This window comes from Salvelinus fontinalis, chromosome 8 (assembly GCF_029448725.1).
Source record: "Salvelinus fontinalis isolate EN_2023a chromosome 8, ASM2944872v1, whole genome shotgun sequence".
NCBI lineage: Eukaryota > Metazoa > Chordata > Actinopteri > Salmoniformes > Salmonidae > Salvelinus > Salvelinus fontinalis.
This window is the reverse complement of record NC_074672.1, coordinates 7979481-8051569: the sequence shown is the minus strand read 5'-3', so window position 1 is coordinate 8051569 and position 72089 is coordinate 7979481. Positions and strand designations below refer to the sequence as shown.

Sequence of the window (72089 nt, the reverse complement as noted above, 5' to 3'; positions counted from 1 at the left end):
GTAATAATATGGGGATGAGGTAGTTGGGTGTGCTATTTACAGATTGGCTGTGTACAGGTACAGTGATCAGTAAGCTGCTCTGACAGCTGATGCTTAAAGTTACAGAGGTAGAAATAAGACTCCAGCTTCAGTGATTTTTGCAATTCCTTCCAGTTATTGGCAGCAGAGAACTGGAAGGAAAGGAGGCCAAAGGAAGTGTTGGCTTTGGGGATGACCAGTGAAATATACCTGCTGGTGTGCGTGCTATGGGTGGGTGTTGCTATGGTGACTAGTGAGCTGAGATAAGGCGGAGCTTTACATAGCAAAGATTTATAGATGACCTGGAGCCAGTGGGTTTGGCGACGATTATGTAGTGAGGGCCAGCCAATGAGAGCATACAGGTCGCAGTGGTGGGTAGTATATGGGGCTTTGGTGAGAAAAATGTACGTTTTACCCTAATTTCAATGTTTACAACGCAGGTGGAAATGAGATAAACAATACTGGTTGATAACTTTTTTCATATCCATATCCAGTATTTTCCAAGTTGATTCCACATCACAATACATTGACAAATTACATTCAAACAACATTATTTCAACCAGTGTGTGCCCAGTGGGATTAGTCTAAAGACAAACTTGCCATTTTCCCTATATGCTCGACAGAAGCCTGGGGAACAAATTAATATGATTTAAACTGAAATTAAATATGTTCTGTAATAAACAAAGCTATACAACTGAGTGTGTGTAAATACATGCAACGTTTTTTCACCCTTCTCTTTTCTTTTCTTGGCTTCTCATAATGTGGTTAGTTAACTGGCTGATTTTTGCTCACTCATCTTTGCATTTCCCTTCCAGACTTGTGCCTTGGAATGGGAGGGAACTCTACTGACCACCACTGAGTTAAATACATGCGGGAAGACTCTACAGTCCCGTGCAGTGAACGTGGTCAAGCGTTACAGTGGATTCATTTAAAACAAATTGACAAAAACAAATGGTTGACCTCGCCGTGGCTCGAAAATTGTGTTTATAAAGGAGCGTAAGGCGTTCCCTAAGAAATACAAGGATATGGAGAAAGACCTCTGAGTTTTTGGAGGAAGATGAGCGCGGAGATGTTGATTCTGAGAACGAGATGGGGGTGTACAATGATGATGACTCAGCAATAAACAAGGTCAAACATTACAGAGGGTTTTTATGCACATTTGGTCCAAAGACAAAAAGACGTGAGCAAGGTAGTCGATTGGAGTTACAAAAGCGATATGGAGGTTTCATGCGAAGGAATCGGCCGAAGTTGAAGAACTTGAAGTGGGACAATCGGAGAGATAGGGTGGCTTTTTACGTCGTCATTACAAATGATCCGTTCGTTCAGATGAGGAGCCTAGTTCATATGACGACTTTGGTCTATAGAAAAAACAAACTTCCGCAGATTCACTTGAATTCTCACAATTATCCGTATGTGTGCTGCCTAATAGCCTACTGCTTACCTGGTAGCACATTGTTGCGGCAGGTTCTATATCTGTAAAGGCCAATACCTGCTTGTGTCAGTCATGTTTAAATGCATTCTGTGTGAAGGACTTACCTCTGACAAACCAATTTTTGTGTGTTATTAAAATATTATTTATTACAACATGCTTGTTTGACAAAAATATTCATTCATTGTTACATTAAAGTCGCAAGTTAAACATGTGTGTCACTTGCATGGAAACATGTCTAGGTGAATTGATTATCAAACTCTAAATTGAGTCATTGAGCCCCAGCACACATTCATCCAGTCACTCACCCACACACACATCGATTTATGTAAGTAGGCTACCATCAGTGGCTATTTCAGCATGTAAATCTAGGTGGGGCAAACTCAACAATTTTATTTTATGCATGCCAGCAAAGCCACTACACAACACAACACATTAATTGCACTATAACGTTGACAAACAATGCCCACAAACTGTTAGGGCCTACATAAAGCTGTCCCAACAGCAGAGCTTTCTTTTCAGCACCATGGAGTGAATCGTTACCACTGCTCGACCTGGCTCTCAGCTTAGTCTTGTCTGGCAACGAAACAGTTAATTCAGCCTCATTTACTGCCTTTAAAAAAAACATAGCTGATATGGCTGACTTGCTCGAACAAATGTGGTTTCTACTGACGATTGAGATGTACAAATTATGGCAGGGAATGATGAGCGGATAAGAGGCAATCCGTAATTTGACATTTTGACTTAACTTACTTATTAAAGACATTAATAAGTGAGCTAAGACGGACGTAGTCAATAAAACTATTTGTTCAGAACTTTTGAAATGTACAGGTACAGAATTCTAAACATGGGTCGTTCTTACAGTATTTTCCCTGTACACCAAGTCAGAAATGTAGGATAAATAAAGGGGGCACATAAGCAGACAATGAAAGCTCTTACAATATTCAATGATGACATTTCTTTAAAACAGGCTATAGGCTACATGTGCACCACCAAGTCAGAACAGTAAGCTAAGTTATGAGGGGGAAAGGGACCGAATTATTAGGATGAGGCACATGGGCTACTAACAGCTTACTACACAACATACACTTAGCATTACTTTCTTAGCTACAGTATACATAGAGTGCATTTGGAAAGTGTTCAGACCCCTTGACTTTTTATACATTTTGTTAGACTTATTCTAAAATTGATCAAATATTTTTTTTACTGAAATACCTTACATAAGTATTCAGAGCCTTTGCTTTGAGAATCGAAATTGAGCTCAGGTGTATCCTGTTTTCATTGATCATTCTTGAGATGTTTATACAACTTGATTGGAGTCCACCTGTGGTAAGTTCAATTGATTGGATATGATTTGGAAAGGCACACACCTGTCTATATAAGGTCTCACAGTTGACATTGCACGTCAGAGCAAAAACCAAGCCATGAGGTCGAAGGAATTGTCCGTCGAGCTCCGAGACAGGATTGTGTCGAGGTTCCAAAACATTTCTGCAGCATTGAAGGTCCCCCAAAACACAATGGCTTCCATCATTCTTAAATGGAAGAATTTTGGAACCACCAAGACTCTTCCTAGAGCTGGCCGCCAGGCCAAACTGAGAAATCGGGGGAGAAGGGCCTTGGTCGGGGAGGTGACCAAGAATCCGATGGTTACTCTGACATCGTTTCAGAGTTCCTCTGTGGAGATGGGTGAACCTTCCAGAAGGAAAACCATCTCTGCAGCACATTAATACATTTGCAAAAATTTCTACAACCCTGTTTTCACTTTGTCATTATGGGGTGTTGTGTGTAGCATGGAGAGGGGAAAAAACGAATGTAATCAATTTTAGAATAACATGCTGACCAGACCGGACACGTCGCGTGCGCGAGCGTTGCAAAATAAATGTACACATACATGTTATTCAATCATTGCAACCACGTTGCTCGCGAGCGTCTGCGTGGCCAGGCGCTAAAATAGAACTTAGTTCTATTTGTGACGCTCAACGTGCTGAATGTCCTGCCTCTCAAATCTGCTCATTGGTTTTTAGGAGCATATACACACACGTGCCATATCCTCCATTTTTTTGGAGCATATACCCACATGGGTGATTGAAAGATGAACTGACGTCCACACTCCAGTTGGTGATGGTAATGCACCGTAAAGTTGGTTGCCAACCGCCATATAAAGTCCAAAGAAGAAAAATAAGCCTGAAGGGAGGAGAGATGACAAGAAACTAATTTGGTTTACCGTTTTATCTGTGGATTAATTGTCAGTGAAGAAATTAGCTAGTAACAGAAAGCTAGCTAGCTAAATTGCCATACATGTTTAATGCTTTTTGAGCTGTCCCCAAATTAGTATAATTGGTTCAGAGTTTGTTTTGATATTTCAACCTGCGATCAGTGTATGGTTTGGGGGTACAAAATCAACATGCGCACGAGCAGTTTGGTCAGCATGTAAGGCTGTAACATAACAAAATGTGAAAAAAGTCAAGGGGTCTGTATACTTTACGAATGCACTGTATCTCCCTGGCATATTACATAATTTATGCAGCAGCTTACAAGACATTTTTGGACTCACTGATGTGCTGTGCTCACTTGAACAGGAAGGTGGCACGGCAGTCCTTCTTGTGGGCAAATTTTGTCATGAAACTTTGTCATCAAAGTCTGGCATTCTCTGGATTTATGGTGCTTTCAAGACAACTGGGAACTGAAAAAAACAAGGTCAAATCATGACATCAGTGATCGCCGGGTCGGAGCTCTAGAAAGAGGCCCGAGTTCCCAAATTGGAATTTTGAGTTGGATGACCATAGATTGTTTTTTTCCCCTCGAGTTCCCAGTTGTCTTCAACTCACTGTAGTCTGATATTATTCAGTTCCAAGTTTGTAGTTGTTTTGAACGCGGCAGAAGTCATGCTGGACTAACAGCATGGCCAATGTATTCAACCTTTTCTGGCCCATGGTGTTGCGTGTGAATGTTTATCCTATTAAGCTTGGAAAAAAGAGACACTTAAACCCAGACTTGGACCACACACCCTCGCCACCGAATAGCAGGCAGGGGAAGCAAAAGTGATTTCTTAGCAATGTTTTAAGTTAACCACTGATTCCTTCCAAACCACTCATTGTTGAATTTGCGATTTCCAACTTGTGTAATGTTTATGTCCACTGGCCAATGAGCACTGATACGTTATATCTATAATTTTCTCTTCATATGACAAGGATTGAAAAGGATTTGCCAGTCGACATGATTCATGATTCATGATACCATAGACTTACATTAGAAGTGCCCATCCAAGAAGGCTCAAGGTCATTGGCCACAGATACATTTACAAAATCACGTTATATCTACCGTGGCTTTGATTTGACTGACCATGTCATCATACTCGCGTGTCTAGCTTGCTAAGATTTTGAAAGTATGATGTCAGCCATTAAAGCTATGGTAGATATAACATGATTTGATGTCATTTTATCTGTGGCCAATGACCTTTATGCCTTCTTGGATGGGCACTTCTAATGTAAATCTATGGCAGCACCCAAGGGGCTTGAACTTTCTAGCTCTCCCTGTAGATGTTGCAGTGATGTGTTCTCATGGGTGACAGAACACTGAGCCAATCACGGCACAACTACAGAACATTACCAACCCCTACGCTGTATATTTTCTGCTGTCTGACCCTCCACCACAGAAAGCATGGAGCTAAGAGCCAAGTTGAAACACCTGCATTTTGGAGCTGCCTTACTCAAGAAAGCAAAAAAGAGACCATGTTAGTATGCAGCTTTACTAACTAAATGTTTATTTTTTACATTGTTTGCAAACTGGATGTGTGACAAGTATTAATGCCAAAATAACATGCAAAAACAGGCAACACATTTTTTTTGCTAAGTCCTGAATGACGGGTCGCCACTGGCTACCATAGAAAAAAGCCCCCCAAAATGTAATCCAATGGACATCTTGCCATTCACCTTGTAGTGCCAAAGGTGACCAAATACGCACACATCTTTGGGCACCGCCAACGACCTGTGACCCTAATCTCATTTGATATTTTTTTTATTTTTAGACATAGAATATTTAGAATATTTCAACAAATGAGAAGAACACCAACATCAGCAGAAATATGGCCTACAGACCTGCAGCATAGCGAACAGAGGATGATGAGGACCTTTGGTGTTTTCATTTTTAATTGATGTTCAACAATACCTTTCTTAAAATCAATCACCCAACTAAATGGAATGCTGATGAGTGAAATTGGACTAGCACCATCTTGTGGACGAGTAGCCCAAGAGTAGGCCTACATTGCCAAGAGGACAGCGTGGAGCGTTGACCATTGTGGAGTGCCAATGCACATAGGCTCGTGGTGCATTTCAGCATCATGGAGAGCGCCTCTCATTGCAAAATAGGACCTTTCATTGCATTCACAATCATGAGTCAGCTAGAATGATTCACATTGAATAAACTGTTGTAGTCTTTGAAGTTCACTGATTGATTCTTAAAATTGGCATTACAATCAAAACGTTTGAACATAAAGTTCCCATCAACTTAAATTACATGGATCACGAAAAAGGGCAAATCAAACTCAACATTGAACAGTTATTCACGGTTGATGTCATCCGATTTAATTTGCTGTGCACTATGCACCCAAAACCAAGTGCAACGCACCTGTCGACAGTCACTGGCCAAAGATGAGTATCTGGATAACATGAAAACAAATGAAAATATAGTGTGTCCATAAAATGCATTTAGGTTCAGAACTTTTGTGAAACAGCAAAGTTGAAAAACATGGCAAATAGAAATCACAACTGGATGGTCTTCAGAGATAGATGGGAGGGGTTGAGGGGAGCTGAAGGATGGGACTAAAAATAAACAAAAGATAACTATTGTAAATTCTAAACTGGGTGGTTCGAGCACTGAATGCTGATTCGTTGACAGCCGTGGTATATCAAACCGTATACCACGGGTATGACAAAACATTTATTTTTACAGCTCAAATTACAATAAGGTACCTCGAGGGTTTGTGATATATGGCCAATATACGGCTAAGGACTGTGTCCAGGCACTCCGCGTTTTGTTGTGCTTAAGAACAGCCCTTAGATGTGGTATATTGGCCATATACCACTCCTCCTCGGGCCTTATTGCTTTAATATACTGCGTCCGTAAAATGTATATAGTATGCGTTTGATTTGCCCTTTCATGATCCATGTCATTGAAGTTAATGAGAAGACTGGTGAAATTCACAACTCAACGCCTTCTCTGGTCAGAAGAAATGTTACACAAAGCTATTAAAAGTATTGATTTCATGATGAATTGAACAACTGGTTTAGAAATAAAAAGAAATGCCAAATACTTAAAGTTTTCCAGTAATGGCTAGATTAAAGAATTTATACAATTAAATTTACAGAGTACACTGACAAGTTCAACAAAACCACCAGTTTGTTCACTTCTCATTTGTTCAAAAATATGAACAATATAATAAAATGCATTGTAATATTCAACAAAAAGTTATATACAGTTATTAACTGTTGAAATGGAAAACCATTCTGATGTTGAAAGATGAGCACTGTAGAATTTACATTTTTAGCACAATGTAAAGAGATAATGTGAACATGGCACCCACACCCCAGTGAAAATGGACACCTGAGAAGAACTAAGAAAATGGCTTTTGAGCAGAGTCGGCATCTACTTGCATGGTTATAAAAATATACACTGTTTTGAATTCCAAACTCAATTCTGCTCAGACATTTTCACCTCTACACACACACACACATACACACACAGGTGCTTTGAGTAAAATGAGCAGTGCATGTAGTTATACATTTGAAGTAATCTTTACTGATATGGGTCCTTCATAGTTCAACACCACTAGACCTAGGCACTGGTTCCAGTACTTGCCCTCCAAACCAGTGAGGACAAACAGGGCCTCAAGTCCCTGACGAGTTTAACACTATAGGAGGAGTACATCTCTCTAACTCTCCACCGTCTCCTTCGCCTCCTGCTCCTCAGTCTCTGGTGCCACACCCTCCTGCACATGAACTTCCACCCGTCTCCCCAACTCTGTGACCACTGCCGCCGTGCTCTGCAGTGCGTTGTTACCCATAGGCACTGCCACCATGGTAGTGGTGCCCTGGGCCGTGCCCCCAGCCAGGCTCTGTAGCTGGGTGCTCAACGCGGCAGGCAGCGTGATCAGCTGGTAGCCTGGGCTGACCATCTTGACGAAGGCTGAGGTGGCGGGTGCGCCCTCCTGAACGGCGGCGGCCGTGGAGAGCACCGTCAAATTGGAGGCATCTGGCCCCAGCTCGCCCGTGGGGGAGGTCAGCACCGTGTAGATCTGCTGGCTGGCACCGGCTCCCCCCACCGAGAGCACTTTGCACCCGGCAGGCAGGCCTGCCAGCTGGGTGAGGGGCAGGGTGATCTGGGTGGGGGCACTGGACATAACGGCAGGGCCCGAGACAGCGCGGGTGAGGCGTGGGCGTTTGGGCGTGGACGGCACGGCCACGGGAGTTAGGGTCATGAGGACGTTGTTGAGGTGTTGGGATTTGCTCTTTAACTCCTTGGCACGTTTCCTGTGCTCGTCACACTGCTGCTCCAGAGCTACGGAAAAAGACGGGCCAAACTTCATACACAACGCAAAACAGTAACATTTCACATTATTTGCAAAAGGAGCTGCTTCTAAGCCAGCTGCAACGAAAATAGTGACATCTAGGAAATCCTCATAACACAAAGGGCTCAAAGACAAATTAACGAAGATTGTTATTGTGAGAATTTAACTCACCGACAAGACTGCGTGAATACTGCTCCCTATGTCGGTCCATCTGGCTCTTGTGACTGGCTAGCACCTTCTTAACCAAGTCGAGCATGCCGAAGTTCTGCACTATATTGTTCAGCAGCACAGCATCTGAGAAGACAGTCCAACACAGAGAGTAGGAACATGAAAAGACAGGATTGAAGTGAGAATGGCATTAGGACAGCAGAGAAACAGATCCCACATGACTATATTCAACGAATGGGGGAAACATTTCTGAACAAAGTCCTTGTTCAAGTTTAAATGTTGTTTTAGGACATAACATACAAGCAGAACCATCTTTGTTTATTTTGTCTTATTATATCCCAAGGGTTAAAACAAAAATCCCATGACTGAAACTTAAGGTCGATCGCAGATCAATTGTCTGTGGGGCCAAGTTAACCCATCCTTTCACGTAAAAAAAAAAGTAATGACCATCAAATCATGCTTTAAGGGACTTGTTAGGGCTAGGGTCCTTTTCTCAGAATTTCCACCTGACTGAAGTGCCCAAAGTAAATGGCCTGTTACTCATTGTCGTTGGCGGTGCCCAAAGATGTGTGGCTGGCTTCCGGGTTAAGTGAGCACTGTGTCAAGAAGCAGTATGGCTTGGCAGGGCCGTGTTTCGGATGACGCATGGCTCTCGACAAAATTGGAGAGAAAAAAGGGGTAAAAGTACTAAAAACGAAAACGAAAAATACATATGTAGAAACAAGGATAGATGGAAACGGGATGCACCCGAGCTCAATTTCAAGTCTCATAGCAAAGTGTCTGAATACTTATGTAAATAAAGTGTTTTTTATTTTTAATACATTTGCAAACATAAAAAAAAAAAAGGTTTTCGTTTTATCATTATGAGGTATTGTATAGAAAAATAATCAATTTTAGAATAAGGCTGTAGCTTAAAATGTGGAAAAAGTCAAGGGGTCTGAATACTTTCCAAATGCACTGTATACACAAACGTTTGTGGACACCCCTTCAAATGTGGCCTGCGGAATGTTGTCCCACTCCTCTTCAAATGGCTGTGCGAAGTTGCTGGATATTGGCGGGAACTGGAACACGCTGTCGTACACATCGATGCAGAGCATCCCAAACATACTCAATGAGTGACATGTCTGGTGAGTATGCAGGTCGTGGAACAACTGACATTTTCTGCTTCCCGGAATTGTGTACAGATCCTTGCGACATGTGGCCATGCATTATCATGCTGAAACATGAGGTGATGGCGGTGGATGAATGGCATGACAATGAGCCTCAGGATCTCGTCACGTTCGCACGACACCATCGACACTGTCTGCCATCTGCCCGCTACAGTTGAAACCAGGATCCATGGAAGGTGAGCATTTGCCTATTGAAGTCGGTCACGACACCAAACTGCAGTCAGTTCAAGACCCTGACAGTTTGTGCAGAAATTCCACAGTTGTGCAAACCCACAGTTTCATCAGCTGTCCGGGTGGCTGGTCTCAGATGATCCCGCCGAATGTGGAGGTCCTGGGTTGGTATGGTTACATGTGTTCTGCGGTTTTGAGGCTGGTTGGACTTACCGCTAAATTCTCTAAAACAATGTTGGAGGTGGCTTATGGTTGAGAAATTAACATTCCATTATCTGGCAACATCTCTGGTGGACATTCCTGTAGTCAGCATGCAATTGGCATGCTCCCTCAAAACTTGAGACATCTGTGACATTGTGTTGGCAAAACTGCACATTTTAGAGTGGCCTTTTATTTTCTCTAGCACAAGGTGCACCTGTGTAATGATCATGCTGTTTAAACAGCTTCTTGATATGCCAAACCTGTCAGGTGGATCAATTATCTCGACAAAGGAGAAATGCTCACTAACAGGTTTTTTCCACGATGGCGTAGCAGTCGGACGTGTGTTTTTGTCTTGTCCCGTCCTGTATATGTCGTTTTCTTCGTATATGTATTTTAATCTCACTTTCCATCTACGGACTGAATATACTCTCCTGCAACCCGCCTCACCCAATTTGGTACGGATCTGCTATTTTTATACTTTAGAAGCGGAACCCCCTTCAGAAGCTTGCCAGCTAGTAGTCATTTAGCCACTGCTAGGGGTCCTCACCGTTAACTCGGACATCAGCCAGCCTCAACCCAGTCAATTCCTGCCAGTATGCACAGTGCGATATCAGCCCAGAGCATATCGGACTGCTTTTTCTCTACAACATTTCCGGATTCCTACCACCAGCTCTGAACCTTTACACCGGATCATCGCAGCTAGCTAGCTGCTATCCGAGTGGCTACTCCTGGCTAACGTCTCTGTCCCGAAGCAAGCACCAGTTAGCCTGGAGCTAGCCTGGAGCTAGGCCCATCTCCCGGCTAGCCAAAGAGGTCCACCAGCCAATTCTTGGGCTACAATACTTATTTTTCCAATTGGCCTGGACCCTTTACTGCCGACACAGAGCCCCGCTGATCCATCACGACTGGTCTGCCGACGTAACCGTCCGAGGTGGTCTCAACAGGCTCTTCCATTGCGATGTCGCCGGATGCCCATCTGCTAACCCCGGCCCGCTAGCTGTCTGAATCGCCGTGTCTCCAGCTCGCCGAGCGTAACAGCAACTACAGAATTGGCTCCATGACTCATCTTGTGCTACTCATTGTACCCTATGATCACTCGGCTACACATGCCTCTCCCTAATGTCAATATGCCTTGTCTATTGCTGTTTTGGTTAGTGATTGTCTTATTTCACTGTAGAGCCCCAAGCCCTTCCCAATATGCCTTAGATAGCCCTTTTATTCCACCCCCCACACATGCGGTGACCTCACCTGGCTTAACTGGTGCCGCCTGAGATGCAACCTCTCTCGTCATCACTCAATGCCTAGGTTTACCTCCACTGTACTCACATCCTACCATACCCTTGTCTGTACATTATGTCTTGAATCTATTCCACCGTGCCCAGAAATCTGCTCCTCCAGAAGTTATTTTCGGTCATAAGAGACGGTAGCAGCAACATTATGTACACAATAAGTACAAAATAAGTTATACAAAACTGATTTTTAAAAATTTTTAATAGCACAATTGGTTGGGAGAATGGAAAACGTCAGCCATGTTCTTCGGCGCCATCTTATATTATCCACACACACACAGACAGAGAGATCATTTAATTGAGAGAAGCCCCACTGACCGTTGACCTGCAGGGGAGGCTCGGTGATGCGCTCCTGCATTCCCTTTAGCACCTTTTGAATCTCCTTCTGGAAGTCCTCCACCACTTCCTCCAGCAACCCAGCCTCCTTCAGACCCCTCCAGAAGGTCACAGAATCCTCTGGAACAAAGCAAGCACACACACACACACACACACCAGGAAGTCGCTTCTAAACAACGTACTAAATACTCTGAAAGAGATATTCAGAGTTAGATAAAACACGGTTTATGCCGGATTGCCAGAGTTGTGACTTTCTAGTAAATCAGTGGTTTTCAAACCTCTCCCTGGGGACTCCCAGAAGTTTCACAATTTTGTTGTAGCCCTGAACGAGCTCACCTGATGTATCTATTCAAGGACTTGATGATACACTACATGACCAAAAGAATGTGGACACCTGCTGGTCGAACATCTTATTCCATAATCATGGGCATTAATATGGAGTTGGTCCCCCCTTTGCTGTTATAAAAGCCTCCGCTCTTCCACTAGATGTTGGAACATTGCTGCGGGGGACTTCCTTCCATTCAGTCACAAGAGCATTAGTGAGGTCGGGCACTGATGTTGGGAAATTATGCCTGGCTCGCAGTCAGCGTTCTAATTCATCCCAAAGGTGTTCGATGTGGTTGAGGTCAGGGCTCTCAAGTTCTTCCAAACCGATCTCAACAAACCATTTCTGTATGGACCTCATTTTGTGCACAGGGACATTGTGTTGCTGAAAAAGGGAAGGGCCTTCCCCAAACTGTTGCCACAAAATTGGATGCATAGAATAATCTATATCACTATGTTGTAGCGTTAAGATTTCCCTTCACTGTAACTAAGGGGCCTAGCCTGAACCATGAAAAACAGCACCAGACCATTATTCCTCCTCCACCAAACGTTACAGTTAGCACTATAAAATTGGGGAAGGTAGTGTTCTCCAGGCATCCGCCAAACCCATATTCGTCCGTCGGACTGCCAGGGAACACGTTTCCACTGCTCCAGAGTCTAATGTCGGCGCGCTTTACACAACTCCAGCCGACGCTTGGCATTGCGCATGGTGATCTTTAGCTTGTGTGAGGCTGCTCGGCCATGGAAACCCATTTCATGAAGCTCCCGATGAACAGTTATTGTGACAGGAAGTTTGGAACTCGGTAGTGAGTGTTGCAACTGAGGACAGCACTCTGCGGCCCCGTTCTGTGAGCCTGTGTGGCCTACCATTTCGCGGCTGAGCTGTTGTTGCTCCTGGACGTTTCCACTTCACAATTACAAAACAATTGACCGGGCAGCTCTAGCAGGGCAGGAATTTGACGAACTGACTTGTTGGAAAGGTGGCATCCTATGACGGTGCCACGTTGAAAGTCACAGTTCTTCAGTAAGGCCATTCTCCTGCCAATGTTTATCTATGGAGATTGCATGGCTGTGTGCTCAATTTTATACACCCGTCAGCAACAACTGTGGCTGAACTAGCCAAATCCACTAATTTGAAGGGGTATCCAGATACTTCTGTGTGTGTGTGTGTATATATATATACACTGCTCAAAAAAATAAAGGGAACACTTAAACAACACAATGTAACTCCAAGTCAATCACACTTCTGTGAAATAAAACTGTCCACTTAGGAAGCAACACTGATTGACAATAAATGTCACATGCTGTTGTGCAAATGGAATAGACAAAAGGTGGAAATTATAGGCAATTAACAAGACACCCCCAAAAAAGGAGTGATTCTGCAGGTGGTGACCACAGACCACTTCTCAGTTCCTATGCTTCCTGGCTGATGTTTTGGTCACTTTTGAATGCTGGCGGTGCTTTCACTCTAGTGGTAGCATGAGACGGAGTCTACAACCCACACAAGTGGCTCAGGTAGTGCAGTTCATCCAGGATGGCACATCAATGCGAGCTGTGGCAAAAAGGTTTGCTGTGTCTGTCAGCGTAGTGTCCAGAGCATGGAGGCGCTACCAGGAGACAGGCCAGTACATCAGGAGACGTGGAGGAGGCCGTAGGAGGGCAACAACCCAGCAGCAGGACCGCTACCTCCGCCTTTGTGCAAGGAGGAGCACTGCCAGCGCCCTGCAAAATGACCTCCAGCAGGCCACAAATGTGCATGTGTCAGCATATGGTCTCACAAGGGTTCTGAGGATCTCATCTCAGTACCTATTGGCAGTCAGGCTACCTCTGGCGAGCACATGGAGGGCTGTGCGGCCCCACAAAGAAATGCCACCCCACACCATGACTGACCCATTGCCAAACCGGTCATGCTGGAGGATGTTGCAGGCAGCAGAACGTTCTCCACGGCGTCTTCAGACTCTGTCACGTCTGTCACATGTGCTCATGTGCTCAGTGTGAACCTGCTTTCATCTGTGAAGAGCACGCCAGTGGCGAATTTGCCAATCTTGGTGTTCTCTGGCAAATGCCAAACGTCCTGCACGGTGTTGGGCTGTAAGCACAACCCCCACCTGTGGACGTCGGGCCCTCATACCACCCTCAAGGAGTCTGTTTCTGACCGTTTGAGCAGACACATGCACATTTGTGGCCTGCTGGAGGTCATTTTGCAGGGCTCTGGCAGTGCTCCTCCTTGCACAAAGGCGGAGGTAGCGGTCCTGCTGTTGGGTTGTTGCCCTCCTACGGCCTCCTCCACGTCTCCTGATGTACTGGCCTGTCTCCTGGTAGCGCCTCCATGCTCTGGACACTACGCTGACAGACACAGCAAACCTTCTTGCCACAGCTCGCATTGATGTGCCATCCTGGATGAGCTGCACTACCTTAGCCACTTGTGTGGGTTGTAGACTCCGTCTCATGCTACCACTAGAGTGAGAGCACCGCCAGCATTCAAAAGTGACCAAAACATCAGCCAGGAAGCATAGGAACTGAGAAGTGGTCTGTGGTCACCACCTGCAGAATCACTCCTTTTTTGGGGGTGTCTTGCTAATTGCCTATAATTTCCACCTTTTGTCTATTCCATTTGCACAACAGCATGTGACATTTATTGTCAATCAGTGTTGCTTCCTAAGTGGACAGTTTGATTTCACAGAAGTGTGATTGACTTGGAGTTACATTGTGTTGTTTAAGTGTTCCCTTTATTTTTTTGAGCAGTGTATATATATATGAAAACCTCTACAGTAAAAAGAGATTGATTAAGAGAGTAAGTGTACATCATGATCACACTTATAACTGTCAGATCTAAGTGCACTGTCATGTGATTGGAAAAGCAGTGGGGCCATTACGCGATTGAGTGTCTTAAGTATTGAACGTTGAACGTCTAAAGTAATCTAGCCTAATTTCTAAGCAAAGTGGTCAGTTAAAACTCACCTCCTATGGCCGTGACCCATTCCGTGGTGTCGTCTGATGATACCTCTGTTGGAAACGTGGCCGGTGATCCGTTCACTAGAATGACATCATGGTAAGTTTTGAACACCTCAAATGTTACACAATTCTTTCCAAAGACTAGGATGTGAGTGGATCACGGTGTGCGTCGGTGTGTTTACCGTCAGATAAGGAAGGAGGGACAGGAACATATTCGGTGGACTGCTGGCTGCTGAGTGACACTCTGGTCCCCACCAGGTCAATCTTAGTACTGCGGCAGGTGTTGGAGCACACCTTGGAGTGCTGGTAGAAATCCAACTCGCCTGAGTCCATGATTTTCCTATGGGAAATTATATCATACACCATTAATCAGCTGCCAGACAGCATCAGAGAAAGTCTTATCTCTTAACAAAGTGCAGCGTCACGTTCATTAGGGGATGCAATTTTATTTTATTTATTTTTTACCGTTATTTTACCGTTATTTTACCAGGTAAGTTGACTGAGAACACGTTTTAATTTGCAGCAACGACCTGGGGAATAGTTAGAGGGGAGAGGAGGGGGATGAATGAGCCAATTGTAAAGTGGGGATTATTAGGTGACCATGATGGTTTGAGGGCCAGATTGGGAATTTAGCCAGGACACCGGGGTTAACACCCCTACTCTTACGATAAGTGCCATGGGATCTTTAATGACCTCAGAGAGTCAGGACACCCGTTTAACGTCCCATCCGAAAGACGGCACCCTACACAGGACAGTGTCCCCAATCACTGCCCTGGGGCATTGGGATATTTTTTTTTTTTTTAGACCAGAGGAAAGAGTGCCTCCTACTGGCCCTCCAACACCACTTCCAGCAGCATCTGGTCTCCCATCCAGGGCCTGACCAGGACCAACCCTGCTTAGCTTCAGAAGCAAGCCAGTAGTGGTATGCAGGGTGGTATGCTGCTGGCAATGGAAAACGATTTAAAACATTTTGCAACCGAAAGCAAAAATAAGCATTTCTTATTCAGTCCAGGTCCACATATGTCAGAGTCAAGGCCCGCGGGCCACATCCGGCCCGCGAGAAGGTTTTTTACGGCCCCTGGGATGATCTTGATTTATTATTAGAACCGGCCCGCAGACCGCAGCAAGCCGGCAGCCCGCAGATCTTTTACACGCACCAATACTACATTTCCCACAATGCAACGGTGACGCACCGAGCAGTAGGCTGCTTCATTTTAATATTTATTGGCACAGCAGTCGTCAGCATCACAGTAAAATTAACTTTCAGATACCCATCAAAAATGGCAAAACGGAAGGTGGACACTGAGAACCGGGGGTTTCAAACAAGGTGGGAGTCGGAGTATATGTTCACGGAGGTAGCTGGAAAACCTGTGTGTCTTCTGTGTGGAGAAAGTGTGGCGGTACTGAAAGAGTATAATCTGAGACGACATTATGAAACGAAACACGCGGACAAAAACAAGAATATGGACATGGAACAAAGGCTACAAAAGGCAGAGGAATTAAAACCGAGGCCTCAAATCTCGACAGGCTCTGTTCAAAAAGCCAAATCACAAGGCCAGGCTGCTGTCAAGGCCAGTTTTATTTTGGCAGAAGAGATCGCTAAATCAGCCCGGCCATTTACGGAGGGGGATTTCATCAAAAACTGCATGATTAAAGTTTGTGACGAAGTTTGCCCAGAAAAAAGGCAACTCTTTTTAAATGTGAGTCTGAGCAGAAACACCATTGCCGAGAGAGTAGACCAGTTGTCCATCAATCTAAAAGAGCAGCTTGTGAAAAAGGGAAAAGATTTCATTGCATATTCCTTGGCTGTGGATGAGAGCACCGACATTTCTGACATTGCCCAGTTGTCAATTTTCATCCGCGGAGTGGACTCCAGCCTAAGCGTGACAGAGGAGTTTTTGGCTTTACGTCCTATGCATGGCACAACTACGGGGCATGATTTGTATGAAGAGGTGTCAAGATGTGTAAATGAGATGGAGCTGCCTTGGGAAAAACTCGTGGGTTTGACAACCGACGGAGCACCTGCGATGTGTGGACACAGGAGCGGACTGGTGGCGAAGATACGGGAAAAGATGCAAGAGGAAAACGCGACAGGTGAGCTGACAGCTTATCATTGTATCATACACCAGGAAGCGTTGTGCGGTAAAGCCTTGAAAATGGAGCATGTAATGAGCATCATCACGCGCACAGTTAACTTTATCAGAGCCAAAGGTTTGAATCACCGCCAGTTCAAGGCATTTCTGACGGAGTTAGAAACGGAGCATGGTGATTTGCCTTATCACACAGAGGTGCGATGGCTAAGCCAGGGAAAGGTGCTTCAAAGATGTTTCGAGCTTCGTGAGGAGATTTGTCTGTTCTTGGACAGCAAAGGGAAAGACACAACACAACTCCGAGACGAAATGTTTCTGTGTGAAATGGCTTTTCTGTGTGACATTACGAGTCATCTGAATGCAATGAACTTGCAGCTGCAGGGTCGGGATCATGTCATCTCTGATATGTACAGTACAGTGAAGGCATTTAAAACCAAACTGACTCTGTGGGAGACGCAGATGCGGAAAGAAAATTTGAGCCACTTTCCCAGCTGCCAGACCATGAAAGAGAAGCTCTCTACCAGTGCGTTCCCGAGCGCACAGTTGGCTGATAAAATAGGTATGCTTGCCGCTGACTTTCGACGCCGATTTGCTGACTTTGAAGCACAAAAAAGCAGGTTGGAACTGCTCGGTAACCCATTTGCTGTTGACGTGGAAAGCTCACCACCAAACCTCCAAATGGAGTTGATTGACCTCCAATGCAATGATGCACTGAGGGCAAAATATGCGGCAGTGGGTGCTGCGGAGTTCGCCCGTTTCCTCCCCGACACAATGCCCCAGCTGCGCATCCAGGCTGCTCAAACGTTGTCTATGTTTGGCAGCACATACCTGTGTGAACAACTGTTTTCTTTGATGAACCTGAACAAAACATCACACAGAAGTCGACTTACTGCTGAACACCTCCACTCAATTCTGAAGATTTCCTCAGCTCAGAGCCTTACCCCGAACATTGATGAACTTGTGGAAAAGATGGGACACCACCAAGTATCACCCTCAACCTCAAACAAGTGAACATTACTGTGCAATCACATTTAGAGTTTTTACTCAGTTCAAGTTTAAAAGTTAAAGTTTAATATTTGTTTTCACTGCATGTTACTTCTCCTTAAACAAAGTGTTGTTTTTGATTAATAGATTTTTGCACTTTATTTTATTGTATTTCAATCCAATTATATTTTAAAAATATTTCAGTTGAGTGGATGATAGAAAATTGCTATTATTGTTTTTTTCTTTGAAGTAAATTTAGCCCACTTTTGCTAAAATAGAAAATATAGGCTACTGATGGTGCCTTGAATACCGGTTTCTTTCATTTAATGTTCATGTTATGGGGATTTTTATATAAAGGAAATTTGTCTTTTGTGTCTGTTGAAAATTAAAGATTACTGACAGAGCCATAAGAAAATATTGCTTTATTTATCTGATCATATTGGAATATATTTGTTAGGTTTTCAGTAGGTTCAATTAGGTTCACTAGACTATATGCGTCATTTAAAATTTTTTCAATGAACATTCGAACAGTCCGGCCCTCGGCTTGTAGCTAAATTTTTTATTTGGCCCTCCGTCCATTTGACTTTGACACCCCTGAGGTAGACCCTTCCCTGTTTCAGCCCATTTGAAACATGTTTCTTTCATTTAGTAGCTATTGAACATGACCCAGGCCTTACTAAACTAGTGCCATGGAAGCACCCTTCATTTATTTTATGTTACAGTGCCATCGTGTGGCACATTTCAGAACTGCAAAATGATTGACAATCCATTTTGCAGACTGGCAGTGTAGAATTCTACTCAATTCTTTGCATGGAGAACCATACGGTTCACATTGTAAATCCTTTGTGCAAACCCAAGTGTGCATCCCTTCGAAGCCACTGACCTGATCATAGTGCCGTTCACGCGAATGGCTCTCTTCCAGTCCTTCAATGTAGATTTCCCAGCCAGATAGACAAATTCCTTGGGACTGATGAGATGCTCATTGAACTGGAACAGAAATTGACCCTGATGATGTCGGTCTTATTCATGAGTGCACATCGTAGCAAAATGGTGTGTAAAAGAAAACAAGCGTTTCTTATTGGACAAGTTCAGCCTGTTTATTTTCTTTGTTTAGGGCCAAATGAACATGATCCGGTACCTCCATGGTTCATTTCTTTGTGCACATATCATGGGGATAATAAACCTCAAAATGATTTGATAGGACTGTGAAATACTGAGTTGAACTTGGCTAAAATGGCTAAAAAGTGGGTTAAATCAGACATACTTGGACACATTTGACGTTGATGCCAGGGCAAACAAACTTCTTCCAGACCAGGGTTCCCTTCACGTCCCCACAAGTGATTGGGTACACCAAATCAGCTTCCACATCCATCTCCTCTGACAGCTTCACTGCTCAGACAGAGGCAGATTACAAGCCAGCATTTAATTAATTTGATCATTTAAGACATGCACACAGTCACTTCACAAAAACAAAGTGATGGTTTAGGGAAGTAGAATGGCGCCAGAGGGGATGGCTGACGTTTTACAACTGTGCTATTTTGTTAGTTTTTTTGCAACTTATTTTGTACATAATTTTGCTGCTACCATCTCTTATGACCTAAAATAACTTCTGAATATCAGAACAGCGATTACTCCCCTTGAACTGGAAGAAACTTTTTCCATTGACGAGTCCGACATGAAGGATATACTGCTTTCTCGGGAACAGGCCCAAATCCCCATCATTTGCATGGGGGAAAAAAGACGGAGAAAAAGGGGGCGGAGGTCGGGTTGCCTTCTGAGAATTCGTAGGCGAGCGAGTAAACCCTCACTGCCATCCGTTCTATTGGCCAACATGCAATCATTGGAAAATAAAATCAATGACCTACGATCAAGATTATCCTAAAAACGGGACATAATATCTTGTGTTTCACAGAGTTGTGGCTGAACGATGACACTGACAATATAGAGCTCGCAGAATTTTCCATGCACCGGCAAGACAGAGAATCTACGTTTGGTAAGACGAGGGGTGGGGGTGTGTGTCTTTTTGTCAATCACAGCTGGTGTACGATGTCTAATATTAAAGAAGTCTCTAGGTATTGCTCACCTGAGGTAGAGTAACTTATGATAAGCTGTAGACCACACTATCTATATTATTCGTGGCTGTCTATTTACCACAGAAAAAAACGATGCTGGCACTAAGACAGCACTCAACCAACTGTATAAGGCCATAAGCAAACAAGAAAATGCACATCCAGAAGCGGTGCTCCTAGTGGCCGGGGACTTTAATGAAGGCAAACTTAAATCAGTTTTACCTAATTTCTACCAGCATGTCACATTTGCAACCAGAAACCTTTACTCCACACACAGAGATGCATACAAAGCTCTCCCCCGCCCTCCATTTGGCAAATCGGACCATACTTCTATCCTCCCGATTCTTGCCTACAAGCAAAAACTAAAACAGGAAGTACCAGTGACTCGCTCAATACGGAAGTGGTCAGATGACGTGGGTGCTAGGCTACAGGACTGTTTTGCTAGCACAAACTGGAATATGTTCCAGGATTCATCCAATGGCATTGAGGAGTATAGCACCTCAGTCACCGGCTTCATCTATGGGTGCATCAACGACTTCGTCCCCACAGTGACTGTACGTACATATCCCAACCAGAAGCCATGGATTACAGGCAACATCCGCATCGAGGTAAACGCTAGAGCTACCGCTTTCAAGGAGCGGGAGACTAATCCGGACGCTTATAAGAAATCCCGCTATGCCCTCAGATGAACCATCAAACAAGCAAAGCGGCAATACAGTATTAAGATTGAGACCTACTACACCAGCTCTGGCGCTCGTCGGATGCGGCAGGGCTTCAAAACTATTATGGACTACAAAGGGAAACCCAGACGCTTCCCTGACCGATTCTTCAATACCTAAAGACCACCATAGTTCCTTTGCCCAAGAAAACGAAGGCAACCTGCCTAAATGTTTACCGCCCCGTAGCACTCACGTCGGTAGCTGGTGCTTTGAAAGGCTGGTCATGCCTTACATCAACAGCATCCTCCCGGACACCGTAGACCCACTCCAACTCACATACCGCCCCAACAGATGTCCCAATCTCAATCACACTCCACACTGCCCTTTCTCACCTGGACAAAAGGAACACCTATGTGAGAATGCTGGGGGCGGCAGGTAGCCTAGTGGTTAGAGCGTTGGACTAGTAACCGAAAAGTTGCAAGATCGAATCCCCGAGCTGACAAGGTAAACATCTGTCATTGAGACCACCTATAGGGAGGAGGTCAGAGACCAGGCAGTGAGTTAGAGGAATTTGTACAGCAAAACTAGCTGTGCCCTTTGGTACAGGGGATATTATTTATTATGAATACCGCTAAACAGTCCGTCACAAACATCACAGAGTTATGTTTAGATTCATCATCAAGCGCATGGCAGTGACAATGTCCTGATCAGCATATAACTTTACCTTAGGCTCCTTCAGGCCATTATTAGGCAAACATTATTCCTTATAGTCCAAGGCCCTTACATGTTCTGTTTAGAGGCGAATTGGCTCTGGCAGCCAAAAACTACATCTAAACATGAATTGATTCGGTACGGTTCTAGAACAAAGCCATATGCTTTCATATCACATCAAAATGATTTGAAATGCGAAATATACACTTACTGTACACTGTTTTAACACAGTTGCAGCCGACAGTGGTTCAGTGACAACACGTTTGTGGTGTCAGTCTTCGGTTTACACACAGGTGTTCGGAGACACAGATAGCTAATTAGCACATGTAGTCGACTGTCGTTCATTTGTTTTCCCGGAAACAAGCGCTGCAACATGGAACTATGGCAGTGTGGGAACCCTATAAAAAAAGGTGTAGTAGAAAAACCTTTTATTTATTGTTGCTGATATGAAGGATACGTTCCTTCGGTTTCCAAAACCGTACCGCAAGTGATGAGTGTTAATGTTTAGAGCAAGTGTCTGGGATCTTAAACCTCCCGGCCAAGAGATACTATCGTCAATAGGCGCTAAAGGTAGTTTGCGTGAATGGGTTAACTTTACCTAGGACTGCCTCCTTTGTCACAGTGATGGTGGCGTCGGTTTCTGACTCCACGCTTCCATCTGGAAGTTCCTCCCTGAATGGCATAGAGAAACTCCAATAAGTCAATAAGCCATAGAGAAAGCTCAGTGAGTGTTAAATCAAAGACAATATGCAGCACCCCAGATGAGAGGGGACAGATACTATCAAGCGTACCACTACCAAAGACTAGACTATGCCCTAGTAGGGCATAGTCTAGTATGCTTGATTACAAACCTACTGCCACCACTAGGGTTGACCTTTTGAATATATGTAACCTGATGAGGAAAAACTCAAATAGTCTTATGTAACATAAGGTATAGGCCAGTGGCGGCTGCTAATGGGAGGACGGCTCATAATGGCTGGAACAAAGCGAACGGAGTATCAAACACATAAAAAAACATGTATTTGATACAATTCCACTCATTCCGTTCCAGACATTACCATGAGCCCGTCCTCCCCAATTAAGGTGCCACCAACATCCTGTGGTATAGGGCTAAGGGGTATCACTGACTCAAAGTGACTGAGGTTTGTGTGTATGGTAAACACACAATTAACTCACTCTGTTTTAGGCTTTAATACTTCCCTGATTGGTCTGGAGAAGCTGTCACGGGACTTTAATCTCAGTGTGTGTGTGTACCACCACTCACCCTGCCTGGGTCAGCTCTGTAGCCACCAGCACAGTCTTCACCACCTCTGCAGCCGAGCCCTCCCCTGCTTCATCCGGCGTTGTCACGACTACCACCTCCTCCACATTAACATTGACCTCAGATGATGTCATGGGGGGGGGGGGGGGGGGTCAGCAGGTCTCACTGGGTGATACAGACACAGTTCTGTGCCAATGATGAAATTTGACATTCCAAAGCACATCTCCCTTCATTGTCTTCTAGGCTGGTTTAGCTTGCATGATATATGGGGTGGGCTATCATTGGTAATTGACAGAAGTGTACTAGATCTCTTCACTATGGCTACCACCAACGGGCCTTTCAGGGGTGATTGATCATACTTTTGATTGGGCCGCCATTTGGCAATGTACGCTAGTTAGTAGGGACGTAACGATTCACCAATACGCATCGGTCCCTGGTTCAAATGTTTTAAAATATGAGTGCATCTGTCTGCAGTCTCCGAACAGATCTAAAATGTAGCATGCGTCAGTCAGAAAAATCACCAGTTCACAAAATAATGATCATATTAGGCGTTTAACCATCCAAAAATACCTAATCTTTTGTGCCATCTGATGCATTCTCTCCTTCAGCGTCGAACTGAGCATGTAACTCTGCTGACAGTCATTGAATCAATAAGTCATTTTGCATTGCAAACAATCCCAGGCAATATCAGTAGCCTAGTCAAACTGTGCACTGTACGCTCCGCTGACCAACAAGAGGTAGGCCGTGCGTCCCCTGAACTCAATATGAGCGGCTGCAGTTGCTCACAAGTCTGATATGAGTGAGACCGACTAACAAAATGTAAAAAAAAATAATAATAATAATAAAAAAATAATAATAATAAAAAAATAGTTTTTTTTTTTTTTTTTTTTTTTTAAATGGGGGCCCCAGTATTTGGCCATGATTACAAGCTTATATAGCTGGCAACTAAACTAACTTAGCAATAAATAAATTGTTGCTGACATGGGCTAATTGACTGACTGTCAGTGAATGACATAAGAGAGAAACTGCTAATGCACAACCCAATTTCAAATTTGCGTATTTTACTTTTCTAACTCGTAAGTTAAGACTCCGACTGAGTTCCTAAATAAATCAATCAAGTACAAGCAAGTGAAAACCCGCAGGCACTCGGCCCTCCGTGGAACGAGTTTGACACATGGTCTAAACCCATTTGATTTTGAGACTGGATGAAATCGAAAGTTGTGCTACACACACACAAAAAATATAAAAATGCAACAATTTCAAAGATTTTACTGAGTTACAGTTCATATAAGGAAATCAGTTAATTGAAATAAATTCATTAGGCCCTAATCTACAGTTCACATGACTGGGAATACAGATACCTTAAAATTATTTATTTTTTAAATTTAAATATAAAAAAAATGGGCCTCAGGAACTCGTCACGGTATATTTCTGTGCATTCAAAATTGCCATCAATAAAATACAATTGTGTTGATTGTCCGTAGCTTATGACTTCCCATACCATAACCCAACCGCCACAATGGAGCACTCGGTTTACAACGTTGACAGCAAACTGCTCGCTCACACGACGCCATACACGTGATCTGCGGTTGTGAGGCCAGTTGGACATACTGCCAAATTCTCTAAAACGACATTGGAGGCGGCAGCTTATAGCAGAGAAATGAACAGTCAATTCTGGCAACAGCTCTGGACCTTCCTGCAGTAAGCATGCCAATTGCACACAACTTGAGACATCTGCAGCACTGTGTGACAAAATTGCACATTTTAGAGAGGCCTTTTGTCCCCAGCACAAGGTGCACCTGTGTAACGAGCATGCTGTTTAAATCAGCTCTCAGGTGAAGAAATGCTGAAAATTATTCAAACAATCAGAATGGAGAAAGACCCATTGAAATCACCTAGAATGTATGTCTTGCATCCCCTAGAGACACACTACCCAAAGCATAGTCAGAACTTGTAATATTCAAAAACATAAAATACCGTCAAATGGTTTAATGTATTTTAAATAGTGTGATAGCCCTAGCCCACGACCCGATTTTGATATCTGAACATTCTCACGTCCCCAACCATTATTTAAGATCCAATATTGACTTTATTTGGGGCTATGGCAGTCAATTGAAAAACATTCTAACAGTATGTCTCTTAACTCACCATCACATACTTTTAAATGTGGGATTATGACAGTCAATTGCAAATTAGTCTGACATAATGCATCATATCTCACCACCACTAATGAGACGGATGTGCTTGATGCATGTCGCGTCGGAGATTCTCAAAGTTAGGGGGCCTGGTTAAAAGTGCGCAGCCCATCGCTGCTGTCACATCCAACCTGGATTGATATTTGGCTTTAATGCAGACGAGAGCACTGGGTGCTTTCAAGACAACTGGGAACTCTGAAAAAAGTCGAGGTCAAATCATGACGTCTGATCTTCAGGTTGGAAAGTCAGAGCTCTAGAAAGAGGCCCGAGTTCCCGGGTTGGAATTACGAGTTGGATGATCATTCAAAACCTGTTTCCCACCCCAGTCGGAGCTCGATTTCCCCAGTTGAACGTGGCATTAATGATCAGAGGGAGACGGCAGGGTATTCCCTTTGTGGCAGGAACCAAAACTCCTCTGTAGTGACCCATGAATGCATTCGGTCACATGACAGCTCAATCAGCTGTTTGATTTCACTTACTGGCATGTCAACTGAGCCAGGATCACAGTCAAACAGAAATAATTATTTCTTCCAAATCCACTAATTCAGTCACTCACCTGTAGAATGTTTTCTATTTAACCTGCATGCCTGTTCAGTTTCCCAAATATGTACAGTACCAGCCAAAAGTTGACACACCTACTCATTTCAAGGGTTTCTTTATTTTTTACTATTTTCTACATTGTACATTCTATTTGACCAAGAAGGAGAGTAATGAGTACTGCATCAGATGATCTGGCCTACACAATCACCAGATCTCAACCCAATTGAGATGGTTTGAGCTGGAGTTGGACCACAGAGTGAAGGAAAAACAGCCAAGTGTTCAGCATGTGGGAACTCCTTCAAGACTGTTGGAAAAGCATTCCACTATCATTGTTGAAAAACAAACGATAGTGGGACTAAGCGCAAACCAGATGGGATGGCGTATTGCTGCAGAATGCTGTGGTAGCCATGCTGGTTGTGCCTTGAATTCGAAATAAATCAATGACAGTGTCACCAGCAAAGTACCCCCACACCATCACACCACCTCCTCCATGCTTCACGGTGGCAACCACACATGCGGAGATCATCCGTTCACCTACTCTGCATCTCTCAAAGAGACAGCTTTTGGAAGAAAAAAATACATCTCAAGTTTGGACTCAAACCAAAAGGACACATTTCCACCGGTCTAATGTCTATTGCGCGTGTTTCTTGGCCCAAGCAAGTATCTTCTTCTTATTGGTGTCCTTTAGTAGTGGTTTCTTGCAGCAATTAAACCATGAAGGCCTGATTCACGCAGTCTCCTCTGAACAGTTGATGTTGAGATGTCTGTTACTTGAACTCTGAAGAATTTATTTGGAATGCAATCTAAGGTGCAGTTAATGGCCAATTTCTGAGGCTGGTAAACAGTTATCATAGAGCTTGATGGTTTTTGCGACTGCACTTGTAGAAACTTTCAAAGTTCTTGGAAATTTCCGGATTGACTGACCTTCATGTCTTAAAGTAATGATGGACTGTTGTTTCTCTTTGCTTATGTGAGCTGTTATTGCCCTAATATGGACTTTGTCTTTTACCAAATAGGTCAATCTTCTGTATACCACCCCTACCTTGTCACAACACAACTGATTGGCTCAAAACACATTAAGGACAGAAATTCACAAGGCACACCTGTTAATTGAAATGCATTCCAGGTGACTACCTCATGAAGCTGGTTGAGAGAATACCAAGAGTGTGCAATGCAGTCAAGGCAAAGGGTGGCTACTTTGAAGAATCTCAAATATAAAAATACATTTTAATTTGTTTAACACTTTTTTGGTTACTACATGATTACATGTGTTATTTCATAGTTGATGTCTTCACTATTATTCTACAATGTAGAAAATAGTCAAAATAAAGAAAAACCCTTGAATAAGTAGGTGTCCAAACTTGACTGGTATATATATAGAAATATCACATTTACATAAGTATTCAGACCATTTACTCAGTACGTTGTTGAAGTACCTTTGGCAGTGATTACTGCCTTGAGTCTTCTTGGGTATGATGCAACACGCTTGGCACACCCATATTTCAGGAGTTTCTCCCATTCCTCTCAAGCTCTGTCAGGTTGGATAGGGAGCGTCGCTGCACAGCTATTTTCAGGTCTCTCCATGTTCGATCGGGTTCAAGTCCGGGCTCTGGCTGGGCCCCTCAAGGACATTCAGGAACTTGTCCTAAAGCCACTCCTACGTTGTCTTGGCTGTGTGCTTAAGGTTGCTGTCCTGTTGCAAGGTGAATCTTTGCCCCAGTCTGAGGTCCGGAGCACGTTTTCATCAAGGATCTCTGGGTACATTGCTACGTTCATCTTTCCCTTGATCCTGACTAGTCTCATGGTCCCTGCCACTGAACAACATCCCCACAGCATGCTACTGCCATCACCATGCTTCACTGAAGTAACGGTGCCAGGTTTCCTCCAGACTTGACATTCAGGCCAAAGAGTTCAATATTGGTTTCATCAGACCAGAGAATCTTGTTTCTCATGGTCTGAGTCCTTTAGGAGCCTTTTTGCAAACTCCAAGTGGGCTGTCATGTGCCTTTTACTGAAGAGTGGCTTCAGTCTGGCCACTACCATAAAGGCCTGATTGGTGGTGTGCTTCAAAGATAGTTGTCCTTCTGGAAGGTTCGCCCATCGCCACAGAGGAACTCTGGAGCGCTGTCAGTGACCATCGGGTTCTTGGTCACCTAACCCTGAGCAAGGCCGTTCTCCCCCGATTTCTCAGTTTGGCCAGGCAGCCAGCTCTAGGAAGAGTCTTGGTGGTTCCAAACTTCTGATGGAGGCCACTGTGTTCTTGAGGACCTTCAATGTTGCAGACATTTTTTGGTACCCTTCCCCAGATCTGTGCCTCGACACAATTCTGTCTCGGAGCTCTACGGGCAACTCCTTCAACCTCAAGGCTTGGTTTTTGCTCTGACATGCACTGTCAACTGTGGGACCTTATGTAGACAGGTGTGACTTTGCAAATCATGTCCAATCAATTGAATTTACCACAGGTGGACTCCAAACAGGTTGTAGAAACATCTCAAGGACCATCAATGGAAACCGGATGCACGTGAGCTCAGGGTCTGAATACTTCTGTAAATAAGGTATTCGTTTTTTATCTTTAATACATTTGCAAAAATGTCCTAAATAACTTTTATTATGGGGTAGTGTGTGTAGATTGATAAAGGCATTTTATTTCAATCTGTTTTAGAATAACATTCTGACCAGACCGCACGCCAGACGTCTGCCATCATGTGCATGTTGATTTTGTCCCCCCCACACCAGACGCCGTCAGGACAAGCAGTTTGAAATATCAAAACAAACTCTGAACCAACTATTAACATTTTGGGACAGGTCAAAAAGCATTAAACATCTATGGCAGTTTAGATAGCTAGCTTGCTGTTGCTAGCTAAGTTGTCCTGGGATATAAATATTGGGTTGTTATTTTACCTGAAATGCACAAGGTCCTCTACTCCGACATTTAATCCACAGATAAAAGGGTAAAAGTTTTTTCTAGTAATCTCTCCTCCTTCTTCTGACTTTATTTGGCAGTTCGCAACCAACCTTAAGGTGCATTACCACCACCAACTGGAGTGTGGACCTCAGTTCATCTTTCATTCACCCACGTGGGTATATGCTCCTAAAAACCCACGTGTCAATGAGGAGATGGGAGAGGCAGGACTTGCCAAGTTCTATTTTAGCACCTGGCTATGCAGACGCTCGCACGCAGTGTGGGTGCAATTATTGCACGACATGTTTGTGTACATTTATTTTACTATGCTCGCACACTCGACGTGTGCAGTCTGGTCAGCATGTACGGCTGTAACGTAAAAAAATGTGGAAAAAGGGAAGGGGTGTGAATACTATCGGAATGCACTGTAGACACACACAAGTATGTGGACACCGCTTCAAATTAGCGGATTTGGCTATTTCAGCCACACCCATTGCTGACAGGTGTAAAAAAATCATTTAAAAAAACCCACACAGCCATGCAATCTCCATAGACAAGCATTGGCAGTAGAATGGCCCGTACTGAAGAGCTCAGTGACTATCAATGTGACACTGTCATAGGATGCCACTTAACACTACAGCATACAATGACATTCTAGACCATTCTGTGCTTCCAACTTTTTGGGGAAGGCCCTTTCCTGTTTCAGCAAGACAATGCTCTCGTTGACATAGCAAGGTCCATAGAGAAATGGTTGGTCGAGATCGGTGTGGAAGAACTTGACTGGATTGCACAGAGCCCTGACCTCAACCACAACGCATCACCGGGGGCAAACTACCTGCCCTCCATGACACCTACAGCACCAAACGTCACAGGAAGGCCAAAAAGATAATCAAGGATAACAACCACCCTTAGCCACTGCCTGTTCACACCGCTACCATCCAGAAGGCAAGGTGCATCAAAGCTGGGACCGAGAGACTGAAAAACTGCTTCTATTTCAAGGCCATCAGACAGCTAAACAGCAATCACTAATCAGAGGCTGCTGCCTACATTGAGACCCAATCATTGGCCACTTGAATAAATGGGTCACTAGTCACTTGAAACAATGACACTTTAAATAATGTTTGCATATCTTACATTACTCATATCATATGTATATACTGTATTTTATACAGCCATCGCTCATCCATATATGTACATATTCTCATTCACCCCTTACTATTTGTGTGTATAAGGTAGTTGTTGGGGAATTGTTAGATTACTTGTTAGATATTACTGCACTGTCGGAACTAGAAGCACAAGCATTTCGCTACACTCGCATTATCATCTGCTAACAATGTGTATGTGACCAATAACATTTGATGAAACACCTTTGGGATGAATTGGAAAGTCGACTGCGAGCCAGGCCTAATCAACCAACATCATTAGACTCCCCTCTACTGTGAAGGCTTTCCACTAGTTAGGGATGAATATTACGTAGAGGGCCTGACTAACAAGGTAAGGCATTTGGAATCAACGCTATTGAACTAGATGTTACGTATAACGTTAGCTCTTCTCATTGCATTTTTTGTGCTGTAGCTACAACATTATTCATGGTATAAGAAGCTAGTTGGGTGGCTAAGTTTAGCATGTCAAGCCAGGCCCAAACAAGGCAGAGATACTTGTTGTGCTATGACGCACTAGTTGGATAGTTCACTAAGTTAGCAGAACCATACACTGACATTTCATTTTAAACTGAGCTTCACTGTTAACGCACAGCGAGCCAACGCCAGCCATCTACGCCGTGGGGATGAAATAACGTAGCACGTTACGACGGCCCGACCGAAGCGTCCAGTGTTTACGTTATGCTGCGTCATGAAGAGCAGTTGCTTGCTAACAACAGGGGCACATATATGCCTGCTTTATAGTACTGTAAAACTTTCTCGTCTTACCTTTTTCAGAAATGGCTGCTGTTGTAGTGGTCAAGAATAACGCTAACGTTTCTCAAAGTTCACGAGCGTAGGTTATGCGCTGTCACTGGATGGTTACGTCACAAATATAGCAAGATGTTTCACCGGATGTATAAAGCTGAAGCATCCGGTTGACGGTTCCACTCACCACCAAATATGGTAAGGAGAGGAAGCCCAGTGGCCGGCAGTGGGAGAAGATGGAGCGAGATTGAACTGGGCTGACATTCTGCTGATTTTCTCATCGAAAAAAAGTCCGATCTGAATAAATGTTTCTGTTCCCAAATCTAAAAGATGTTACGAACAGAGTGCAATATGTTCTGTATACGTGACCCTTTGCCAAAGTAAAAAAATCGCGTTGTTTACAACAGGTGGAAGAGCGAATTGAGTTATTGCACACGTGCCCTTCACGGGAGTGATGGGCATTCCGGATTTTTTCTGTGAGCCGGCTCATTTGCCTCAGCTCTCCAAAAAGAGCCGGGTCTTTTGGCTCCCAAACGGCTCTTTAAAAAAAAAAGTTTTGTACTTTTTCAAGTCAAACAGTTTGCGATAGTTTGACTATGATTGGTGTTAAAACAATTATAATTAAATGAAATCATACTCTACCTTAACCACAATGTATTTAAATATGCATTGGTTTGTTATGAAAAATAATGCTATTAAGCATTTGCATTTAAAGTATAACTTTTTAATGTATAGAAACAAAGTGCATATAAATCTAAACATTCAAAATGAATACAATCTGAACAGCATAATTGATTATTGCACCATATCAAAGAAAAAGAAATAACAATTTGCAAAATTCCAGCATCGCACAAATTGAAATAAATGTAAAAAAGAAGGATGCTATTACACTTCATTTATTTTATTTCACCTTTATTTAACCAGGTAGGCTAGTTGAGAACAAGTTCTCATTTATAACTGCGACCTGGCCAAGATAGAGCAAAGCAGTGCGACACAAACAACAGAGTTACACATGGGCTAAACAAATGTACAGTCAATAACACAATAGAAAAGTCTATATACAGTGTGTGCAAATGTAGTAAGATTAGGGAGGCAAGGCAATAAATAGGCCATAGTGGCAAAATAATTACAATTTAGCAATTAAACACTGGAGCAATAGATGTGCAGAAGATGAATGTGCAAGTAGAGATACTGGGGTGCAAAGGAGCAAAAAAATAAGTAACAATATGGGGATGAGGTAGTTGGATGGGCCATTTACAGATGGGCTATGTATAGGTGCAATGATCGGTAAGTTGCTCTGACAGCTGATGCTTAAAGTTATTGAGGGAGATATGTCTCCATCTTCAGGGATTTTTGCAATTCGTTCCAGTGATTTTTGCAATTCGTTCCAGTCATCATCAATACACAATACACATCAATACACAATATTCCTCGTTTGGGAAGAAACAAGCCTGAAACCTTGAACAAAGACTGTTGACATCTAGTGAAAGCCATAGGAATTGCAATCTGGGAGCTGGAAATGCATATTCTCAATAGCTTTCCACTGTAAGAGCATGGGATCTCAAAAAAATACAATTTCTGGTTGGTTTGTCTTTGGATTGTCTCCTACCATGTCAATTGTGTTATAGTTTCATACATTATTTGAAAATTTCTACAAACTTCAAAGTGTTTTCTATCCAATGACACCAATTATATGAATATCCTGGCTTCTGGGCCTGAGTAACAGACAGTTTACTTTGGGCACGTCAGTCAGACAGGAAGTGGAGAAAATAGACCCTAGCCTGAAGAAGTTTTTTAAATGGAAGACATTTGGAACCACCTAGACTCTTCCTAGAGCAGGCCGCCCGGCCAAACTGAGAAATCGGGGGAGAAGGGCCTTGGTCAGGGAGGTGACCAACAACCCGATGGTCACTTTGATTGAGCACCAAAGTTTCTCCGTGGAGATGGAAGAACCTTCCAGAAGGACAACCATCTCTGCAGCACTCCACCAATCCAGCCTTTATGGTGAAGTAGCCAGATGGAAGCCATTCCTCAGTAAAAGGCACATGACAGCCCGCTTGGAGTTTGCCAAAAGGCACCTAATGGACTCTCAGACCATAAGAAACAAGATTCTCTGGTCTGAAGAAACCAAGATTGAACTCTACGGCCTGAATGCCAAGCGTCATGTCTGGGATGTTTTTCAGTGGCAGGGACTGGGAGACTAGTCAGGATCGAGGGAAAGATGAACGGAGAAAAGTACAGAGAGATCCTTGATGAAAACCTGCTCCAGAGCATTCAGGACCTCAGACTGGGGGCGAAGGTTCACCTTCCAACAGGACAACGACACTAAGCACACAGCCAAGACAACGCAGGAGTGGCTTCCGGATAAGTCTCTGAATGTCATTGAGTGGTCCAGCCAGAACCCGATCGAACATCCCTGGAGAGACCTGGAAATAGCTGTGCAGCAACGCTTCCCATACAACCTCACAGAGCTTGATAGGATATGCAGAGAAGAATGGGAGAAACTCCCCAAATACAGGTGTGCCAAGCTTGTAGCATCATACCCCTTAAGGCTGTAATCGCTACCAAAGGTGCATCAACAAAGTAATGAGTAAAGGGTCTGAAAACTTATGTAAATGTGATATTTCCATTTTTGCAAAAAAACAAACAAAAAAGCCTGTTTTTGTCATTATGGGGTATTCTGTGTAGATTGATGAGGGGGGGGAATCTTTTTAATCCTTTTTAGAATAAGGCTGTAACTTAACAAAATGTGGATAAACTGTTGAACGGTAGTGTATGTCCCAGAGACATCCAACTGTCCCATAGATCTGGTTTTAATGCTCATTCTAGAATGCCATTCTAGCCAATTAGAAAGAGTCTTCAACAATGCTGAGGTATAAATCCATCATATAATGCTGCTATATAGCAAGGTGCGGATTATGTCTATGGTGTATGGTGCTGTCTATGGTGCTGGATCTGTATGATGGAGAAAAAGGGTTTTGATTCTATGGTGCATTGTATGGTACTGTTCATGGTGCAGAATCTGCCTTGTGTACTTCCCTCTGGCCCTGAATTTGGATCTGTCTGATACTGATCCGTTGTGCTTCTGACTCCTGATTTGGTCTATTTAACTAATTCCCTCTGTCAGTAAAGCTGTCCATGGCCCTGATTCGAAAAGTTCCATGAAGGGAAATTCAAGGGAAGCAATATAGTCTATTCTACTACCTGAGCCCCCCAAATACACACACAACGCACGCAGGCAGACACACACACTGCTTTTTTTGGTGACTTTTTGGGGAGGAAAAAGGTATTCCCATTCAAAATCCTATTTTCCCTAACCCCTAACACTAAACCTAATGCTAACCCTCAACCTTAACTCCAGACCCCAAACCCTAAACCTAACTCCTAAACCTAACCCTAAAATGAACCCTAACCCTTAACCCTAGCTTTAACCTCAAACCATAACCCTAACCCTTTAACCTAAAATAGCCTTTTAACAAATTCAGGGCATGACAAAAGTCCTTTTCAAAAAATGTCTTATTTTCCTACCTCGTCAGGACATTCTGTTGACTTGTACACACGCACACGCACAACAAATCAAGTCTATGATCCAACGCAACCCCTATAAACGATTGGCTTCACTGTTAGCTAAGAGGAGAACAGTGGCACAGTTTCAGGAAAAGGAAAAACAATTACTTTAATCCTATCTATTTTACTGTATCCCCCAATCCCATAAATGTGCAAAAAGCACCCCTACTACAGTTCTGCAATATTATCTCCTCCAATAGCACTGCCTGGATAACTGGGTGCCGCTAGGAAATTACAGTAGGTTGAGGCCCTCCATATTTCATGTTAATGCTTCCAGATTAAATCGTAATATGATTTATCCTTTTGCTCACCAGCAGCCCCCTCTCAACCCTCTCTCTCCCTCCCTCAAGCTGTTATTATCAAATCAAATTGTATTGGTCACATACACATGGTTAGCAGATGTTAATGTGAGTGTAGCGAAATGCTTGTGCTTCTAGTTCCGACAGTGCAGTAATATCTAACAAGTAATAGAACAATTTCACAACAACTACCTTATACACACAAGTGTAAAGGAATGAATAAGAATATGTTGTGGTGGTTAATTTCTGTATTACCAAATGAGGAGAGAGACAAACTTCGCACACCAGTCAGAGTTATACTTAAACTACATCTTTAATAATAAGAGCTTTGCAATAGCATTTGACTTTCAACAATTCACTATTTCTAATGAACCGTTGAGAGTGTCAACATAATGGCTACTGAGATCTTTTATAGCAAAGATCCACCCCCCTAGTCGACATGACAAACCACAGATATTAGGAACTGTTCACAAAGAAAGACTTTTACTTAAGAAAGGAGTATCCCATAGCCAGATGGCATTCGTTATAAATTATCGTTCAGTTTGGTCCTTAAAACGAGGTTCTAATCTCGTTCCTGGTACTTCATAGTACAAAAACACCAACTCATCCAATGGCATATATCAATTGTCAACTCTAGATACCCCCATCTCAAGTAAACCCCCCCTTGACCCCACTCCTGGACAAGCTCACTGAGGGGAGTGAGCCTCTAGGTCATACACTATCCCAGGATAAGTGTAAGATCAGAGAGGACATACAATGTTTCCAGACACTGCCATACACCTCCCCCCAATGGGAAAAGGAGGGAGTGACTGGCGCACAGACATTGTGGAGTAATTGGTTCCCCAAGTAATTGGTTCCCCATTAATCACGCCATCCCTTCACATGGTTTAAGAACACATTCACATATGAAGACAATGTTCCATTCTGTCCTCTTCCCTTTCTGATATTCTGCATAGCACCAGGGACATGTGAAAGACAAGCCTGACCTCTCCCCTCTCTGGGCCCCAAGTGACTGAGCCCTAGCTGAGGGAAAAGTGCAACTGCCAACACTATAGTCCAAAGGGATATTTTCTAATGACAAGTATATCACATAAGCATATTATGCAAATAAACATCTTAATTATCTATGTTACCCAACTAATTCTGATTCATCTGCCACAATGTACATATAAATATATGGATGAGCGATGGCCATGCGGCATAGGCAAGATGCAGTAGATGGTATAGAGTACAATATATACATATGAGATGAGTAAGGTATGTAAACATTATATAAAGTGGCATTGTTTAAAGCACAGGTGTCAAACTCATTCCACGGAGGGCCGAGTGTCTGCGGGTTTTCGCTCCTCCCTTGTACTTGATTGATGGATTAACATCACTAATTAGTTAGGAACTCCCCACACCTGGTTGTCTAGGGCTTTATTGAAAGGAAAAACCAAAAACCTGCAGACACTAGGCCCTCCGTGGAATGAGTTTGACACCCCTGGTTTAAAGTGACTAGTGATACATTTATTACATCCAATTGTTGATTATTAAAGTGGCTAGAGATTTGAGTCAGTATGTAGGCAGCAGCCACTCAATGTTAGTGAACAGTCTGATGGCCTTGAGATAGATGAATTTTTCAGTCTCTCGGTCCCAGCTTTGATGCACCTGCACTGACCTCACCTTCTGGATGGTAGCGGGGTGAACAGGCAGTTGCTCGGGTGGTTGTTGTCCTTGATGATCTTTTTGGCCTTCCTGTGACATCGGGTGGTGTAGGTGTCCTGGAGGGCAGTTAGTTTTCCCCCGGTGATGCGTTATGCAGACCTCACTACCCTTTGGAGAGCCTTACGGTTGTGGGCAGAGCAGTTGCCGTACCAGGCGGTGATACAGCCCGACAGGATGCTCTCGATTGTGCATCTGTAAAGGTTTGTGAGTGTTTTTGGTGACAAGCCAAATTTCTTCAGCCTCATGAGGTTGAAGAGGCGCTGTTGCGCCTTCTTCAACACGCTGTCTGTGTGGGTGGACCATTTCAGTTTGCCCGTGATGTGTACGCCGAGGAATTTAAAACGTTCCACCTTCTCCACTACTGTCCCTTCGTTGTGGATAGGGGGGTGCTCCCTCTGCTGTTTCCTGAAGTCCACGATCATATCCTTTGTTTTGTTGACGTTTAGTGTGAGGTTATTTTCCTGACACCACACTCTGAGGACCCTCGCCTCCTCCATGTAGGCCGTCTCGTCATTGTTGGTAATCAAGCCTACCACTGTAGTGTTGTCTGCAAACTTGACGATTGAGTTGGCGGCATGCATGGCCACACAGTCATGGGTAAACAGGGAGTACAGAAGGGGGCTGAGAACGCACCTTTGTGGGGCCCCAGTGTTGAGGATCAGCGGGGTGGAGATGTTGTTTCCTACCCTCACCACCTGGGGGCGGCCCATCAGAAAGTCCAGTGTCTCGAGCTTAATGACGAGTTTGGAGGGTAATATGGTGATAAATGCTGAGCTGTAATCAATGAACAGCATTCTTACATAGGTATTCCTCTTGTCCAGATGGGTTAGGGCAGTGCGCAGTGTGATTGCGTCGTCTGTGGACCTATTTGGGCGGTAAGCAAATTTGAGTGGGTCTAGGGTTTCAGGTAGGGTGGAGGTGAAATGATCCTTGACTAGTCTCTCAAAGCACTTCATGATGACAGAAGTGAGTGCTATGGGGCGATAGTCGTTTATCTCAGTTACCTTAGCTTTCTTGGGAACAGGAACAATGGTGGCCCTCTTGAAGCGTGTGGGAACAGCAGACTGGGATAGGAATTGATTGAATATGTCCGTAAACACACCAGCCAGCTGGTCTGCGCATGCTCTGAGGACGCGGCTATGGGTGCCGTCTTGGTCGGCTGCATTGCGAGGGTTAACACGTTTAAATGTTTTACTCACGTTGGCTGCAGTGAAGGAGAGCCCGCAGGTTTTGGTAGAGGGCCGTATCAGTGGCACTGTATTGTCCTAATAGTGAGCAAAGAAGTTGTTTAGCTTGTCTGGGAGCAAGGCGTTGGTGTCCGCGACGGGGCTGGTTTTCTTTTTGTAATCCGTGATTGACTGTAGACCCTGCCACATACGTCTCGTGTCTGAGCCGTTGAATTGCGACTCTACTTTGTCTCTAATAGCTACACTGTTTGTATTCGGTCATGTTTCCGGTCGCCTTGCCATGATTAAAAGCAGTGGTTTGCGCTTTCAGTTTTGCGCGAATGCTGCCATCAATCCACGGTTTCTGGTTGGGGAAGGTTTTAATAGTCACCGTGGGTACAACATCACCGATGCACTTGCTAATAAACTCACTCACCGAATCAGCGTATACATCAATGTTGTTATCTGAGGCTTTCCGGAACATTTCCTAGTCCACGTGATCGAAGCAATCTTGAAGCGTGGAATCAAATTGGTCGGACCAGCATTGAACAGACCTGAGCACGGGCGTTTCCTGTTTTAGTTTCTGTCTGTCGGCTGGGAGCAACAAAATGGAGTCGTGGTCAGATTTGCAGAAAGGAGGGTGAGGGAGGGCTTTGTATGCATCACGTAGCAATGATCCAAAATTTTGACAGCCCGGGTCGGGCATTCGATATGCTGATTAAATTTAGTGAGCCTTGTTTTCAGATTAGCCTTGTTAAAATTCCCAGCTACAATACATACCGCCTCAGGATATGTGGTTTCCAATTTACATAGAGTCCAATGAAGTTCTTTCAGGGCCGTCGAGGTGTCTGCTTGGGGGGGATATACATGGCTGTGATTATAATCGAAGAGAATTCTCTTGGTAGATAATGCGGCTACTGGGATCCGATCCATTGTCCTGGGTGGTGGTCCAAACAGAGGATTCGCTTCGGGAAAGTCGTATTCCTGGTCGTAATGTTGGTAAGTTGACGTTGCTCTTATATCCAATAGTTCTTCCCGGCTGTATGTAATAAGACTTAAGATTTCCTGGGGTAACAGTGTAAGAAATAATAATACCAAAAAAACAAAATACAGTATAGTTTCCTAAGAACGCGAAGCGAGGCGACCATCTCTGTTGGCGCCACATCTTTTGCATTACCCTGGCAGCCTCTGCAGATCTGTTTATCACTCCACCCTAATCTCTTTCTCTCTCTTCTTTGTCATAAAGCATGCATTGAGCTGATTATTTAACTAATCTTTATTATGAAAATAGAATCCATTCTATACTTAACAGATTACACATACAGTATTTCTGTAAAACCGCAAAGTACACATGCTGTACTCATGGACTGCCTTTGTATACCTGATCTGATCTGTGATTCTGATCTGTTGCTCAGGGTTTGGCTGCTTCTACTCAGCACTGAGAAATTGATCCACAGCAACACACTCACACATGCACGCATGTGCAAGCACACACACCATCATGATATAGGCCACCTCTACCAGGAATTGGGGTGACAATTACTTTTTTTTTTACACATCACACTGGTGTCCAGGAGTCTTTCTTTGTGGCTGTTTATATTACTGTAGCTCACATTCTCTCTTTCGCTCTCCCTCTCTTCCAGTCTGTCAAACAGCTGTCTAGACTGTGTTGGCGGCAGCCCTGGTGGCTTCTCCCCCACTGTGTTTTTCTCTCTCACTGTTTCTCTCTCTTTCTACCCACTTTCTAGCAGTGGTGGGAAAAGTACTCAATTGTCAAACTTGAGTAAAAGTGAAGATACCTTAAAAACTTCTTCGGGCTAGGGGGCAGTATTCGGAGGTTTGGATGAATGAGGTTCCCAAAGTAAACTGCCTGTTACTCAGGCCCAGAAGCTAGGATATGCATATAATTGGTAGTATTGGATAGAAAACACTCTAAAGTTTCCAAAACTGTTAGAATAATGTCTGTGAGTATAACAGAACTGATATGGCAGGCAAAAACCCGAGAACAATCCATCCAGATTTTTTTTTCCAGCTCACCCTTGATTCATATGGCTATCAATGGGTATATAAAAGGAATAACTCCCAGATTGCAGTTCCTAGGGCTTACACTAGATGTCAACAGTCTTTAGAAAGAGTTTCAGGCTTGTTTATTGAAAAATGAGCTAGAATTTGTAGTATTAGTAAGTGGCTCCCAATTTGGCTGTAGTGTTTGTTGCGCGTTCCGGTGAGGGTGCATACTTCGTTATTTATCTCCGGTAATGGTCTCCGATATTCTCCGCCTTAAATTTGATCATTTATTTACATATTAGGGTACCTGAGGATTGATTAGTAACGTTGTTTGATATGTTTGGAAGACGTTTATTGGTAATTTACGGGATTAATTTGTATGCATTTTGAACGAGGGAAAATGGTGGATTACTGGGTTAAGCGCGCCAACAAAACAGACTTTTTTGGGATATAAAGAAGGACTTTATCGAACAAAAGGGCCATATGTTATGTAGCTGGGACCCTTGTGATTGCAACCAGATGAAGATCTTCAAAGGTAAGTGATTTATTTTATTGCTATTTCTGACTTTCCTGACGCCTCTGCTTGGTTGGAAATGTATGTAATGCTTTTGTATGCGGGGCGCTGTCCTCAGATAATCGTGTGACAGGTTAAAGGAAATACTAATAGCCTGTTATACATTAAAGTATTAGTAAATTCATAGTATGTGAGGATCTTAAAACATCTAAGGTTAAGAAGATCATGCATTCAGTATTAGTTGATAGATTGATAACATTTATATAATAAATGTTAAAATCCGTCAAGCATACAAAGGGTACGAATTGTGAGAGGAATGTGTAAACGTTATGTTGATTACTTTATGTTGTCGTGGATAAAAGTGTTAATCTGTGATCTACTAAATGCTCTTAATCTATGAGCCTGAGATCGATTGCTCTGGTCTCCACTCAAGTTCACGGAGAATTCGCGGTCTTTTTTCTCATTGCACTAAACGTTCCATGAGTAAACATTCCGTATCACGCTCTCGTGATTCTTTCTACCCTTTTTCAGGTACGTTATTGATGATTAAAAAGAGTAATTTAAATGTAATAACTTGCTAACATGTCAAGAGTGTTTAAGGTTTGTTTTAGTAACATATTGAGGAAGTTAGTTAAGTTTGCAGAGTAATATGAGCCGTGCTCGGTTGCAGCTAGCTACGCACTGCTAGGTACTGCTACGTAGCTGCCATTTTATGTCGATTGTGAATGAACCTGTGCATTGTTAATAAGATATTTTGCGGTGATATTTGTGTAATGGTTTTTCAAACACTTTATTGCCTGTTGATAAATTGTGTTTTGGTTTACTGAGTTAAAGCTTTGCTTGACAGTTATATTGAAAATAGTATTTGTTTCAGTGATGTACAGTGTATACTGTTATGATTTGAATAAGCCTTGTACCCTACAAAACTCTATTTCCTGTAGATCTGTTATTCTGTAAAATGTGTTACTTTTGTAAAATGATTGCACTAAACGTTCCATGAGTAAACATTCCGTATCACGCTCTCGTGATTCTTTCTACCCTTTTTCAGGGGTGTAACAATCGCATGGTGTGCTTTCGCCGTAATGCCCTTTTGAAATCTGACAAAGCGGCTGGATTAACAAGAAGTTAAGCTTTTAAATTATGTATGACACTTGTATTTTCTTGAATGATTAATATTACGATTTTTGTTATCTGAATTTCACGCTTTGCAATATCACCGGATGTTGTCGAGGTGAGACGCTAGCGTCCCAATGATCTGTAAGAAGTTAATAGAAAATGACTCAAGTAAAAGTGAAAGTTACCCAGTAAAATACTTCATGAGTAAAAGTCTGAAAGTATTTGATTTTAAATATACATGAGTATCAAAAGTAAATATAATTGCTAAAATGTTCCTAAGCATCAAAGTAAAAGTATAAACCATTTCAAATTCCTATATTAAGCAAACCGTACAGCAACAATTAATTTTCTTTTTTTTAACAGATAGCCAGGGGCACACTCCAACACTCAGACATAATTTAGAAACTAAGCATTTATGTTTAGTGAGTCCACCAAATCATAGGCAGTAGGGATGACCAGGGATGTTCTATTGATAAATGCAAAAATTTGACCATTTTCCTGTCAAAATGTAACAAGTACTTTTGGGTGTCAGGGAAAATGTATGGAATAAAAAGTACATTATTTTCTTTAGGAATGTAGTGAAGTAAAAGTTGGCAAAAATATAAAGAGCAATGTACAGATACCCCAAAAACTACTTAAGTAGTACTTTAAAGTATTTTTTACTTAAAGTACTTTACACCACTGATGTCTAGGGTGGAGGCCCTATGGGCGTCACACTCTCTTTCTCCTCTCTTTCTCACTGTCTACCAGCTGAGCTCTAGTGAAGAGGGTGGATGCCCTAGTGGTTTATGTCGGGTGTCTGTCTGCAGTCAGTGGACCTACAGTGGCAAGAAAAAGTATGTGAACCCTTTGTAATTATCTGGATTTCTGCATATATTGGTCATAAAATTTGATCTGATCTTCATCTAAGTCACAACAGACAAACATAGTGTGCTTAAACTAATAAAACACAAATTATTGTATTTTTCTTGTCTATATTGAATACATAATTTAAACATTCACAGTGTAGTTTGGAAAAAGTATGTTAACCCCTAGGCTAATGACATCTCCAAAAGCTAATTGGAGTCAGGAGTCAGCTAACCTGGAGTACAATCATTGAGACGAGATTGGAGATGTTGGTTAGAGCTTCCCTGCCCTTTAAAAAAACACTCACAAAATTTGAGTTTGCTATCACATGCCTCGGACAAAAGAGATCTCAGAAGACCCAAGATTAATAATTGTTGACTTGCATAAAGCTGGAACGGGTCACAAAAGTATCTCTAAAAGCCTTGATGTGCATCAGTCCACGGTAAGACAAATAGTCTATAAATGGAGAAAGTTCAGGACTGTTGCTACTCTCCCTAGGAGTGGCCGTCCTGCAAAGATGACTGCAAGAGCACAGCGCAGAATGCTCAATGAGGTTAAGAAGAATCCTAGTGTTAGCTAAAGACTTACAGAAATCTCTAGAACATGCTAACATCTCTGTTGACAAGTCTACAATATGTAACACACTAAACAAGAATGGTGTTCATGGGAGGACACCACGGAAGAAGCCCAAAAAAACATTGCTGCATGTCTGAAGTTCACAAAAGTGCACCTAGATGTTCCACAGCGCTACTGGCAAAATATTCTGTGGCCAGATGAAACTACAATTGAGTTGTTTGGAAGAAACACACAACACTATGTGTGGAGAAAAAAGGCACAGCACACCAACATCAAAACCTCATCCCAACTGTAAAGTATGTTGGAGGGAGCATCATTGTTTGGGGCTGCTTTGCTGCTTCATGGCCTGGACAGCTGGCTATCAACAACAGAAAAATGAATTCCCAAGTGTATCAAGACATTTGCAGGAGAATGTTAGGCTGTCTGTCCGCCAATTGAAGCTCAACAGAAGTTGGGTGATGCAACAGGACAACGACCCAAAACACAGAAGTAAATCAACAACAGAATGGCTTCAACAGAAGAAAATACGTCTTCTGGAGTGGCCCAGTCAGAGTCCTGACCTCAACCAGATTGAGATGCTGTGGCATGACCTCAAGAGAGCAGTTCACACCAGACATCCCAAGAATATTGCTGAACTGAAACAGTTTTGTAAAGAGGAATGGTCCAAAATTCCTCCTGACCGTTGTGCAAGTCTGATCCGTATCTACAGAAAACATTTGGTTGAGGTTATTGCTGCCAAAGGAGTGCCAACCTGTTATTAAATTCAAGGGTTCACATACTTTTCCCACCCTGCACTGTGAATGTTTACACGGTGTGTTCAATAAAGACATGAAAACTTATAATTGTTTGTGTGTTATTCGTTTAATCTCTAGTTTAAAACCTCTTAAGCAGACTGTGTTTGTCTATTGTTGTGACCTAGATGAAGATTTATGCAGATATCCAGGTATTTCCAAAGGGTTCACATACTTTTTCTTGCCACTACAACATTTCATAAACAAGCTATAATGCTTGTTATACATGCACAACTTCTCTCCACATAAATGTTTTATTTGGAATAACAGTGATAATAGATATAGAAATAGAACCTTGTCTTTCATAAATGATTTGCCAATAACACCTTTGTGGTTAATCAACTTATAAATGATAATGGTAGTCTTTATACTTAGTTATTTATTACCCAAATTATAACTTTGTTATGTTTTATAAAGAATATATAATTTTAATGAAAGCAGTTCCCAATGGATCGATTAAGCTTTTCATTACATGTACTAAGTTACAGTGAAATTGTAGAAATGAATGGCATCAATACATTAGATAAGAAATGTAACAACAATTTAGCCAGTTAAATTAACAGGAAGTTTACCTCTGCTTCAATTCTTCAATGGGCATCTTCATTTGATGCGAAATGACTAATCCACATAAATATTTGATAACTAATAAAGAGAAGTCTCTTTCAAGATCCTTCACAGATGTTATACTTGTTATAGTTTTATTTCAAATTAATTGTAATTCATGTAATTAACGTAGAGAAGGAATGTAGCTTTTGTGAATAGAAAAATTAGACTAAATTGCATTTATTTTGTGATTGTTTGCATGGGGAAATATTTTGAACAGATATGAAAATATATATTAGTGATTAGATGGGGAAACCTATAAAGCATTACCAAATGTGATATTATTTTTTATTTTACATAGACTCACAATGACTGCCAATACATTGGGAACTAAATTAAGTTTATGGGTAAAACACCCCTTTTCAAAATGTTTCTAATTCATTTCACAATATTATATAACATTCCTAAAATATACATGTTTTGTGTCTCTCTAGATTCATTTATTTAGAAAACTGTTGGTTATGTGTGATATCTGTATATTGTTTTTTACAATGTTCATATAATGCAATAAAAAAAAAAGTAAAAACACGTGCATGCACACACGTAGATCAATGGAATGGAGCTTCCCTCTGGTACCCAGGCTAATAATAATGCACTCAGGGGGGCGCTAGAGAGCCTGCTATGGAGTAGACGTGCTTTACTAGAGCTCCGCTCTATTTTGAAACAAATTCATATTTATCTTAACCTCTCACAACCTATAACTTCAAACATTGTCTGGCAATATGACAAATGGAAAAGGCACCAAAAAGGGGGCGCTAAACAAGATAATTTTAATGAGATAGACAACGAACCAATTTCAACATCGCCGATCCACGAGGAGTTAGGTGAAGATGCTAGCTTCCAAGAGTTCCCCACAGATCCTACTCAACGTGGCATACTGGCTGCCATAAACTCACAGCAAGAAGGTGGACACAAGGTTGGCTGATATCTGAGAGTATTGGGACTTTGACTGAAACTGTGAAGGCAACTAAGGGAAGGGTGCATGAGGTTGAGCAGACGACAGTCGATCACGAGGCCAGGCTACAGGACATAGAGAAACAGTGCGCAACGTTCAAAAATGACAACAAAACCCTGAAAGCCCGATTGGAAATGCTCGAGTTGCATTCAAGACGCCAGAACATCCGAATATGTGGGATCCAGGAGGACACTGAGAAAGGGAAACCCACTGAATTTGTCTTGGAGCTGATACTGGCATTGCTGGGGAGTGAACACTTCAAAACGGCCATCCTGATTGACCGCGCACACAGATCACAGGTAACAAAGCCGGCCAAGGGCGCGCCACCAAGCCCATTCATTGTACGGCGGCACTATCCCCAGACCAGGGATCTCATCCTCAAGCTGGCTAGTCAAAAGTTCCCCCTTAATTACAACAGACCCAGGGTGTCTTTCTACCCAGATCTTACTTTGGAGGTGAGGAACCAACAGAACGAGTATGATGAGTTACGCAACAAATGCAGGGCGTCCAACATCCGATATGGATTCCTCTTCCCAGCCCGGTTTAAGGTGACAGTCGAGGGATCAACACGTACGTTTGACAACCCAAAAGAGGCCTATCTGTTCTTGTCAAGCAAGTTCCCTGGCTGAGGATACAGAACGGCTGTGTCAACCGGCTAAATGGCCAAATACAGGCCAGGAATGTGTTTGAATTTCCTGCCTACGTCTTTTCGATCAGAAATTGGGACTTATATGGGTGAGATGTTGTGGCTTATATAGCATTGTTTAGCCTATCATGTTTTAGCGCCACTCACCCCCTAACGTGAGAGTTAAGTGTTATTTAATATTAGTTTATATGCGGAGCATCTATAGACGACGAGTTAGTTCAAGCTGTATGTCTAGACACCCTAAGGTTTGTGTGTTGACCAAGGAGTGCTTCGTTTGGTGAAGTCACTCAGTAAATGGACGATGGGATGTGTTTTATGTTCACGTTTATTAATACAAGTGGCATGACAAGCTCCCGCATGGCGGGACGTTTTTCTTCTGGGTTTTGTATGACAGCAACAATTTGCTCTAAAATAAGAAATGCCACATAGTGACAGAGCACAGAGTAGACCAGGTGGAATAAAGATAGTCAGCTGGAACTGTAATGGCGTAGGGCATGTCGTGAAACGAGCTAAGGTTTTTTCTCATCTTAAATCACTGGGGGCTGACATAGTGCTTCTTCAAGAAACTCATATTAAACGCTTGGCGCAGGCCAAGCTACGAGTCGACTGGATCGGTCAGATATACCAGTCTAACTTTGATGCAAAAGCGAGAGGAGTAGCAATCCTGATAAGGAAAAACATTCCTTTTGTTTACTCATCCTCGATTTCAGATCCTAATGGTCGATATATTATTGTGGCTGGTGCACTGAATTCGAAACCAATAACCTTGGTCTCAGGAATCAGCTCTCATGAATATAAACAATATTGGAAATTGGAGACTGTACCTACCTTTGAAATGTGGTTACGGGATTTAGGGAATGTAATACATATGGAAAAGATACGATATATTTTTATTTTGTGTAGGTGTGAGTTAAGTTTTGTTTTGTCCTCTAAATTGGCCATCCCATTCAACAGTACAATGAATGTCAATGTTTGTATTTTCTGTCTTTTTTAATGTATTTTTTATTGGAAAATAATAAACATATAAAAAAATCAAATAATAGTGCACTTAATCACAGATTCATTTGGCAAATCATTGAGCACATGTTATTACACATATTAAAATATATTGAGGCAAAAAGTACAGACAACCTACAAATACAACTCAATTGACTGAAGATTACATTTATTTCAATATGATTTACAGTTAATATGTAGGTCATAAAACTATATGTAGCCTATATACTATGTAGCCTACTGTATTAATTTATTAATTCAGTTTTCATTGCATCATTTTAGCCTTTGCTTGTTCAAATGCAAAGACATTGGCAACTTTGTATCTGTAAGTCATCTTCGTTCCCAAGTTATCAACAGTCACAGAGAGACAGATAAACAGCTTGATTATATGCTTAGCTGTACATTTTCTGTGTACAAAGTGGGCAAAAAAAGCTTCTAACGACTCACTTCGCTGTTCTATGAGTGGTCTGAGGCAGACGGTAAATAACGAGAATTTTCAAGTGCAACTTTAACTATGGTTCTGGGAAACAGCTCAAAGATTTAACGATGCTCCTACATAGGTTCTAGCGATGAACTTACTGTGTAGCCATATGATGCCTTTGGGAAACCGGGTCCAGGTCTTCGCCTGCATACAATGAATGGAGGGGCTTGACATGCACATATGCACACACACTCAGATGGGACATTGAAGGAGTCATTCGCTTGAAATATTGAATATAGGTTCCTGAATTGGGCAGGTTAATAACAATAGCAACAATGGAACAGTATACAGCTCTGTCACCTACTACCCTAACAGAACATGTCAAAACTCATGTAACAAAAATTACTTTTGGTCATCTTAGTACAGCAACTCTTCATACCCAAAGAAAATCCTCCTATATGAACAGAAAGGGATGTGGTCAGGGTAGCATAGAAAACCTGGATCTTTGCTAGGGGGGTGTTCAGTTTCAATACCAATGGAGGGAAATGTCAGAAAAAAGCCATTTGTGGTTCATCATGAAGAATCACATCCCTAAGGCCTTATCATTATATTGATGTTTGTTCATCTGAAATGTTATCTGGCCTGATGACATATGCTCACGATTCTGAACAATTATCATGATCAGCAATAGGCATTCAAAGATAACTATGAAGTTCACAAATGTATTTTTCAACCTGATGAATCACCACTAAATCTTGATTTCTGGTTACCGGTGTTTGGGTGATGAGTGGAATTGATTCTCAATACCTTTCAGGGGCAGGATTTTAATGACCCCTATTTAAAGTCTCAGCTGTTCGATATTGATTTTGATGATGGAACAAAAGTAATTTATCAATGAAAAGAGAACTTTGTTATATCCAACGGCTCTTTTTTATTAACAGAAAATGAAACATGGACAAGAGTTTAAGAATATTAAGAATATCAGTTAAATGTGTCTGACGTCATTGAGTTGAATCTGGCTAATAGATACTGGGTACAAGAGTATATCCGTAAAACCAGCGCAATGTTCTAACTTAAAACATCTGAACAAATGCATTGCGCTTCGTTGCAGTCCATTATCTGCTGGGCTACTTACAGCCCTGTTCCCATTCATCACCTTCAAGCTATTCAATTCAGTCAAATCCGTTTTCCCCAGAGCTACAGTGCTTTCAGAAAGCATTCAGACCCCTTGACTTTTTCCACAATTTGGTAGGTTACAGCCTTATTCTAAAATTAAATCGTTTCTTTTCACCATCAATCTACACACAATACTCCATAATGACAAAGCAAAAGAGGAATTTAGACATTTATGCTAATTTATATGTATTTTTTTTAAACAGAAATATCCCACTCAAATTTACAAGCTTGGCACACCTGTATTCGGGGAGTTTCTCCCATTCTTCTTTGCAAATCCTCTCAATCTCTGTCAGGTTGGATGGGGAGCGTTGCTGCACAGCTATTTTCAGTTCTCTCCAGAGATGTTCGATTGGGTTCAAGTCTGGGCTCTGGCTTGGCCACTCAAGGACATTCAGAGACTTGTCTCGAAGCCACGTCTGCGTTGTCTTGGCTGTGTGCTTAGTGTCGTTGTCCTGTTGGAAGGTGAACATTCGCCCCAGTCTGAGGTCCTGAGCGCTCTGGAGCAGGTTTTCAACAAGGATCTCTCTGTACTTTGCTCTGTTAATCTTTCCCTCGATCCTGACTAGTCTCCCAGTCCCTGCCCGCTGAAAAACATCCCCACAGCAATCTGTAAGTCGCTCTGGATAAGAGCGTCTGCTAAATGACTTAAATGTAAATGTAATGATGCTGCCACCACCATGCTTCAACATAGGGATGGTGCCAGGTTTCCTCCAAAAGTGACACATGGCATTCAGGCCAAAGTGTTCAATCTTGGTTTCATCAGACCAGAGAATCTTGTTTCTCACGGTCTGAGAGTCTTTAGGTGTCTTTTGGCAACTCCAAGCGGGCTGTCATGTGCCTTTTACTGAGGATTGGCATCCGTCTGGCCACTTTACCGTAAGGCCTGATTGGTGGTGTTGCAGAGATGGTTGTCCTTCTGGAAGGTTCTCCCATCTCCACAGAAGAACTCTAAAGCTCTGTCAGAGTGACGACCGAGTTCTTGGTCACCTCCCTGGCCAAGGCCCTTCTCGATTGCTCAGTTTGGCCAGGCGGCCAGCTCTAGGAAGAGCTCTTCCATTTAAGAATGATGCAGGCCACTGTGTTCCTGGGGACCTTCAATGCTGCAGAAGTGTTTTGGTACTCTTCCCCAGATCTGAGCCTCGACACAATCCTGTCTCGGAGCTGTCATTATGGGGTATGGTATGTAGATTGCTGAGGATTTTATTTATTTATTTAATCCAGTTTAGAATAAGTCTGTAACGTAGCAAAATTAGGTAAAAGTCAAGGGATCTGAATACTTTCCGAAGGCACTGTATATACATCTCTATCGTCTTTATCGGTCTGCCTGCCTACAAAAGTGGGACCGCATCCCTTTTCTAGTTAGGTGGTGTTCACAGGGGATAGCAAAAGCATCGGTCTATACTTCCTCAAAAGGGTGAAGTCACCTTATATTCCGAACCACGATTTCAACCTTTTAATAATGTATTTGAAAGCGCAAGGGAGATTGTAAAAACTGTCTGTTTGGATCAGTAGATTCAATCACCGCTCGGGCACAGCCGCTTCAGACAATGGGCTTGTTCGACATTGCAATCAACATATAAACGCAATACGTAAAGTGTTGGTCCCATGTTTCATGAGCTGAAATTAAAGATCCCAGGAATTTTCCATATGCACAAAAAGCTTATTCCTCTCAAATGTTGTGCCCAAATGTTTACATCCCCATTTCTCCTTTGCCAAGACAACCCATCCACCTGACAGGTGTGGCATTTCAAGAAGCTGATTAAACAGCATGATCATTGCACAGGTGCACCTTGTGCTGGGGACAATAAAATGCCACTAAAATGTGCAGTTGTGTCACACAACACAATGCCACTGATGTCTCAAGTTCTGGAGTGTGCAATTGGCATGCTGACTGCAAGAATGTCCACCAGAGCTGTTGCCTGAGATTTTAATGTTAATTTCTCTACCATAGGCCGCCTCAAGTCATTTTAGAGACTTTGTCAGTACGTTCAACTGGCCTCACAACCGCAGACCACATGTATGGCGTCATGTGGGCAAGTGGTTTGCTGATGTCTACGTTGTCAGAGTGCCCCATGGTGGCGGTGGGGTTATGGTATGGGCAGGTATAAGCTCCGGACAACAAACACAATTGCATTTTAACTTTCGGCGCCGACAGAGATGGCCGCCTCGCTTCAGTTTGAATGAGATACCGTGACGAGGCCCATTGTCGAGCCATTCATCCTCTGCCATAACCTAATATTTCAGCATGATAATGCATGGTCCCAGGTCGTAATGATCTGTAAACAATTCCTGGAAGCTGAAAATATATGGCCTTCATACTCAAACATGTCACCCATTGACCATGTTTGGGATGCTCTAGATTGTCGTGTACGATAGCGTGTTCCAGTTCCCGCCATATCCAGCAACTTCACACAGCCATTGGAGTGGGAGAACATTCCACAGGCCACAATCAACAGCCTGATCAACTGTATGCAAAGGAGATGTGTCGCGCTGTCAAATCGTGGACACACCAGATACTGGCTGATTTTCTGATCCACACCCCTACTTTGTAAAAGGTATCTGTATTCCCAGTCTTGTGAATTCAATAGGGCCCAAAGAATTGATTTCAATTGCCTGGAAAGTAATACTCCAAATTCCTTATTTAATAAAGAGACAATGGCAGTAGGTAGAAGCTGAGTATGACAGAGGATGCGGGGGTGAAGGGATGGGCTTCACTTTAAAACACTCGAAAGGTCTCTGAACTCAAGATTTCAATCCCCAAGCCAGTCAAAAATCTGAGGTGGGCGAGAGATCAAAGCTGGCACCCGCATCTGTTCAAAAGAATTCAAATTTCTTCTGACAAAACCTGTCAAAGGTTCCATAAGAATAACAAATATAAAAACAAGCATTTCTTGGGATACATTTTTTTTTTTTATATCACGCTTAGGTTGTGCATGAGGTTTATATTTACAAAGAATGGAAAATGTACAGTGAGTTCTGAAAACATTGGTAAAATAATAAAAACATTTATTTAATGAAAGCTGTCCACTCCAAACTATATAACATAAGAAAATGGTTAATTACATTGGCGGAACTTTTTATTTTATTTAAACTTAAATTTAACTAGACAAGTCAGTTAAGAACAAATTCTTATTTACAATGACAGCCTAGGAACAGTGGGTTAACTGCCTTGTTCAGGGGCAGAACGAGAGATTTTTACCTTGTCAGCTCGGGGATCCGATCCAGCAACCTTTCGGTTACTGGCCCAACACTCTAACCACTAGGCTACCTGCTGCCCCAACATGAAAAACAACCTAAGAGAATTATGGACCTGAAACCAAAATCTGTCATATCCACCTATATGTAGCCGTCTCATCCATGATAAACAGTTAATCCAAGTGTGTCATGGCTCATCCTTTAAAAACAAGAGGGTCATCAGCAACTGACCCACACTTAAAATCTCCACCACTGCAATCCATGTCAACATTTCATAAACAAAAACCGGACCAATATTAACAGAAATAACTCATGCATGGAGCCAGTTGACTACTCCAAAAAAAGGCAAAGTCCAACAACCAGAGGCCTTAAGATAATCCAAAGTCTTTTGAGTCAAATGGATGAAATAAACTCAAGGAGGCACCTCTCTCAGTTGACAATAATTGTTTGTGGGTTCTAATCACCGGAGGACCGTGTGGTCAAAACTCTGTCATTTTCTTGTGAGTGTCAGCCTTCCTGTTCTCCCTCTGGGCTGAGAGCTCCTGGGCCTTCTGCTGGACCAGCAGGCTGCGGGCTGCAGACAGCTTCTCTTCCAGGTGAGTCACCATGGAAGAATCCCTGTGGGGCCACAGAGGGGAACAGTGATTTAATAAGAACTACTTAGACATGGGGAGGAGTTGCTTTACAGACATACACTATAGAAGTGCATCTACAGAAGCAAAGTTGCTACAGAGGAAGAAAACTAAAGAGATCTAAGAGAGGGAGAGGCTGCATTGGGAGAATAGGGACCTACTATATTTGTGATTTGCTGCAAATCTTAAACCCATCTCTAGTCAGCAAAGATCAAACTATCATTGACATGAGTTGAAACATTGTTTAACAACTACAGTACACTGCCATTCCCATCTGATGGCCGGTGAAGTGCTCCTGTATGGCTGTTGGGCATCCATCTTATGATATTAGAGGTGAGTTCCCAGGGTCCCTCCTTTCCTTACCTCCCAGTCCGTCGGCTCAGGGACTCTGTGAGTCTCTGGATCTCCCTCTCCGTCTGGGTCACCCTCTCTGCCGCCTGGAACAGCTTCACGTTCAGGTTTCTCTTGGTGCTCTTCCCCCCCTTGTAAGCCTCCACTCCGGCCCCTTGAGACGATGGAGTATGTGAGGGAGGGGGGCCACAAGTGCCTCCTGCCTCAGGGTTGGTGTCCCCGTTGCCCAGCTTGCGGTTCAGGAAGTCAAAGACGTTGTGGCACCCACCAGTGTTACGTGCACGAGCCTTTCTTGTTCTCTTATTGCGGCTCACCTGCTGCCCATCTTTGCCTTTGGCCACTTTGCTCTGTGTCTTCCTCGCAGTGAGCTCAGCACACTGGTCCAGAGATTTACCTTTGGGCATGACCACCGCCAGCACTGGCTCCACCCGACCCTCTGACGTTTTACCCAGACCTGTTGGGCACAGACGCATCTACTATGGGCTTGCTGGGAACGGCAAATTGTGGCTTGTATCTCGAAAAGCAATTAAACTGAAAGCCTAAAACAATGGCTATTTGTGTGATGTGTTAAAGTGGATTTTAGGGTGTCAAATTGAAATGACCACAGTAAAATTAATTTAAACTTAGAGTACGAGTTGTATGGGACATTGCTTTTACTAATCCACACATTTCACAAATCTAAGGGCAGACGTAAGAGGGGGAGGCCCAAAACAACATTGCAGAGAACAAGACTGAGCTCCATCAACACCAGCAGAGCTGGAGCATGGTGAAGATGACCCGAGACTGACAGAAGTGGAGACTGTTGCTGCACCTACGTGCCAGAGTGTTTCACTAATCCTTGAATGTGAACTAACCTTTTAAATTGACAATTTCATTCATCAGAAAATATGTGCCACAAGGCAATATGCATTTGATTTTAGAGTAGGCCAACATTTTTCATTACATTGTGTTTTACAGTATTACTGCAAAGTATTACTTATCTGCATTGTCTCCATGTTTGTTGACTGATAATCACTTGTGTTTACCTTTCCCATATTCATATCCCATTTTGAGCATGAGCTTGGAGCCTATGCCTCTTGTGTGTGCCTCCCAGCCACCAAAGGCAGAAGAACTTCTCGACGACGCCCAATCCTCCTCTTGGGTTAAAACTGAAGGGTCAATGAGAAGACAAACTAAATAGTTTAGCTACATGCAGGGCATCTGTACAAAGAAACATTCAGCCAAGTTACTGTGTAAGTAGGTTTCATGTTATCCACTAATGTTTGGGGTTAGAGCGAAAGGAAAAACATTGATTCAATTGGGAAGTAAATTACAAATCAATAACATCCTCTTTCTACATTAGGGTCGATTGCATTGCCAGCATGCCCCAAAATATTTTTGCCATCTCAGATTGTCTTATCAAAACGTCATTGGAGTGAAGGATGCTTTTGACATTTGTATCAAACCATAAAAATAAAAAAATCATGATGAAAGTGGCTATTTTAGGCCATTTCTTTGATCCGTTAACCGTACATGATACAAACACCACCTTGGAATACAATGAGGGGGGCGTGCACTGCTCTCAAAAGGGCCTAAAATTGACACTTTCATCATGACCCCCCCCCCCCCCCCCCAAAAAAATTTCATTTCATCATTTTAAACATCCTTCCAAAAAAGTTCTTATGTGAGAATTGCCAAAACAATCTGTTATAACCCAAATTATTTCTGGCCATGCTGGGGTAGAATGACCCATAACAATGTCTTTAAGGTAGCTGCATACCATTACCTGGAAATCCTCAAGACAAAGCCTACAAACCTGACTCCGTTACACCAGCACTCACATACAATCATCATATCCGCTGCTGCTACTCTGTTTATCATATATCCTGATGCCTAGTCACCTTACCCCTATACACTTAACCTATTCAGTTAAAGTTGGAAGTTTACATACACTTAGGTTGGAGTCATTAAAACTTGTTTTTCAACCACTCCACAAATGTCTTGTTAACAAACTATAGTTTTGGCAAATCGGTTAGGACATCTACTTTGTGCATGACAAGTCATTTGTGGGCAGAACTGAAAAAGCGTGTGCGAGCAAGGAGGCCTACAAACCTGACTCAGTTACACCAGCTCTGTCAGGAGGAATGGGCCAACATTCACCCAACTTATTGTGGGAAGCTTGTGGAAGGCTACCCGAAATGTTTGACCCAAGTTAAACAATTTAAAGGCAATGCTACCAAATACATATTGAGTGTATGTAAACGTCTGACCCACTGGAAATGTGATAAAGCTGAAATAAAAATCACTCCACTATTATTCTGACATTTCACATTCTTAAAATAAAGTGGTGATCCTAACTGACCTAAGACAGGGAATTTTTACTAGGATTAAATGTCAGGAATTGCGATTTTTTTTAAATATTTTTTTTAATGTATTTGGCTAAGTGTATGTAAACTTCCGACTTCAACTGTACGTACGGTCACCGCACTTATTGATGAAACAGGTGACTGATGTGGTATACTCCTCAATGCCATTGGATGAATCCCGGAACATATATTACAGTCTGTGCTAGCAAACCAGTACTGGAACTGAGCATCAGACCACTTCTGCATTGAGCGAGTCAATTGTACTTCCTGCTGGAGTTTTTGCTTGTAAGCAGGAGGATAGAATTATGGTCAGATTTGCCAAATGGGAGGCGAGAGAAAGCTTTGTACGAGTCTCTGTGAGTGGAGTAAAGGGGGTATATATATATATTTTTTTAGAACCCCCTTATTTGCAAGTGACATGCTGAAAGAAATTAGGTAAAACGGATGAAGTTTTCAGGCATTAAAGTCCCCGGCTACTAGGAGCGGCGCGTCTGGGTGAGCATTCTCGTTTGCTAATGGCCTTATAGGGCTCGTTGAGTGAGGTCTTAGTGCCAGCATCAGTTTGTGGTGGCAAATAGACAGATACGAAAAATTGATAAATTCTCTTGGTGAATAGTGCGGTCTACAGCTTATCATGAGGTACTCTACCTCAGGCGAGCAAAACCGCGAGACTTCTTTAATATTAGAGCACACTAGCTGTTGTTGACAAATAGACAAAGAGCACCACCCCTCGTCTTACCAGAGGTTGCTGTTCTGTCTTTCCGATGCACGGAAAACCCAGCCAACTGTATATTATACATTTCCTCATTACAGCCACGACTCATTGAAACATACGAGATTTGTTTTTAATGTCCCGTCAGTAGGACAGTCTCAAACGGAGCACATCCAGTTTACTCTCCAGTGACTGCACATTCATCAGTAACACAGATGGTAAAGGCAGTTTATCCACTCACTGACAAATTCTCACCAAGCATCCAGATCAGCACCCCACACAATTCCTGGAGGCTGAAATTGCCCCAGTTCATCCATGGCCTGCATAATCACCAGACATATCACCCATTGAGCATGTTTGGGACGCTCTGGATTGACGTGTACGACAGTGCGTTCCAGTTCCATATCCAGCAACTTCACACAGACATTGAAGAGGAGTGGGACAACATTCCACAATCAACAGCCAGATCAACTCTATGCGAAGGAGATGTGTCGCGCTGCATGAGGCGAATGGTGGTCACACCAGATACTGATTGGTTTGCTGATCCACGCCCCTACATTTTTTTCCATGTATCTGTGACCAACAAATGCATTATCTGTATTCCCAGTCATGTGAAATCCATAGATTAGGGTCTAATTAATGTATTTAAACTGACTGATTTCCTTGTATGAACTTTTACTCAGTAAAAACTTTGAAATTGTTGCAAGTTGCGTATATATTTTTGTTCAGTGTATATGGTCTACACATCGTTGAAAGAGGTACCTACCTATGGGGAACGCTGCTTCGCCCTCTTCGTTGTCATCATCCTCCGAGTCAGAGCAGGAGGGCAGGTCATCTTCTCTCAACGGTGGGATGACTCCGTCAGCCTCCACCATGACGTTCTTCAGCGAGGCCGAGTCAAACTTCACCGTGTAGAAATCATTGTCGATGTCTACTCAGACAGACGAGAGCATTTCAATCACCTTGGTTAGTGGAACACAGTAATCTGAGCTGATCAGACATCAATGTTTTGTAGTAGACAAGATTAACATGACACCCAACATGATGTAACTAATTCGGAACCCAATAGGCTACATCTCTAGTAGTGGGTAAATTGGGTGCAATTGAATGGGTTTGAGAAAGGCAATGCTTGTTATGCTGTAAGTCAGCCATACTCAAAAGGCAGGCCAGAGTCCGGATCTGGACCCAGAACAGGGTCAAGATCGCTGGGCATGACTTACAAAATAAGAAACAGTGCCTTCAGAAAGTACTCATACTCCTTGACTTATTCTAAGTTGTTGTATTACAACCTGATTTCAAAAAGGATCACCTATCTACACACACACTACCCCATAATGACAAAGTGAGTGTTTAAAAAAAAAAATGAAATGTTAGCAAATTCATTCAAAATGAAATAAAGAAATCTCCTTTACATAAGTATTCACACCCGAGTCAAAACTTTTTAGAAGCACCTTTGTCTGCCATTACAGCTTTTGGCATGTCTGTATCAGCTTTGCAGAACTGGATTTGGGGATCTCCCGTTCTTCTTTGCAGATTTTCTTAAGCTCTTAAATTGGACAGGGAGCGGCGGTGAACAGCATTCAAGTCTTTCCACAAGTTTTCAATGGGATTCAAGTCCGGGCTTTGGCTGGGCCACTCAAGAACTTACACATTCTGGTTCTGAAGCCATTCCAGCGTTGCTTTGGCTGTATGCTTGGGATCATTGTCCTGTTGGAATGTACATCTTCACCCCAGTCTAAGGTCGTTTGCACTCTGGATTAGGTTCTCATCAAGGATTTGCTTGTACTTGGCTCTATTCATTGTTCCCTTATTCCTCATTAGTCTCGCAGTCCCTGCCAATGAAAAGCATCCTTATAGCATGATGCTACCGCGCCCATGCTTCACGGTAGGGATGGTGCTAGATGGGTGATGAGCTGTGCTTCGTTCTCCAGACATAGCGCTTTGCATTCAGGCCAAAGAATTACATTTTTGTCTCATCTATCCACAGAATCTTTTGCCTTGTGCTCTGTCTTTCACGTGCCTTTTTGCAAACTCCAGCCCTGCGTCTTTTTCTCAGGAGTTGCTTCCGTATGGCCACTTATCGAATCAAATGTATTTAGAAAGCCCTTTTTACCTGAGCAGGTCTCAAAGTGCTGTACAGAACCCAGCTTAAAACCCAAAAGAGCAAGCAACACAGCTGTAGAAGCACAGTGGCTAAGAAAAACTCCCTAAAAAAGGCTGGAACCTAGGAAGAAACCTAGAGAGGAACCAGGCTCTGAGGGGTGGCCAGTCCTCTTTTGGCTGTGCTGGGGGAAGATAAGAGTACAGGACATTAAGGCCAGATGGTTCTTCAAGATGTTCAAACGTTTATTATTTTGACCCTGCTTGTCATTTATAATCACAAAGGCTGTAGAGGGTGCAACAGAGGTCAGGACCTCAGGAGGCCAAGCAGGGTCTTGACTTGACTGCAGTGCAACGTCGTAACCAACTTCAGTGGACAAATGCTCACCTTCGATGGCCACTGACACATTGGAGAAGTGTGCTCTTCATGGATGAATCCCGGTTTCAACTGTACGGGGCAGATGGCAGACAGCGTGTATGGCTTCGTGTGGGCGAGTGGTTTGCTGATGTCAACGTTGTTTACCGAGTTCCCCATGGTGGCGGTGGGGTTATGGTATGGGCAGGCATATGCTACGGACAATGAACCTAATTGCATTTTATCGATAGCAATTTCAATGCACAGAGATATAGTGATGAGATCCTGAGGCCCATTGTTGTGCCATTCATCCACCGCCATCACCATTATCATGTTGCTTTAGCTGTATGCTTGGGATCAAGCATGGCCCCAGGTTGTAAGGATCTGTACACAATTCCTGAAAGAAGAAAATGGCCCAGTTCTTCCATGGTCACCCATTGAATATGTGTGGATTCTCTGGATCGACGTGTACGTCAGTGCGTTCCAGTTCCCGCCAATATCCAGCAACGTCACACAACCATGGAAGAGGAGTGGGACAACATTTCACAATCAACAGCCTGATCAACTCTATGAGAAGGAGATGTGTCACGCTGCACGAGGCAAATGGTGGTCACACTGTTTTCTGATCTCCGCCCCTACTTTTATAAGGTATCTTTGACCAACAGATGCATATCTGTATTCCCAGTCATGTGAAATCCATAGATTAGGGCCTAATTAATTTATGTAAATTGACTGATTTCCTTATATGAACTGTAACTCAGTAAAATTGTTGCATATTGCGTTAAAAAAAATGTGTTCAGTGTAAATGTTGTAGTTATCATGGCCTGGAGCCTTGACCCCCAGGGCGCCCCCATTGATTTTGTTTAGTCACTCAGGTATCATACCTTGTCGTGCTGCTGCTCCAGTTTCTGCTGTTCTGCCAGCTATGGAACCCTGACCTGTTCATCAAATGCTACCTTGTCCCAGACCTGTGGTTGTCCACTCCCCCGCTCTCTCTGCTATGAGAAGTTTTTCCTAGCCATCGTGTGACTACGTCTGCATTGCTTGCTCTTTGGGGTTTTAGGCTGGGTTCTGTATAAGGTACTTTGTGACATGTGGATGCAAAAAGGGCTTTATAATACATTTGATTGATTGATTGATATGAACACACATAAGACATGGCAAAATGTGTAGAATTGCGGGAAATTATCTTTAAAAAATTGCAACACTCTCTCTCGGCCAACAAGAGGGGTGTGAACAGTTTGGGGTTGCATAGGTTGCAAGGTGGGTGTTTGTTCCTACGCCGATAAATGACAATATCCATCCAGACATTTGTCACATAGAAAGTGTGTGACCGGACCTTCTCAAATAGTAGTTGAGTACCCCTGCTGTAGGTGATGGACAGTCAGTGACACACCTGTTATTTTGCCCGAGTACCAGATGCCATCGTCTTGCCTGGCCAAGCAGGAGGAGCCCTCTTGAAGGTTAGTGAGGTCCGACTCCAGGAACTCTCTGAGCTCTGACACATACACCACCTCGCCATGGGAGAACCTACAGCACCAGAACAGGGGTCAGACAAGGGTCCTTACTGAGACGGCGTATCATAGCCAGGCAAAATAACATTGGGGAGAGTAGTCGAAAAGGGTTTCAATTGAACTGAAAATAAGGTACAAAGATTGCATGAAAGCTCAACACTTACATTTTAGGCCAAGTAAAATCAAGTGTAAAACCAAGTGGGGGTTGAGGAAAAATAAGGGTGTAACGTTATAATTTGAATGACAAAAATGAAGATGTTATTACTTCATCAGTTACAAAGGAAATGTGTGTTCTGCTTTCCTTCCGACCCTGTAAAAAGACATCCGCGTGAGATCATAGATAGGTTCTCTGTTAAAACTATAAGAAAAATGTATACAATTTAATGTGAAGACCTAAACTGCCAGCAACAGTTTAGGTCTCACGGTGCATCCCTTTCAGATGGTTAAGCATTGCACCTGTATTGCCGTACCTCAATTCTACTGCTAAAAGTTAGCATTTCCTTCTCACTCTACTTCTTAAAGTATTGCCATTCAGGACTTCGCTGCTGTCGCTTGCCTTTCTTGTTAATGAGTGACGACGTAGTGGTGGAGTGTAGACTCCAAAATAATTTCTGAGTGTCAAGATTCCTTAGATTGAGTATTTTTGGAATGGAGGAAACTGATTAGTTGCTGTACTTCCAAGAACAAACACTCATATCTTTCATAGAGAGGGACGGTAAGAGGGGAGGGGCACAGTGTGGGCAGGTCGGCTACCAGGCAGACAGAACAGTGCACTACGCCCATCTATCTCAATTTCTGGGCTTGCAATGTCTTGCAACTTCGGTAAAACAGGGACTACCATCAGTGAATAGAGTAGGATATTCTACACGCAGTAGAGCAAATACTGAACACACTCGCATCATTAGTGAAGAGAAAGAGCAGGGGTGTAATCATTAGTCCAAACAGTTGCAAAACGTAACGTTCCGGTTTGCAACTAAAACTAGAGTTTTAAGAAACATTTTGCAAAAGAATCGGCGTAATGAACAAGGCCCAGGCGAGCCAGCGCAAGGGAAAGAGAGGAGGGGGCAGGCTGAAAAAAAATGTGATGTCTTGCACATCTGGCAAATTCACCGAAGTAGCCTAAAGTTTGACTCTCCCCTCTGGTTTTATTTAAATTCCATAACATTTCCCTAGTTTTCGTCTAGTTCGGCTATAACATGGAAAATAACATGTTTTGTGATAACTGCAATTCGATTTGAATTTGGTTTCAGATTTTTCTTAACGTTAAGGATCACCATTTCATTTAAATGTTCACCCCTTAATAAAACCCTATACCTGCAGTTGTCTGCGAAGCGACACTTGTCCTCCAGGAAGAAGGGGCAGGGCTTCATGGACTTCTGTGTGGGATGGACATACAGCACCCTAACCTGGGTCTCATTCCTGTCACAACTCTCTGTCCCCACAATCATTGCATTGTGGTACTCCAATGTCCCCCAAGAGGTGCGGTAGGGTGCTCGCACTTTGGTGCCACTTAGCGCATCTCCCTCTCCCTCCACCTCGCCATCATCCTCCTCCTCTCTCTCATCTTCCCTCTCTCTCATGTCTGAGCTACTTCCGGAAACCTCCCCCACTTCCGAGTAGAAGGCAGCAAACTCATTGTCCAAGCCACCGTTAGCTGGTGTGCCTGTGGCTAGCGACTGGAGCCCGTCGTCCTCTTCGAGAGTGGCTAGGAGCCGACTCTTCTTGACCGACACTAGGCTACCTTCTGTGAGTTCTATCAGCTGAGAGAGGTCTTCTTTCAGTTTTAGCAGGTCAGCCTGCTGCGACGGGTCCAGGCCGGCCAACAGGGCACTTTCCACCTGCTGCAGCTGGGCGCTGTAGGCCGTGATGGCTGCCTCCAGGGATCCTTCGTCCATACTGGCCTGGGTGGGCAGCAACCACTGGTCAACATCTAGTTATTAAGGAGTCTGTGGCACAAGAAAAGCTCATGAATAGATGTGTGTCTGTGTCATGTGTCCATCATTAACATGTTGCATAACTAGGTCTGGATGTGCATCCATCAGCTAACTTACTTGCTAGGCTAGAAAAGTTAGCTATCATGCTTAGCTATAAAAACACCATGACATGAGCTCAACTGTGATAATGACAACGATTAGCTGAAGAACACTGAACTCCGTTCTCTTATATCGAAAGCAGATATAGCTAGGAGAAGAGTTGAGCGTTCCTCAGTTAGCGAATATGTCTACCTAGCTAACTAAATTAGCTAGTTAGCTAAATTAATCAAGAGAGGTAGCTAGCTAAGGTTACCTAGCCATATAACATTCAAAGTAAATGGCAAATTGTCAATTAGGAAGCTATCACAAATAATGCTGCTAGTTAGCAACACATTTAGCTAATGCAATGATAATCTAGCTAGCTAACAATTTATGCTATCTAGCTGTTGAGTACCAGTAGCCAGCAGGCTAGCAATTCAATTAGAAACGTTATACTTACTTCGTGACATGCAACACCTTTTCTACAAAAAATGCCTATTGGGGGGAGAACTTTAAAGTCATGTTGCAAGAGAACACATAACAACAATAGGGGAAATACAAGCAGGCTGCCGAAGGTGTCGGTGCGAATGAAACGTAACCCGGAAGTAATTAATTTCACACTGCGTCTTCACGAAATAGAAGTATTTTGAAAGTATCATTGGTGAGTCATTAAACAGTTACGAATTGGCAGAAAATATTAATTTATATAGGTTGAGAATAGGTTTTCTTCCATTTAGCAGATTTTAAACAATCTTGACCGTTTCAAAAAGTGCTGTAACATAATGGATAAGTGTAACTAATGTGTGTGTGTGATCAATCATGAGGACCATATTTCCTGTAGCGCAGTAAATCAATAAATGGACAAAAGAAAGTAGTGTATCTCAGATTTAGTGATACTTTGGGTGCGTTAGTAAATTCACTCTGGCTATCTTGTCTGAGTGTCGTAAACGTCGCAAAAAAAAAGCGTAATTAAATTGTTGCCAGCAGCACAGTTACAGTCACCAACTCTCTGGATAACATGAAACACCCAACCAGCTCTGCTCGGCGAGCAAAATTAGTGAGGTGTTCTGTCATTTGTGTCTGGAAGTTGCTAGCAAGTTAGCTTGAGTGCTTGACTGCCACTGTGAGGCCAGAACGCTCGGGTCAACCCTACTACTGGGCCGGAGTGCCCAGAGCGAAACGCTCTGAATTTACGAAGGACAATCTGACAACGCCCTGAATTTACAAACGCCTAGAGTGGATGCTTGCACTCCAGATTGAATTTCCAAACGCACCCCAAGCTAGCCAACATTAGCCGGTTAGCTTCTTCTTCGATGAGGTTTAACGGCGGTTGGCTGCCACCTACTAGACTGGAGTACAACTCCCTTATACTTTGCTTAAAAAAAAAGAATGGGACACCAGCACTTAACACAACCTCTAACTCTTCTAATGTCAAGTCTCACACACCCAAATAGCTCTCTGCAGTAGCCACCACAACCTCAATTTTTTGCAACTTACATTCCATCCCTGCAGTACAGTTGATAACCATTGCTATACATGCTAAAAATCCAATCTTACTGAAACATATATCACTTGTTGGCATATCCCTCTGTACTGGTACAGATCTACTACTCTCACACCACTCCTCTCAGGATCCATCCCCCTTGACCCATCTTCCCCTACTTTCTTCACTGCCTCAGCATATGACAACTTCTGCACTACACTAACCCTGGAAACCTCAACCTGCCTCTCTCGCACAGGACATTTCTGATCCGCAGGCCCCATGGGCACCCCTACAATTAACACATACCACTACTTTCCCCAATGCTACACATCCCTTTGTCTCATGCCCTTCTGCACACTTCTCACACCTAGGAACCTTCTTCCTACACACTGCTGCTACATGCCCGTAAGCTTGACACCTGTAACAACGTAATGTATTTGGCACAAAAGCTTGTCATGGATAACTTATATATCCTAATGTAACAGTATAACTTTAAACCGTCCCCTCGCCCCGACACGGGCGCGAACCAGGGACCCTCTGCACACATCGACAACAGTCACCCACGAAGCAGCGTTACCCATCGCTCCACAAAAGCCACGGCCCTTGCAAAGCAAGGGGCAACACTACTTAAGTCTCAGAGCAAGTGACGTAACTGATTGAAATGCTACTAGCGCGTACCCGCTAACTAGCTAGCCATTTCACATCCGTTACACTCACCCCCCTTTCAACCTCCTCCTTTTTCCGCAGCAACCAGTGATCCGGGTCAACAGCATCAATGTAACAGTATAACTTTAAACCGTCCCCTCGCCCCGACACGGGCGCGAACCAGGGACCCTCTGCACACATCAACAACGGTCGCCCACGAAGCACAGTCGTTACCCATCGCTCCACAAAAGCCGCGGCCCTTGCAAAGCAAGGGGCAACACTACTTAAGTCTCAGAGCAAGTGACGTAACTGATTGAAATGCTACTAGCGCGTACCCGCTAACTAGCTAGCCATTTCACATCCGTTACACTAACAACACCTTGTTGGTCAAAGACTCAACATCAAAAGTCAAAAGAACAGACAACGACTCTTCTATTTCACCACTCATGCCACCCTGTCTGCGTCGCATCGAACGACGAGAATCACAAACACTGTGAATCTTTTTCTTCTGTTGGAGCACCTTCTCCCTCTGACCAGCAGAAACCTAAACAATTATCACAAGACCACTTCTGGTTACCCTCACTGATTCCACAGCACCCAACTCTGTTTTCACCCACCCTGAAACCACAAATAGATCAGCCAAAAGGCAAGGGTCCACTTTTTCCAAAAACTTCACTCCTACTGTCACAGACTCATCTTTATCCTGACCCTCGATGCAAGCCTCGGGCTCCGAGAACTTTACCACACCTACCACATCCAATACTTCACCCTTATTCACTTCCATTTCTCCTCGTCTTCAGCTCACTCTCCTTACACTTTCTACCATTCTTCGTTAACAAACTCTCATTTTTTCTGCCATTTTTAACCGACTCAAGCTCACCCTCTTCCTCCCTCTCTTAGACCTCCTCTGTCTCACTTTTTCACTCCATTCGTACTCCGTATTCCAATTATGTATCTCCTTATGATAAAAACGCACTTCTCCTGACATATACCCTTCTCAAGGGATGCCATTTAACCGGCTGTCACAATCTCCGTAGAATCAAATCAAATCAAATTGTATTTGTCACATGCGCCGAATACAAAAGGTGTAGACCTTACAGTGAAATGCGCACTTACACGCCCTTAACCAACAATGCAGTTTTAAGAAAAATATGTGTGAAGTAAAAAAATAGATAAGTACAAAATAAAACATTTAAAATTAATGTAACCAATAATTAAAGAGCAGCAATAAAATATCAATAGCGAGGATGTATACAGAGGATGTATACAGGGGTACAGGTACAGAGTCAATGTGCGGGGGCACTGATTAGTTGAGGTAATTGAGGTAATATGCACATGTAGAGTTAAAGTGACTATGCATAGATAATAAACAGAGTGAAGCAGCAGCGTAAAATAGGCAGGGGGGCAATGCAAATAGTCTGGGTAGCTATTTGATTAGCTGTTCAGGAGTCTTATGGCTTGGGGGTAGAACTTGTTAAGAAGTACAGGGGGTACCGGTACCGAATCAGTGTACAGGTTATAGGTAATTTGTAAGCTTCTTCCAGTTCGTGATGAGTAATCCCAGGTCTGATTTGGAGAAGTTATTTTCGGTCATAAGAGACGGTAGCAGCAACATTATGTACAAAATAAGTAAAAAAACAAGTTACAAACAACGCAAAACAAAATTAAAAATGGCATAGTTGGTTACGGGCATGTGAAACGTCAGCCATGCTTTTCGGCGCCATCTTAACATCTTAACATTAAAGAGGTGATAAAGAAAAGGCTAATTGCCAATGAGCATATCCCTAGATTCATTTATGAAAAGAATGAAGATCTGTGCTCTTAGCATTTTTTAAGACCAAATGGCATGGTCTGCTCTGTGTTTTCATTTATTCCATGTAACAAATATTGTGATACTAGTTTCGTCCCGGGCCTAGTTTTCAATAGTAACTGGGGGTTTCCAGATTTTGTCAAAAATAATGTTCTTCCTACTTAGTAAAACAAATTTATATTTTACTACTAATGAACAAGGGGCAAACTAAAGACAAGGCAACAAATATTAGATTTTACAATAATTTATTGTTGGTTATTGACAAGTATGTATATTGTTATATACATGACCTTCAGTGAGTGGGTGAATCACTCTTGCATGTCTAGAAACCCTCTTGAGAGAAAATGTTGCATATCAAGCGATTGTTCATGTCGTGAGGACTCTCAGGTGTATTTGAATCAAATCTGTGCTTCTGAAATAGTCCATTGAAAGAGCGTAGCTGTTTGTGTCACTGTGTGGGTTAAGACTTTTGTGTATTGTGAGGATAATGTGCATTATCAAGATTATCTTGTATAATGATAGGCCTACCTGGTTTCATAACCACACATGCGTGCAAAGATTAAAAGGCAGCAGTGGCTGCTGTCAGTGACGTAACAAGATAAGTAAGTGAATAGGTTTTGTGTGGGCAGACAAAGCATGGAGCCTGGTTGTCACGACTTCGACCGAGGCAGGCTCTCCTTCCCGTTTGGGTGGCATTCGGTGTTAGTTGTCACCGGCCTATTAGCTGCCACTGATCCTTTTCTCCCCCTCCCTATGTGTTTATTGGGTGCACCTGTTTTGTATTAGGGTGTAATTAGTTGGGCTTATTTAGTCAGACGGCACGCACGTTTCTTTGTGCGGGATTGTTTGTATGCAAGTGTGGTGTTGGTTTCGTGCTTCACATTATTCTGGACTGTGCTCATTTTCCCCCATGTCTGGGGTAGTTTATAGTGGACTCCCAGTGTGTTAGTAGGGTGGCCTATTTTGTTACGTGTTCATTAAAGAACATTTGTAATTGCACTTGCTGCTCCTGCGCTTTTCCTTCACACTCCGACACCCAGGCCTTACACTGGTGATGTGTATGTAATTAGCAGGGTCGACTTCAAGTGATCCAAATTCCATTCCGTCTCATCCCTAGCCACAGTGTTGATCCTATCAATCCAACCCTGAATTAACTTTCAGTATCACTTTCAAAAAAACTGTCATTACCTTCCAGTTTCTCCATAAACATTTTCTCCATTCCATTTCCATCCAAGCCCTAACTACAGTATTAAACCTGTCAATACATAACTGAGTAAACTTACAGTATCACTTTCAAAATAACTTCCAGTACCTTCCGGTTTCTCCATAAACGTAATAGACTAGAAAGTGAAAAAGAACGCACAATAATATGCCAAGAAACATGCTGGATTTCTGGGAAAGAATACACACCGTTAACCAGAATAGCAAGAATCTGCAACATCCTAGAGTAACACTTTCCATAACAAACCACTTATAAGGTACTTCTAAACCGTTTGCTAACCATTTATTAATCACTTGTCCCACATTTGTAAGCTAGTTATTCATACATGTGTATATATTTCCTTAAACATCCTGTGTTCTGTGCTTGTTCTTTTGCCAGGTACAGCAGGAATGACTACCAATGGCATGCTCATCTTTTTGTTGTTGTTGAAATTACACTGGTCACTCAAAACCTTTATAAAGTATTCATAAAGTATAAATAGCACTCACTTTAGATTAGGGACTGCAAAAAGACTGGTTATTTATGTGCTGAAAACACAATTTATAAATGCCTTATGAATGGTTTATTACGGACGTTTAAATGTTTTACTTCCTAGATGTGAATGAATGAACACATTTTAGACAAAGAAGAAAATCACTGAGTAAATGCCTTATAGATGAGCATTGGCTTACAATAATACCTTATAGCCTAACTACATATTTCAAATTAGTGCATTTCAACTGTTCCCCCCTACACACTTTAGATAAGCGTTTAAATATTAGGCTACATGTAATTCAATTGAAGAAAACAGAGAGAGTGTGTAAGAACAGACGCTGGGAGACAAGAAACAAGTACAGGGAGTGAAGATTTAATGGATAAACGGACATATAACAAAACAAGAATAGCGTCTGGACAGGGGAAACCAAACTACATTAATGCAGACACGGGGAATAAACTGAGGTTTTGTCATGCATGAAGCAAACAAATGCTTGTTGAGCTATCTAAGGTTACACACAATACACACTACCCACATGATGGAGGCAATACTGTATGACAGCGTTACATCAAATCAAACTTTATTTGTCACATGCGCCGAATACAACAAGGGTAAACCTTACCGTGAAATGCTTACTTACAAGCCCTTAACCAACAGTGCAGTTCAAGAAGAGTTATGAAAATATTTACCAAATAAACTAAAGTAAAAAAATAAGAAAAAGTAACACAATAACATAACAATAACGAGGCTATATACAGGGGGAACCGGTACCGAATCAGTGTGAGGGGGTACAGGTTAGAGGTCATTTGTATATGTAGGTAGGGGTGAAGTGACTGTGCATAGATAATAAACAGCGAGTAGCAGCAGTGTACAAAGCAAATGGAGGGGGGGGGGGGGTTAATGTAATAGTCCGGTGGCCATTTGATTAATTGTCAGCAGTCTTATGGCTTGGGGGTAAAAGCTGTTAAGGAGTCTTTTGGTCCTAGACTTGGCGCTCCAGTACCACTTGCCCTGTGCGGTAGCAGAGATAACAGTCTATGACTTGGGTGACTGGAGTCTGACAATTTTATGGGCTTTCCTCTGACACAGCCTATTATATAGTTCCTGGATTGTAGGAAGTTTGGCCCCAGTGATGTACTGGGCCGTATGCACTACCCTCTGTAGCGCCTTACGGTCAGATGCCGAGCAGTTGCCATACCACGCGGTGATGCAACCGGTCACGATGCTCTCAGTGCTGCAGCTGTAGAACCTTTTGAGGATCTGGGTACCCATGCCAAATCTTTTCAGTCTCCTGAGGGGGAAAAGGTTTTGTTGTGCCCTCTTCACGACTGTCTTGGTGTGTTTGGACAATGATAGATCATTGGTGATGTGGACACCAAGGAACTTGAAACTCTCGACCCGCTCCACTACAGCCCCGTTGATGTTAATGGGGGCCTGTTCGGCCCACCTTTTCCTGTAGTCCACAATCAGCTCCTTTGTCTTGCTCACATTGAGGGAGAGGTTCTTGTCCTGGCACTACACTGTCAGTTCTCTGACCTCCTCCATATAGGCTGTCTCATCGTTGTGTCGTCAGCCAACTTAATGATGGTGTTGGAGTCGTGTTTGGCCACGCAGTCGTGGTTGAACAGATTGTACAGGATGGGACTAAGTACACATCCCTGAGAGGCCCCAGTGTTGAGGATCAGCGTGGCAGGCGTAATTTTGCCTACCCTTACCACCTGGGGGCGGCCCGTCAGGAAGTCCAGGGTCCAGTTGCAGAGGGAGGTGTTTAGTCCCAGGGTCCTTAGCTTAGTGATGAGCTTCGTGGGCACTATGGTGTTGAACACTGAGCTGTAGTCAATGAATAGCATTCTCACATAGGTGTTCCTTTTGTCCAGGTGGGAAAGGGCAGTGTGGAGTGCGATTGAGATTGCGTCATCTGTGGATCTGTTGGGGCGGTATGCAAATTGGAGTGGGTCTAGGATATCTGGGAGGATGATTGTGATGTGAGCCATGACCAGCCTTTCAAAGCACTTCATGGCTACCGACGTTAGTGCTATGGGGCGGTAATCATTTAGGCAAGTTACCTTCGCTTCCTTGGGCACAGGGACTATGGTGGTCTGCTTGAAACATGTAGGTATTACAGACTTAGTCAGGGAGAGGTTGAAAACGTCAGTGAAGACACTTGCCAGTTGGTCTGCGCATGCTTTGAGTACACGTCCTGGTAATCCATCTGGCCCCTCGGCTTTGTGAATGTCGACCTGTTAAAGGTCTTGCTCACATCGGCTACCGAGAGCGTTATCACACAGTCAACCAGAACAGCTGGTGCTTTCTTGCATGGTTCACTGTTGCTTGCCTCGAAGCGAGCAAAAAAAGGCATTTAGCTCATCATGGTAGGCTTGCGTCACTGGGCAGCTCATGTCTGGGTTTCTCTTTGTAGTCCGTAAAAGTTTTCAAGCCCTGCCACATCCGATGAGCGTCAGAGCCGGTGTAGTAGGATTCAATCTTAATCCTGTTGTCACGTTCCTGACCTGTTTTCTGTTGGTTTTTGTATGTGTTAGTTGGTCAGGACGTGAGTTTGGGTGGGCAGTCTATGTTTTGGGTTTCTATGTTGGTTTATGGGGACCTGATATGGCTCTCAATTAGAGGCAGGTGGTTTTCATTTCCTCTGATTGAGAGCCATATTAAGGTAGGTGTTTTCACATTGATTGTTGTGGGTGGTTGTCTCCTGTGTCAGTGTCTGTGTATGTTATGCCACACGGGATTGTTTCGGTTTTGTTTGTTTGTTCGTTTTATGTAGTCAGTTTTCCTGTTCATGCGTTCTTCGTGTTTCATGTAAGTTCGTCGTCCAGGTCTGTCTACGTCGTTTATTGTTTTGTAATTCATTCCAAGTGTTTTTTGTGTTCGTCTTCGTCTTGTTTAAATAAATATCATGTCATATCACGAAGCTGCATTTTGGTTCAATCCCTGCTCCTCCTCTTCGGATAAAGAGGAAGAGGAAAGTCGTTACACCTGTATTGGAGCTTTGCTTGTTTGATGGTTCGTCTGACGGCGTAGCGGGATTTCTCATGAACGTCCGCATTAATGTGCCGCTCCTTGAAAGCGGCAGCTCTAGCCTTTAGCTCGATGAGGATGTTGCCTGTAATCCATGGCTTCTGGTTGGGATATGTACGTACTGTCACTGTGGGGACGATATTGTCGATGCACTTATTGATGAGGCCGATGACTGAGGTGGTATACTCCTCAATGCAATTGGATGAATCCCGGAACATATTCCAGTCTGTGCTAGCAAAACAGTCCTGTAGCGTAGCGTCTGTGTCATCTGAACACTTCCGTATTGAGCGAGTCACTAATACCTCCTGCTTTAGTTTTTGCTTGTGAGCAGGAATCAGGAGGATAGAATTATTGTCAGATTTGCCAAATGGAGGGCGGGGTAGAGCTTTGTATGCATCTCTGTGTGTGGAGTAAAGGTGGACTAGAGATTTTTTCCCTCTGGTTGCACATGTGACATGCTGGTAAAATTTTGGTATAACTGATTTAAGTTTGCCTGCATTAAAGTCGCCTGCCACTAGGAGCGCCGCTTCTGGATGAGCATTTTGTTGTTTGCTTATGGCCTTATAGAGTTGGTTGAGTGTGGTCTTAGTGCCAGCATTGGCCTGTGGTGGAAAATAGACGGCTACGAATAATACAGATGAGAACTCTCTGTCACGGTCGTCTTCTTGAATGACAGTGGACCAAGGCGCCGCGTATGCAAAATACATCTCTTTATTTTGTAAGAGAGGGAAAAAACACGAAAAAAACACTATACACAAACTAACCAAAACAACAAACGACCGTGAAGCTACAAACGCAAGTGCACACACAAACTACTTACGTTCAACATAGACATAGACAATTACCCACAAAACACATGATGCCCATGGCTGCCTTAAATATGGCTCCCAATTAGAGACAATAAACCACAGCTGTCTCTAATTGAGAACCAATCTAGGCAGCCATCGACATACAAACACCTAGAACAGACATTACCCCATTAAACCTACAAACACCCTAGACAGTAAAAAAACACACCAACTTCCCCATGTCACACCCTGACCTAACTAAAATAATAATGAAAACAAAGATAACTAAGGCCAGGGTGTGACACTCTCTTGGTAGATAGTATGGTCTACAGCTTATCATAAGGTACTCTACCTCAGGCGAGCAATACCATGAGACTTCTTTAATATTATGCATTGCGCACCAACTGTTATTGACAAAAGACACACCCTCACCCCTCGTCTTACCAGACGGTATTTCTCTGTTTTGCCGATGCATTGAAAATCCCTCCAGCTATATAGTATCCGTGTCGTCGTTCAGCCACGACTCGGTGAAACATAAGATATTACAGTTCTTAATGCACCGTTCGTAGGGTAATCGTAATCGTAGGTAATCAATTTTATTTTCCAATGATTGCATGTTAGCAAGTAGAATTTATGGCAGTGGGAGTTTACTCATTCGCCTACGGATTTTCAAAAGGCAGACCGATCTGCGTCTTTTCTTCACGCAATGACAGGAATCTGGGCCTGTTCCCGGGAGAGCAGTATATCTTTCTTGTCGAACTCGTTTAAGGAAAAAGCTTCTTCCAGTTCGTGATGAGTAATCCCAGGTCTAATTTGGAAAAGTTATTTTCGGTCATAAGAGACGGTAGCAGCAACATTATGTACAAAATAAGTAAAAAAAACAAGTTACAAACAACGCAAAACAAAATTAAAAATAGCATAGTTGGTTACGGGCATGTGAAACGTCAGCCATGCTCGTCGGCGCCATCTTAACATCTTAACATTAAAGAGGCGATAAAGAAAAGGCTAATTGCCAATGAGCATATCCCTAGATTCATTTATGAAAAGAATGAAAATCTATGCTCTTAGAATTTTTTAAAGACCAAATGGTATGGTCTGCTCTGTGTTTTCATTTATTCCATGTAAAAAATATTGCGATACTAGTTTCGTCCCGGGCCTAGTTTTCAATAGTAACTGGGGGTTTCCAGATTTTGTCAAAAATAATGTTCTTCCTACTTAGTAAAACAAATGTATATTTTACTACTAATGAACAAGGGGCAAACTAAAGACAAGGCAAAAAATATTAGATTTTACAATAATTTATTGTTGGTTATTGACAAGTATGTATATTGTTATATACATGACCTTCAGTGAGTGGGTGAATCACTCTTGCATGTCTAGAAATCCTCTTGAGAGAAAATATTGCATATCAAGCGATTGTTCATGTCGTGAGGACTCTCAGGTGTATTTGAATCAAATCTGTGCTTCTGAAATAGTCCATTGAAAGAGCGTAGTCGTTTGTGTCACTGTGTGGGTTAAGACATTTGTGTATTGTGAGGATAATGTGCATTATCAAGATTATCTTGTATAATGATAGGCCTACCTGGTTTCATAACCACACATGCGTGCAAAGATTAAAAGGAAGCTGTGGCTGCTGTCAGTGACGTAACAAGATAAGTAAGTGAATAGGTTTTGTGTGCGCAGACAAAGCATGGAGCCTGGTGGTGTGTATGTAATTAGCAGGGTCGACTTCAAGTGATCCAAATTCCATTCCGTCTCATCCCTAGCCACAGTGTTGATCCTATCAATCCAACCCTGAATTAACTTTCAGTATCACTTTCAAAATAACTGTCATTACCTTCCAGTTTCTCTATAAACATTTTCTCCATTCCATTTTCATCCAAGCCCTAACTACAGTATTAAACCTGTCAATACATAACTGAGTAAACTTACAGTATCACTTTCAAAATAACTTCCAGTTTCTCCATACATCTAATAGACTAGAAAGTGAAAAAGAACGCACAATAATATGCCAAGAAACATGCTGGATTTCTGGGAAAGAATACACACCGTAAACCAGAATAGCAAGAATCTGCAACATCCTAGAGT

The 72089-nt window shown here is 42.9% G+C and overlaps 2 protein-coding genes and 1 pseudogene across 5 annotated transcripts; 1 reads left to right on the top strand and 2 right to left on the bottom strand.

Annotated features, from left to right (window-relative positions):
* The window catches only part of LOC129861418 (proenkephalin-B-like), a 3368-nt pseudogene extending 1809 nt beyond the window's left edge, over positions 1-1559 (top strand).
* A 3622-nt stretch (positions 1560-5181) lies between these two features.
* On the bottom strand, positions 5182-30098 carry LOC129860456 (glucocorticoid modulatory element-binding protein 2-like). Of its 4 annotated transcripts, none has more exons than XM_055930850.1 (9): positions 29965-30097; positions 21737-21810; positions 18964-19088; positions 18583-18686; positions 14808-14965; positions 14632-14706; positions 11329-11466; positions 8184-8306; positions 5182-8002 (listed from the first exon to the last, which is right to left on the bottom strand). In XM_055930850.1, exons 3-9 carry the CDS (start codon positions 19069-19071, stop codon positions 7377-7379), a joined length of 1332 nt encoding a protein of 443 aa, XP_055786825.1. In that variant the 5' UTR covers positions 19072-19088; positions 21737-21810; positions 29965-30097; the 3' UTR covers positions 5182-7376. The 4 variants fall into 4 exon arrangements, with proteins under 4 accessions (XP_055786825.1, XP_055786823.1, XP_055786827.1 ...); XM_055930848.1 differs by lacking the exon at positions 29965-30097 and adding an exon at positions 22403-22548; XM_055930852.1 differs by lacking the exon at positions 21737-21810 and having other exon boundaries at positions 29965-30098.
* A 20220-nt stretch (positions 30099-50318) lies between these two features.
* zgpat (zinc finger, CCCH-type with G patch domain) lies at positions 50319-61159 on the bottom strand. The gene is made up of 7 exons (XM_055930847.1): positions 61006-61159; positions 59848-60479; positions 58416-58549; positions 55331-55495; positions 52533-52655; positions 51520-51961; positions 50319-51142 (listed from the first exon to the last, which is right to left on the bottom strand). The coding sequence occupies exons 2-7, from the start codon at positions 60426-60428 to the stop codon at positions 51004-51006; spliced, it is 1584 nt and encodes a 527-aa protein (XP_055786822.1). The 5' UTR covers positions 60429-60479; positions 61006-61159; the 3' UTR covers positions 50319-51003.
* Positions 61160-72089: the final 10930 nt, after the last annotated feature.

Excerpts from the sequence above, each read along its gene's own strand:
- LOC129860456 (XM_055930848.1), bottom strand. The coding sequence starts at position 22,533 with ATGACATCATCTGAGGTCAATGTTAATGTGGAGGAGGTGGTAGTCGTG. Across the intron at positions 14,707-14,807 it reads CCCTCCTTCCTTATCTGACG|TGAACGGATCACCGGCCACG; the intron begins GTAAACACACCG and ends ATGTCATTCTAG. Across the intron at positions 8,307-11,328 it reads GCCTCCCCTGCAGGTCAACG|ATGCTGTGCTGCTGAACAAT; the intron begins GTCAGTGGGGCT and ends CTGTCTTCTCAG.
- zgpat (XM_055930847.1), bottom strand. The coding sequence starts at position 60,428 with ATGGACGAAGGATCCCTGGAGGCAGCCATCACGGCCTACAGCGCCCAG. Across the intron at positions 58,550-59,847 it reads CGCTTCGCAGACAACTGCAG|GTTCTCCCATGGCGAGGTGG; the intron begins GTATAGGGTTTT and ends CTGGTGCTGTAG. Across the intron at positions 55,496-58,415 it reads GTACTCGGGCAAAATAACAG|ACATCGACAATGATTTCTAC; the intron begins GTGTGTCACTGA and ends CTGTCTGAGTAG.